General features: G+C 35.0%; 1 protein-coding gene across 1 annotated transcript; it reads right to left on the bottom strand.

Annotated features, from left to right (window-relative positions):
* Nucleotides 1–20658: 20658 nt before the first annotated feature.
* LOC149550664 (uncharacterized) lies at nt 20659–26793 on the bottom strand. Its single transcript, XM_089786217.1, has 2 exons — nt 26121–26793; nt 20659–22277 (listed from the first exon to the last, which is right to left on the bottom strand). The coding sequence occupies exons 1-2, from the start codon at nt 26494–26496 to the stop codon at nt 20878–20880; spliced, it is 1776 nt and encodes a 591-aa protein (XP_089642343.1). The 5' UTR covers nt 26497–26793; the 3' UTR covers nt 20659–20877.
* Between the last annotated feature and the right edge of the window lie 45296 nt (nt 26794–72089).

The following is a 72089-nucleotide window of genomic DNA, read 5'->3' as shown; positions in this document are numbered from 1 at the left end:
GAACGATTTGACAACTTTTTTGTAACATACCTTTATCCCATCCATGGAAAATAGGCCCAAACCATGTAATGAGGATGGAGCAATGCGATATATCCTCTCATTAACACAAAAATCTGTGTTAATTGGAGGTAGCTCATTGGGTATCCATTCTTTCTCAATGTGTGAGTATCGAAAGGGCACCTTGATGTTGCCTTTGGTCTCATCATCATAAGAACATGACCCTCCATTAGCAAGGAAAAATTGCATGCGTTTATCAATTTTTTTTCTATTCTTTTGACCTCTAGTTGATCTCCCTCTTTTAGCCGTACTACATGTAGAGCTTTCATCTACCATTTCCTCATTTCCCTCATTCGATGTAGATAGATCTAACAAGTACCTATTTGGTGGGTCCTGCAATCCATCAAATGGAAAGTGAAAGTGACATATATAAAATGTAGTAAGTTGAAAGTGATTATACAATTATATTTCTATACGGACCTTCTTTGTCTATATATACATTAGATGATTATATAATGTCTATTTATAACATACGTGCTCAATGATAAACAAGAAGAATATAAGAAAATTATGTCTATTTATTGACTTATACCTGCTGATCCATGTCACTGTGCACAATCCATGCCAAATGGGTCAAATCTCCTGTAGTCAATTGACTGTTTGCAAAAAGGGTGACAATCAGACACAATATAAACATTGGTAATTATAAATAACCTATGTTGTAATCATTAGAAATGAACACAATAAATATGTAATCAAATTTCCTGAATATGTTAATCATTTACCTTAAGTTAGCTAAAAATTACATGGTACACGTTTGCTACAAATAACTTAGAAGAAAACATGAACAATAGGCAACATCGCAAACATGTCAACAGAAGGGGTGATGATTTACCTGTAGTCAATTGACTGTTTGCAAAAAGGGTCATAATCAGACACAACATAAACATTGGTAACTATAAATAACATATGTTGTAATCATTAGAAATGAAAACAATAAATATATAATCAAATTTCCTACATATGTTAATAATTTATCTTAAGTTCACTAAAAATTACATGATACGTGTATGCTACAAATAACTTAGAAGACAACATGAACAATATGCAACATCATAAACATGAACAAATTTACCTTATATATGGAATGCAAGATCGTCAACAGAAGGGGTGATGACATTTGTAATCATTGATTATCTTCTTCTTCATCATCATCATCATCATCATCATCATCATCATCATCATCGCCATCATCACCATCATCATCGCCATCATCATCGCCATCATCATCGCCATCATCACCATTTCCATCATCATCATCATCACCACCATCATCATCATCATCACCATCACCATCACCATCATCGTCATCATCATCATCTTGATCTTCATCAACTGCTTCTTCATCATCTTCAATATCTTCTTCTTCCATAACATTATACTTTATTGGCCTTTCTCTTGGATCATGTCTAACAACAAATGACCAATCCTGTTTATTTTCTCACATTGGCTTGGAAGAACATAGGGCTCATCTCTAACTGGCTCAAACGACCTTGTATTGATCATTGTAAATCCATTATCATGTTGAATAACTGTTCTATCTGGATCATTTTGATTTAGTCCTAACCTGTACCATTTGACGACGAATAGAACTACTTTGAAGGTGTTAAATTCACACTCAATTATATCATCCAAGATGCCATAGTATTGATTTTGAGATTGTTGAGGATGTATGTCTCTTCTAGATGATATATTGGTGACCTCAAAAACTGCAGTTATCCTAGAATCACAAGTTTTCTTTGTGTCATCCAACCTTTTTATGCAAAATTTGTGGCCATGATAGTACATAGCTTTGTGGTGCTTGACCTACAATTTTTGAAGTCTATGTAAATTATTTGCATCGTGAGTTGATACGAAAACATACGTCGAGTTATGATCATTAATAAATTTCTATGTACCTCTCCACCTCTTAAACCATTTACTAGATCAACTACCATCGACATAACATTGGAATCCCCATTACGATGAGCTTCCGTAACCAATGAAGCAATACCTTCCCATGTTAATGAGCAACCATTTTGTTGACATCGTTCAATCCATTCCATCATCCAATCAAGATTGTTTGCAATATACAAATGTATTACATCCCACTCTCGACCACCTGTTTCAAATAAATACGCCAATTAAAAATAACTTATATTGAAGATTTATATGAATTAATTAACTACAATAAAATCTTAGATTTACCTCTCACTTTCATCGATCTACCTTTGCCCATCCAGTACTCCCCTTCGAATTTTTTAATTGAGTTGGGATCCCAAATACGATCTACATGGATGTTTGCTGCAAACTTAGGAAGATATTCAGTAATGTACACCATGATCTTTATCCCATATATCCCTCCACCATAGAACCCTCGGGATGTGCTCTCTGTCAAACCAAGCCTTTCAAAAATTTCAAGTGCCTCTCAACCATCCACACTGACCTGGTTGGTACAGGTCCACACAATTCAATCTCCTCAACTTGATGTATGAGGTAGTGTTCTTGTGCATTGAAAAAACTTGGAGGTAGACACTTTTGCATTTCACACATCAGAAGAGGAATTTTTCTCTTCCAATATTTTATATCTTCTTTATTGATTTCTTTAGATGACAACCACCTCATATATTTTCCAAGATCATATATAACCTGTTAGACATTGTTGGTAAAGTGGTGTGGGAGAGATAGAGGTAGAACGTACTGCAATATTTATAAAATGATCTTGTCAATATTTTATAAAAGAATGCAATTGAAACTACATGCAGTATATAAATATATAGTGAATAAAAAATAACCTGAATTACCTTAATAAATGTATGCCATCGTGTGTTTTCAACCTTGGCCCAAATTCACTTTTATTTGATATGACATTGTTTATGTTCGCAACAAATCCTGTGGGAAATCGTATTTTTTTATGACTTCTTTTATAGCATTGCTCTGCTGCTCTGACAATAACCAACTAAGGGCACTTGTATCAATCTGGTCTCCATTGTTATTTGGTCGAATACCATTTTTCATTGCATGGTTGGATTCTTCAATGTCACTACAAGTTTTGACAATTTGATCTTTGTCACGCCTTCCATCCAAGATTTTCCATAATGTCTCTGCTACATTCTTTCCAATATGCATAGGATCAAACAAATGCACAATTGGGAGTTGCTCATAGTACGACAACCTAGTAAATTGTGTAGGATAAATTTTTAGTCCTTTTGGAAGTTGGACATTGATGTCTTGATGACCTTCACAACCATCAATCACATCATCAGTAAACAAAACACAATATCAAAATATAAATTTGAAACAAAAAGCATCAAATGGAATGACATTACCTCGACGATTTATTTTACTATAATTAATTTTCATGATTCTTAATTCAGATATATAAATCAGAATTAAGGTGTTTGTAAGTGTAAGGAAGCCAAAACTTATGGACAAGAGATTTTTCTATTGAATGTTTATGGTAGAAATGATCAAAGGCGCTGTATTTGACAGTCACAAGTTTTTGATAATTTGTATAAAGTTTTCCCTTTTATCTAATACAAGCTTATGAATTTTGAATCTATTTTAGTAAAAAGAACAGCAATACGAGCATCCACTTTGGCTTCCAATAGAATCCTAGGTGGATCCATTTACCAATCAAATTTATGTTTGTTCACTCCTTAGCTTTTTCCTTGGAGTCGAGATAAATTTTAAAGAAAATTTTAATAGATTATATAAATAAATCTTTTAAATTCACATATGTGCTAGTTTTAACATCTGAAAAATTTAGTTAATTTTTTTTACATTTACACTAGCCTATATCTTTTTCATAAGAAATATTTTGGTATTAATTTTTTTTTGTAAATAAATATATTACTATAATAAAAATATATTAAAGTAAATATTAATTGACATTGTGGTGATCTATTTAGAGCTGGGTCAAAATAGATAAGTGAGGTTGTCATCAAGGTTAAAATTTTCGCTGGTCCATTGTACTTATAGATTTATGTCTATGTTGGGTGGCTATACTGAGGAACTTGAATGACTGAAGTGTTTGGCAGTCTTAAATTGAAAAAACAAATGAGTAGTCTAAAGTCTTAAAATTAAAAATAAACACAATTGAATTTATAAAATTGGCATTGAAAAATGTTACCATAGTGACCTTACTTTCTATTAAGAATTTTGTTTTGTCCTGATTGGCATGCAGTTACAAATTCTGAATAGGTGGTGGAATTAAAGATTTCTCCAGATAAAATGACAAGAATTAGATGGCAGGTTTCAAGGATTAATACAGGCCGCCCACGTTGCAGCCCTATATGATTGCTTTCACAACCTGCCATCTCTGTGCATTTTTTCTATATGTATGCTAATTTGATTTAAGGAACTGTCAGGCTATGTAATTGTATGATTTGATCATGAGCAAAACTTTGTGGAATAATGAAATATGATACAAGAAACAAGGAATATGCACTATGTTTCAATGAATTTTTAAAAATGTCCAGGTTGATTTTGCAAGATGAGCATCATAGAACTTTACAAAATTATGAAGACAAGGCAGATTTTGTGTTGCTGAACAAGAAAGCATATTTCTAACTAAAGTATTGACATAAAAAGTTTAGTAATTGTCCTAGAAAGTAATCTTGACGAAAGAGAGCATATTCTTAAAGTAGTGACTTGGTAGAAATCCATTAAAAGTGTCCATTAAAAAACACAATACAACCTGAATATGTCAGTATATGACAGAGAGTTTTACATGGCATTCCTGGGATAAATAGAATAGTATTCAAGCCCTATTCAAGAATGAAAAAGCTTGTTATTTTCCAAGGAGAGGACTTCTATCAAGACAAATCATTAAATGTGGAGTGCACTTTGTAACAAACACAAAAGATTGCATGAAAGTTGTGAAAGGGGTGCAGAAGATGCTCACTTTTTCCTTGCAGAGTAAAAAGTAGTTGGTGTTGCTATTTCTATTAGTGTGAATTATGCAAAGTAGCCAATTGCATTTGATAAGAAACTCAGTGTCAATTCAGACGACATCCATTTCAAAGGAAGAAGACCTGATAAAGATAAGGCTCTTCAAGCCGTAAGGAGATCAAAAGTGTTCAAAATTCTAGAACCCTACACAGTCGAGAGAAGACAGAGTGTGCAGAGTTTCCTCTAATAGTTGAGATCATGAACATAATCTAAATAGGCAGTTCGTGGAAAGTCGCATAGTATGAGTGAAGAATCTAATGAGATGATACACTACATATCATAAAAAGGATGCCCCAAAAAAGAGTTACAAACTACAATCCTTATCCCTAATTATGTAATCTGATCTATGCCGGAAGCTAATCATGTCACTAAACATCTCTTTGATTCCCTAAAATCTCTACCCTTAGTTTCACCATTTTAAGATTTATGTATTCACCCATGTTTTATAAATTTTTTTACATTTTTCTATGCAATTTTCCAATCATTCCCTCAATAGACATACCCGTAGTATACAGTAATAAGTTGAAAGATTGACCACATGATGACCGTTTTGACTGTGATGTTAAACGATGTCTTGCATGGGCTATATAATTGAGATATTGAATAAGTTTCAGGAAGGTCCGTTTTTATTATGGTGTGTGATGTGGTCTTGTTGAATAAAAGATTTGGAAAAAGATGTGCGGTGTAAATGGCGTTCAACTATGAGTTTTGTGGCCTGCCACCCAACTCATTTGTTCCCCTATACAAATCAAAACATTGAGCCAACTTTAATTTTATACAATAACCAATTAATATGAATGCAAACTATCATAAACCCATCAATTGATGTTAAAGAATAATGCAGTAGACTGTTTGAAAGCAATTTCAAATGGAAATAGAGATGAAATGCACCCAAACAAATATTCCTAATCAGAAATTAGAAATCCATTAACCGCTGCTCCAAACCACAAACATGGTAATATAAATAGAAAACCAAACTAAATGACACCACTCATTAGCCTTTTAGTTATTAAAATACAGGAAATAGTAAGATTGTAGACCCACCAAAACTCATTTCATTCAGCTAAATTCAATTATAATAAATATAATGACTTTTGTCCTTGAGTAAGTAGCATGGTAAAATGAATAGTATAAAAAAATGCACCTGATATAATATATAAGTATATGTGCGATTGAATTTAACCATTTTACGATCATGCGACGGTACCCAATACATTATTTTAAAGGCACATTGCAATGGTTTTCATAAATTAGTTAAAGATCCAACTTTCTCCTAAAATGTATTAGTTCCTGCCGTAGGCAGGATACTAATGGAATCACATGGAACTCCTCAAAATTTCAGACGTGCCCTCAAAATTTCTACAATCAAATGCACTAGATCAGACATGCCCTCGCGCCAAGACATGCCCTTGCGCCAATGTTGATGGAGACCCTCATGCCAATGTTGATGACCCTTGCGCCAATGTTGATGGAGACCCTCGCGCCAAAGCCAGATAAAAATGATCTGTACCAGAGCCAATGATCTGTAGCAGAGCCAATGTTGATGGAGACCCTCGCTCGCGCCAAAGCCAAATTAACCTCGTGCAAAAGCCAAATGAAATGTTTTGCCCTTTTTTTTTGGTTTTATGCTTCCCTGTGTGTCGCAATTCTGACAAAACTAATTGGTCACAATTGCGACCAACATGGGCTAGTTATTAAAAAAAAATAAAAAATTGCCCATTTAAAAAACTTGGTCGCAATTTTTGGTCGCAAAATGACCTCAAATGCTTAAGTGACAACATTAATAGGTAGATTAACCAAATGGGTAATTATCCTGAGTGAGTTCAACACTGAGTACATTGATAGGAAAGCTATAAAAGGACAAGCCATTGTAGATCAATTGATAGATGCACCCATAGAAAGATCAAACCCTATCCTTGCAAACTTTCTGGACACACACATTATCCAAATAGAACCAATTACATGAAAATTTTAGTTTGATGGTTCCTACACACACCATGATTCTGGTGCTAGCACATTGTTCATCTCACCTCTAGGTGTCATCATCCCCAAGTCTTACAAACTGCTCTTCCCATGCACAAACAATATAGCAGAATATGAAGTATTGGTTTTGGGTCTCAAGCTAGTGTTAGAATGGAGGTTAACAACACTTGAAGTCTATGGAGATTCTCAACTAGTCATCAATCAAGTTATAGACATGTATCAAACCAAAGATGAGAAATTTTTACCTTACAAGCATATGGTTGATAAAATTAAGGCATTCTTCATTCATATTAATTTTGAACAAATTCTTAGAGACAAGAATAGGGTAGTAGATGGCATGGCCACTCTGGCCTCCTTGCTTCAGCTACTAGATCAACATGAGCGATATGAGTTCTTAGTGGAAGAGGTGGTTCAACCTACATTTATTCAACTTGAGACCCACATTATTTGCCACTCAGAAACCCTTGACTCCCCTTGGTATGAATCTATTACCACCTATCTCCATGATAACATTATCCCTTCTAACCTCTCACAAAACCAAAAACACAATTTCATCCAATAGACTGCATGTTACACTTTGGTGGATGATACATTCTGCAAGAAAGGTCTCAATGATACTTTATTTAGATGTATTGAAAAGGATAAGTCTAGGGTTGCTCTACGAGAATTTCATGTAGGTATTTGTGGGTGACATTCCAACGATTTCACATTAGCAAAGAAAATTCTTAAAATGGGCTATTTTTGGCCAACCATGGAAAAATATTCTATTGACTATGTAAAAACTTGTAAAAAGTGTCAAATCCATGGCAATCTTATTTATGCACCAGCACAAGAACTCAACCCATTGACCAAACCATGGCCTTTCTATCAATGAGGTTTTGATTTGATTGGTGCAATCCACCCACCTTCCTCCGATGGACACAAGTGGATCATCACTGCTATTAAATATTACACCAAGTGGGTCAAAGCGGCATCACTCGCAAACTCTACTAGAAAAAAAATCTCTTCATTCATATTGAACCATATCATTTCTCAGTTTGGAATACCTCATGCCATCCTAACAGATAATGCCTTGTATTTTAATAATTAAATAGTTGACGAGTTATGTGAGAAGTTTCACATTATACATCATTCATCATCAATCTATTATCCCCAAGGAAATGGCCAAGCAGAGGCCACCAACAAGAACATCATCAAAATTCTCAAGAGAACCATCAATGATACTAGTAGAGATTGGCATTTACAACTAAATCCTGTCTTATGGGCCTATAGGAAAAGTGTTCGAATGCCTATGGGTGCCACTCCTTTCTCCTTGGTCTATAGAAGTGAGGTCATTATTCTTTTAGAAGTTGAGATCCCATCTTTGAGAGTCACCCTCTATGATATCCTTTTAGATGAAGACTGTAGAGTGGCCCATTTAGAGCAACTATAATTCTTAGAAGAACATCAACATACAATGCATGAGCATCTCAAAGTGCATCAGAATAGGTTGTCTCAACATTTCAAAAAAGGTCAAACCCATGTCTTTCAAATTGGAGAATTAGTCCTCTGGGAAAACCCTAAGAATTAGGTAGCTAGGGAAAAGAAAGGAAAATGGGAGGCTCATTGGATTGGTCCTTACATTATCACATAATCCTTTGGGACTAGTACTTACAGACATTCAAATTGTGATGGAGTAGAATTGACATAACCCATCAAAAAAATCCATCTCAAGTGTTTCTATGTCTAAGGCTTTGAGGAAGCAACTCATTATTGAAAAAATTAAAAAAACCATAAAACATTAAAAAAAAATTGGTACAAAAGGAATGAAAAATATCACCTTCGGTTTAAAAGGAGAGAGAGATAACACCTTTGGACTTCCCTAAACAACACATGTCCTTCAATGTGAAAATACAATAGGACATGGCTCAAACAACCCTCTCTGAGACAAAATTTTCTTGTTTGTGGCCTTTTCACTTCATATCACCACACTACCTAGCATAGTTGCATTAATTTTACACATACCCAATTGAGAAATACTTGTGGGTTACAGTTCAGTGGTTTCTTGGCATCAAAGACAGTTTAGATGTGCAAAGACAACCAAAAAAATAGTAACAAAGGGAAGACAAGAAACCTAGAAGAAACATGGAGTCTTATTATGTTCTAAGATATCATAGGCATGAATTACAAGAAAATCAATGTGCTCAAAAATCTACCACGACCAATGGTTCCCTACATCCATCTTTGCCTCTATCATCTCAAGAATAGCTTTTCGAGTCCACTTTTAGCCTTCACATCCCACTTTTGGTCTCCTTGACTTTTTATGTGCTCCAACAAGGCCCCATATATCTCCATATTCCAACGCCTACTATTTGATCAAAAATCATCAAAAACATTAAAAAATTATCATAAATCATCAAAACCTATCAAAACATTATAAAAAATATAAAAAACAGCCTAAAGCTTAGGCCAAATGATAAAAACTTCATCCCAAATAAGCTATTTAATTTTGCATGAATTATTTTAGTATTTTTCAATCCGATGATCATTTGATTTCATGTCAAGTTGGTGTCCATCTATAATTGCTACTCCTTCGGGATAGGTTTGCATACCTCGATCGATTTTATATGAAATCAATAGTGAGGCCCACTATATTGAAAAATATCTAAATATTTTATGGCATAATTTATTGTCCTATTACCTTTGGAAAAAAAATACACAAGAGCACCCATGAATTAAGAAGCAACATAGTTATGTCAAGCAACATCTCTTTGGGCTTTGGAAAATCTGGCACAATGTGGATAGCTAAAAAGGTTTTGACAGAGTTCCTTTTCTTTCATCTTATCAAGAACAACATATCCTAATGAATTTCCAATCTTATTTATGTTATAGAGACCACGATTGATCCAACAACCTTTCAACAAATATATCAATCCTATCCTGAAAGGCCCAGCTATTTGTCAGACTCTTTCATTGCCATCTTACAAGGGCTTAGAATAAGTAAGCATACGTTTGAGAGACCGCAAGGTCCTCAAATGCCTTTTTCAAGGCCCTGTTTTTCCTTTTCAGAATCCAATGCCGTTTTAAGGCCCCAATAGTGCCTTTTTAGGCTCCAATGCCTTTTTCAAGGCCCTATTTTGCCTTTTCAGGTCCAAACACTTTTTTCAAGGCCCTATTTCACCTTTTCAGGCCCAAACACATTTTTCAAGGCCTTGTTTGTGCCTTTTAAGACCCACACACCTTTTTTAGGGCCTCATAGCATCTTTTTAGGCCCCAACGCTTTTTTGAAGGCCCTGTTTCACATTTCTAGACTCCAACGCCTTTTTCAAGACCCCTTAGCGCCTCTTTTGGCCATCAAAGCCTCCCATTGGCCCAAACACCTTTTCACAAGCCTCGAGAGTGTTCGTCTCAGTACACACCTAGAGAAAAATCTGACCTTTGGCTCAAATGCTTGTCTATAAAGGCTATCAATATATACAAAATTGTGCCTTGCAATTCGTGGTTTAAAACTTCGTGCTTTTTCCACCTTGAATACCATGGCTCTCCAAATGTTACACAAGTTTGTACTCATCTTTCATTAAGAGCCCACATCGACATTCAGTTCCCACACATAAGTGAAAGTCAATCTTCCTCTAATATCCCATTGTTCCCACTTTCATGGATATTAACAACCTTTCAAATATTTACAAAAATCCCAAAAAAATCCAAATATTTACGAAACTTACAAAAACATCCATATATTCCCAAAATGCCAAAAATATCCAAAACATATCCACAAAATATCAAAAATGGAAAAGAAAATGTTTATTTGATGTTTTCAATCACATTGATAATTAACATGAGCACCAATCACCTTCATTTTGCTTGCCACAAAAACAACACACTTTTTTATTCTATTACGAAAATGACAATATTACATTGAGAATAACATTCAATGAATCCTTTATTCCAGCCTCTCTTGGGGAGGTGATAGGATAAGACGTCCAATTAGGGGCATTTTCCCAAGCCTAGTCCTAGAAAATGAGGCCTCTGGTGTTGATCCTCCCCGCACCCACACAACATCCATGGGAATAAAACATCTTGCACCTCGCAATTGAGCATTCAACAATTGTGTAAATTCCCTGTCTACAAATTGAGTCTCCCGTCACTTCTCATTAGGGATTGACTGATGATAAATCCTTATATAATAGGCAGCTTCCTAGTGTACTTTCATAGTCCATTGCATATCCATGAACACATTCGTTATACTCAGTACAGTGATCGCTTGTTGGGCTACATCCCAATCCTATTGCATCTGATCAGTCACCATTCTCCAATGCTCCACATCCTCTTTTACTTCACTTAATCACTATTTTAACTACCTCACCTTTGACTCGCTCAATGCTAACCACTCTTACAATTGCAATGATAGGGTGTTCAATTTGCATTTGCCTCCCTAAAAGACTCGAACTATGCTTGTAATAACACCAATTCATTCTATGCACTTTCCAAACCCACTTGTGTCATTCTTAGTGACTCCTGCACTCTTTGTGCTCGCTCACTCCACCTACAAAATTGCATCATTTTCCTCTACTTGCAATTTTTCCACTCACAATTCTGCTTCCAACGACCGCACTCAAGCTCGTTTCAAATTCACCACCACCTAGAGCCACCTCACTTCTATTTGTACTCCATCCTCATGATCTTTCTCCATCAATCCTAGCAAAAATGCGAATTCCTGCTCTACATTTTTTGCCTAGACTCTCTCCATGGCCAATTTTTTTGTAAATCGTCCACTTCACATGTCGCTTGCACTCCACCCTCCACCTTTGGGTGTGCCTCCACTACACTCAAACCCTCCTCTTTTGTTGACTTTTTCCCTAGAATCTCGAGACTAATCAACTAATTTTCTATGCTCATTACCTGACCCACATTGATGTCCTTTGCCACTCTTTGAGCTTTTCCCACAATCTTCTCCAGAGAATCCATTTTCCCTGCCTCCATTGCTTCACCCGAGTAGACTATTCTTTGCTTGCATCATCTGTTCATTACCCAATACCACCTGCAAAGCCTATTGTGCTATGCTCCCTGACAACATCATCAACGTTGAGAAAGGTGTTTCTTTCACCCTAACTCTTGAACCCTCAAGTCGTGCTTATGCTAGCCCCGCATGACTTGATTCACCACATTCATGAACTAATGCTTAGAATTCAAGTTGATACACCAGTTCCCCAGAGGTCCATCAAATGCATTTTTCTCTTCGTCCTTGCCTCACCCATCCTCCCTGGCTAACATCACCCTCTTGTTGCGATTGATCTAGTGAGCCCGACATGCTTTCAACCGCACACTTGACCTTACAAAAAAACTAAGAAGTTGCACTATCTCCTTCCACGTGCTTCCTTTCATGGGCACATTCCTCATCTATTTATAATCATCACTCACCATGCCTTACACTTCACTAGCCTTGCTACGCATCCCCTCTATGCCTCTTGCCGCACTAATACCACATACACTTTTTGCTTGGCTCTGACACTTAGGCACCTTGACCTCCACCAACACATATCTTCCACCATAATCACCATGATCCCACTACCAAATTTCCCTTGGCACATCCCACGTTTTTTCATCAAAATCCTACAACAATTGCATCCACAGAGAATTGAAAAAAACTTGACACTATTGCACACAATTGTCAACATTCCTGGTCCTCAAATAATGGCTATTTTACTATTATGTATTTCTAGTACCTCGATCATGTACTTGATTAGAGGTACCATGATGAAGCCATGATCTTTTATTTTCCTTTGGTTTTCACTATTTTTCTCTAGTGATCATTTGATTTTACGCATCGTTGGTGTCCACTTGTAAATACCTCCTCTTGTTTGGATGACCATGTGTACCTCGACCAATTTTGCATGATATCTTAGGTGAGGTTCTTTATCTAACATGTGTATGTTTGTGTGCTTGTTTTCATTTACTAAGGCTATAACTTATGTTCTTAATGGTTGTCTTATCTTTCATGTACATTGTTTTTGTTCTCGATGTGATATGGTATTCATATCACCATAGTTGAGCTAGTGGTGGTTGTACTATGTCACTTTTTATTTAGGCGCTCAATGATGACATTTAATTTGCATCTCTTTACAAAAAAATAGTGACATTTAGCTACATCCATCTAGTCTACATTTCATCTTGGGTACCTTAAAAACAAATAGTTGGCACATAAATCAGGATTACACAAGCCAGATTACACAACATCATTCAACAAATCAGGGCTAGCTATCAAAAGGTGGATAACAACATCAACATCAAGGCGAGCTTTTAACACTCAAATATCATGGATTTTGTCTCGTTGCATTACACTTCATAATCCCATTATATCCATTCCACCTATTGCATTGCATGATCTTTGCATCTCAAACAATTTCAATCACTATTCCCTTCTACCATGCTTCCTTTTCTCCCACCGTTCATCCCATTCTATGTATCCACTATTTCAACCTTCTCACTAGAGCCTCGAGGTTCCTTTGTGGCTTTCGAATCTCAAAAGTTGATTTCTTTCTCATTGCATCTGATTTCATCCCTTACAATTCCTTATTTGCATTGCATATTCACTCTTATTCATTTTCTTCATTTTTCTTTCTTTATCATTTCATATTCACTTCATTAGTTCATTTTTCATTTTTCATGTTTCATTTTTATTTTCTTCTTTCATCACATTTCATTTTTCATCACTTCTCACACATTAAATACTTGCTTTTTATTTTTATCATTTCCTTCCATTTTTCACTTTCATTTCACTAGAATCATTTTCACTCTTCTATTTTATCTTGGGTTGTGATTCCATTTCATCCTTATTATCATATCATTTTTCTCTCATTCATCCATCTTTTCATTACCTTTTCACATTCTAATCATTATCATTTTTCATATCTCAGTTCATTCTTTCTCACTCATTTATTTTAACTCATAAACATCTTTCATCATTGTTAGTTTATTTTCATGCCATCATTTAAACCATTTTCAGTACCATATTTTCCATTATTCTACTTTCATTTCATCCATTTCATTACATTACACTTCATAATCACATTTCATTTCGTTCCATTGATACTTTTCATTTCATTACATCCCATTTCATTCATCCATTTCATTACATTACATTTCATTTTGTTCCATTGATACTTTTCATTTCATTTAGCCATTTCATTTACATACATTTCATTACATCCATTTCATCACATTACATTTCATTTCCTCACATTTCATTTCCTCGCATCACATCGTATTTCATTAATGCATTTCATCACTTTCATTATCTGCATATCATGTCACTATATTAAACATCTGTACTCTACATTCATCATCCACATTACATCAACATCTACAACTATCATATAAACTAAATCATAGCATCACATAAACCCATCTATAACATCATATATATAAAGTCTATGATATAACAAGTGCATAAGTCTAAACACCACAAAGTTCAAATAGTCATATATCAAAAGATCGAATCATCAACATCACAAGGTCAAAAGGTCATCAACATCAACATCAAAAGGTCATCATCATAAATGACATACATGAAAAGCCAATAAAATGCAATATAAAATGCGACACAAATCAACCCTAGGTCTCACCACCTACATCATCTGTATGTGTATGATCCGGAGGTCCCTACTCATTGGGGGCACTCCTCCCATCTTGAGGAGCTTTCTCTTTCACCTCTATAGCCAATGTCATTAGAATAGTTGTAGCCATTTGACTCATAGTAGCCCCATCTGTCCTCGGTGGTGGCGATGGCATTGGATGCCTCGATCTCATTGCGGCTATAAAAACATGTAACTTATACTCCTAAACTCGCTCATCCATGCCTCCATGGAACTCATCCAAGCCTCTATGTTTGATGACCCAACTGGTCTCTCTGGTGGTAGCTGCCCATGTGGTGGTATATGCTATTGCCCCTGTGGCTATAAACCCTATGCACCTAGGATTGGAACCTATGTTTGAGGCCTTTGTTGCTTGATATACTGCAAGTCATCTGGTAATTTGGCCCTGGTCTGCTCTGTCCTACTCTGACCCATATCATCTTCCCGTCGGCTAGACCCTACACCACTACCTGTACCCCCTCTCATCATCACCCCACCTCGCCCACAAAGCTCTCTAGGTCTCTCTATTGCAACCTCTCTTGGTCTCTACACTGGACCCCGTACAACAATCTGCTGCTATGGTAATACTGTTGCCCGACCTCGCCCTCTATATCTTCCTCATACCCTAGCTCCACCTCTAGCTCGTTACTGACCCCTACCTCTCCCTCGTCTAGCCTCATCATCCCCATCCTCCCCTCCGCTCGACTTCTCCTCAATCCCAGGTATTGGCTTTGCCGGATCTATATATCTCGGGAAGGGATGCTCGTTGAACCATCATGCATAATCACCCTCCATCCTTGCATCTGCCTCTTCATCCCTCAAAGACCATACCTGCAGTGTCTCTATCATCTACATGAATGCCTCCTGAAAGACCTCATACTCCAAGGTTGGGCCCCATACTGGCCTCTCTGACTACACTCATGCATAATGTGTTGATCCCTATAGCATGCCCTGTTGCCGACCAAACTGTCTCACTATGCTCCTGAAGCAAAATCTCTCTATCACTAAGGGAATTCGGCCAAGCAAAAATCATCGACAAAATAATTATACCAGCTCATCATCATCCTTGGCCCATGCCTCAGTAAACCTACACGACAGTGACGAGGCGTCAGAATACACAACCTAGTGAAAATCATGATATAAGTGGGCCAATATGTAGTTGCCCCATGCAAACCTCCGTGATTGGTCAATCATATCTTGTACAACATGACCCCATCCAACAGGACATCCTCGTCCTCATCTATCTGGTAACAAAAGCCCTCCTATCTATCCAATGAAAACTGTAGGCAAAGGCTCATACTGCAGCATATAAAACCATGGTACGTTGTCATCATCGATATCATCATCCCTGAACACATTTTTGAATGTTGTCCCATCTGTAGTCTGATCATAGTAAACAAGATCTTCCGCTATAAGGATCTGTAAAATCTGATATACATCCTTGGGAGTAATAGTCATCTCCCCCAAGGGCATGTGGAAGGTGTTATGGTCTGAGTGCCATCACTTGGCCACAACTGTCAATAAACCTCTATTTACTCCAAACTAAGGCATCTGTAGTGGATAAGTAAAACCATATCTATCGATCACCTGACGCTTTGCCATAGACAATTTGCCTATTGACTAATGGCCATGAGTACAATCCCCACACCATGAGCTTGTGCCCACATACTTGTTTGCACACAATCTACCTATCTACTCTAAGGTCTCATGAATAGGTGACTCCACCATGGGTGCCAATTTGTATATGGTGGAATCATGTATTCATGAGACCTTAGTGGAGAGTGCAATCGAAGTAACAATGAACTATTATAAACCTAAGAATCACTATTAAACAAAGACTCCACGAACATCCCATATTTCCCTAACTACAACCACTAAGATTGCTCTCAGACCAACATCTTAGTGACAGTTCTAGAACAGGAGTATGCTATGATTGCCAATTTATCAAAGTATATGCTAGATCTATATGAAAATGCAGATTATGTGAAGATTAAAACACTAGAATGCTAGAAAAATGTGCATATGTAAGCCTAAATGATATTAAATGACATAAAATGATTGCTAAAATGACATCAAAATGACATGAATTTGCTATAATAACAATGCTAAAAGAGTCGATAACTCTAAATGTGCTTATAGTGTAGATGCTTAAAACTTGGGTCCCTTTGCTTTTGAATTTCCTTCCTATTTGGATCAAGATTTTACTTTTGATTGGAGGGTAATGGTGAAATTGTAAATATCTCATAAGGCACCAAGAGGAAGAATCCAACATAGTTTGTGAGGATAAAAGAGGATTTTTCAAAAAATTTAAATGTAAAATGGAAGATTATCACTTTTGTGAGGATAAATGGCTTTTATTGATTTATTAAATGTTCCATTTATTTTCAACTTGTCTTTTCCTTTTTCCCATTTTAATTTCATTTTATGGTTTCATGAATTTCTTTTCCTCTTTTTAAAATGATTTAAAAACTTTTTGATTTGATAGGTGATTTGATTGATTAATGACTTGATGTAACAAGTGATTTTAAAGTCTGTTGTTTTCCTCTGATTTTATCCTTAATTTGCGTCGTTTGATCAAAATTTGCCTTGTTTTAGGTCTTTGCCAATTTTTAGGTGTCTACAACTGACAACATCAAGTATGTTACGGTAACAAAAAGGTTGCAAGGTGGCATAGTGGTGGTTATGAAAATTAGTGTTTGGTACACAAGGGCATATGTGGATCCCTTTTACAGGTCACAGTGGTGATTTCGACATCAAGGATGACGCCTTTTTTAGAGTGGGGGAGGATGTAAGGGGTTGTCGATTCACTAGATAAAACTCTAAGTATGGTCTTGTACAACAAAGAAGGGTGCACACAAGTGTGATGTAGGAGAGGCCTTGTGTCGATCTAAGGAGTATCCATTGGGCCTATGGGACAAAGTTGGGTGTACACAGGTTTGGTGTAGGTGAGGCCTTATCCTGATCTAAGGAGTATCCAATGAGGCTATGTCATGTGTTGGGCACACATTGTTGTGGTATAGGATCTTGTCATGTGGTAGATCCGAGGTGTATCCGATGGGATTGTGCTATGTGATGATCCCACTAGCATAGTTGTGGTGTAGGCAAGACATGCAGCCGAGCTGAGGTGCAAACTTGGGGTTGTGATATGTGATGATCCCACTAACACAGTTGTGGTGTAGGCGAAGTGTGGAGTTGAGTCGAGGTGCAAACTTGGGGTTGTGCTATGTGATGTTCCCACTAACATGGTTGTGGGGCAGGCGAGGCGTGGAGCTGAACTGAGGTGTAACCACAGAGGGTAAGTACATGTGTGCATCAAGGGCAGTTAAGGTAGTCCATGTCCCTCAAGAGGGATGAAACAGAGTAGTCCTACCTTCTAGTATCAGGGTGAGGGAAAGGTGACATGTAGTTTTAGGAGTGAAGAAGAGTAACTCTACCTTATCATATCATGGTGTGAAGGATGCAATGCTTACGGTCCCTATCTTAGTGAAGCGGAGTAGCTAAGCCAATGTCAGTGATGGCTCGAGGTGAGTTGTCTAAGGCTTGAATGTTGGAGAAACAGAGTACCTAGTTTGTGGAAGCAGGCAAATAATTTTTCTGAGTAAGAGCATTGGGTAAGTATTGCAGAGCCATATATCTATGTATTGTGGATTTCAAAGGCATGACTCAAAGAGGTAAGTGGTGATGGATATCAAGAAGAGGTATCTTGTGGTGAATGACTAAATTGTGTGAAGTGATTCATAGGTGATACTATGTTGGTGTAGCCGAGTTGGAAATGGATTACACCGTCTAGGGGTCTGGATGGATCATGGAACAAGGGTATGATACTCAAGTAGGTATGCATTGCAAAGGAATCTAGTGGGCAAGATTACATGTATGAATGAAGGTGCTTTGAATGTAGCGGATGCATGAGTAACATGATGTTCACCAACAAGGCATGTAGATAGAGATGTGGCGTCGAGGTAGTCGGGGCTTAATGTTTGGCTAAGGCAGTCAAGAGTTCCATGGGGAATAGGTTGGTGCTTCAAGGTTCATGGTGAGCTAGAGGAGAACAACATGGTTGTTTAGTTATGGGGACATTATTCATGCTACAACAACATGCAAGTTTGGACTTGAGGGCTCACAAATATTCTGAGGTGCTTTAGCAGTGCCAAGTATGCTAAGGTGCTATGCATAGCAAGCAAGGGAGGACTTAAGGGTCTAAGCCACTCATGGTCGATGCATGTTCAACAAGGGAGTTATGGTGATTCTTGGTATAGTGCATTGCTTTGGTAGCATGCAAAGTTGAGCAAGGTGAGCTATGGTGGTTCCAAACATTCAAGGAATGGCATATTGGTGGTTAAAGGGTGGTTAGGAGACTCAACGAGTTGAGATCAGATATGGCTAGTGTTAGTAGGAGGTTGTCTTGTGGGGGACACTAAGGCAAAGGCATAAAGGGCTAAAGTCAGGGGTTCTACATGGGTTGAACAAGAGCAAAGCTTTGAGCAAGAGTATGCATGCATGGTGCAACAAAGGAAGAGAGCCATGGGGGTTTGACATGCACTTCTATTCAACCAAGGTATTTGTTAAGGCAATCAGGTGTGTGGACAATTTATGAAAACTAGGGGTAAGGCATAGTCTAGGTGAACAAAAATGACTTGACCGCAATGGGAGTCGCTAGTAGGCATTACCAATGCTGCAGGTGGTTGGAATCCTAAGGGAGAAGGCTCAACCTAGGCATGAGCTAAATCCATCCCTATAACATTAATAGTTTGGATAGTTGGGTAGGTGTAATATTTTTCTCTTGAAGATGATGTTTCTTGTAAGTATCATTCATTCTTCTTGATATGGTGGCTTGGGCTAGGTTTAAGTTATCATGTTCCAGTAACTATATTTCCATAAACATCTTTAATGACACTAATGGATACTTTTTTACCTCAATGGCAAACTAATCTTGTGGGACTAGTTTATCAATCCATAGAGGCTCTTGTTTATCATCCGACAATTTACTCCACTTTTGATTCACCATCATCAAATCTAGAGGCTCATGTACCTAAATTGTCTCCATAAAAATGAGTTAATTGACATATGCAACCTTTGTGGATTCAAAGAATTGCCTTTTATTAAAATTCTTGAAAAGAGTAAACTATGGTATGATGGTTGCAAGTAAAAATTTGCATTTATCTATTTTTTGTTACCATTTGTTTCATAAAATCCGTTTTCTTTCTCTCAATGAATTCTTCATAAACACAATATTGAGTACAAAAGTTGTGCTTGTAAGCTCAATCCACCATCAACCTAGCCAAATTGCACATGTGCTGAATCGGCAACCACTTGTACAACATTAATACTCCAACCTCAACTATGACCTCTTGAAAATAAAAATTAGTAGTATGAATGCTTACAATTACCTAAATAACCAAAAAAATCTTTAAGACTCACTTGACCATATAATTGTAATATTAGCAAACCACCCTTGGAATATTCTGTCGAAGAGGGTAGTGTGCAGTTAACGATCTGTAGGGCCGAGAAAGATTGATCTTTAAACAATACATCTTTTATCATTTCTCAAACCTTCTCAAAGGATGGCAGATAATTTGAAGCTTTTTAATTTATTTTACATCTGCATATGCTGAGCTTTTTGCTTCCTTATACCCAGTCAACTAAGAAGCAAGACAAACAAGGAGAACTTCATAAAAAGTTTCAAAGGTCTTTTGTATGTGTTGCTTCTTAATTGGCTAAGATGAAAATATTTAAAGATAAATGAAAGATAAGATTTTGTTGATTACATTGCTCCAACTAATTTTTAGTTCGTTGTGGAGTAGTTCATTGTGGAGGAGGTATAAGAGTGATGTTCTATTGTGTATTATGGTTATTTTGCTCACTTGTTTGTGAGTTTTCTACAACATTGAGAATGGAACAGCGATAGTATTCTTTAGGTTGGTAGGAATTCTTTATATATGAGGATTTTCAATTTTTATTAAAAAAAGAGGAGCCGATTTTTATGTGCACTAAGTGTCTTCTTGTGTTGGCTAGATAGACATTTATGAAATCTGAAATGTGTCCACTGGAAGCTATTCCTTTCGTTATACAGGAATAAAATGGTAATTAGAATCAAACTGGCATTCTGGTAAAAAGTGAGTTGTTGGTTTCGATCTGTGGGCTACAACTTCATTTAAATCAAACGTTGCTCCCGGAACAAAATGGGAGAAACTGCATAAAGAATACGAATTATTTTGACCTAAAATGGTCTTCACATGGCTTAGAATTGCTTCCATAGATTCAAACTCCAAGATGGCAACTATCAAATCATTGGTTAGTCCTCAAGTAAAGCACAATGAGCACTGCTAGGTACCCAGGCAAGTGAACCTGTCTTCAGTATCTGTTTAGGCTCTCTCCATATGCACTTCCATATGTATACGTGGTTGTTTTCTTCATGTTGCATGTTACCAACAAATCCTGAACTGCTAGTACTGGCAAACAAGCCTGAAAGTTCTAACCCACTGTCAGCCTCTCCTGTCAGATTATGTGACATATTCCATTTAATGTTTGTATTGGTCCCTTTTCTTGAACTCGCAAGCTCTATTCTTGCCTTAAGGTAATTTGAATCCATCCTCACTTCTAATTTTCCAACTTCTCTGTTAGCTTCCCTCTTCCAGTCAAACTCATGTATGCGGTTTCTTCTCATCACAGATTCAAGCCAAACCTGCCTATCATATCCACTCCTGTTGTCCAGATCAAGCTGCCACACTCCATCAGGACTATCCGATATGACAAGATGATTGTATGGGTCTACTTTAATCTTACCTGTTAGACCATATAGCTTATCTCTGTGTCCAACGAGACGACTTATTTTTGCCGGAAGACCCGCAACAATTTCCCAAGAATCGTTCTCAATTACATACATTTTGAGTAGTGAATCCTTCCAATCTGCAACGAAAAGCTGAGAGTTGGCAGAAGCAATTGGGCCTCGAGCAAGCCCTCGACGAAGACCAGGATTCATTCGAATCCATAAGTTTTTTACAGGATCATACAGTTCCCCTTCAATCGGACTTCCGATGCCCAGATTTGTACCCTTTACATAAATTATACCTCTATGTTCCACACCAACACAACCTTTCATGGCAGAATGCATCCTTGAAACAAAACTCCAGCAATTCGTAGATGGATCATACATTTCAGCAGAAGCACCTTCTTCCATTTTTTCATTGCCTCCAGCAACTAGAATCTTTTTCTTTGAAGCAACAGCTGCTGAGTTAGAACGGGGAATCTGCATTGGAGCTACTTTAATCCATTGACCCTTGCAGTAATCATATTTATGTACAGTGTTTGCTGGTTCAGTAGGATGAATGCAGCTGTATGTCGTTGTTTGATCACCTCCCATTACAAAAAGTGTTCCCTGCAAGGCAGCAACTGTCTCAATCCACCACCACTCATAAGGATTAATGTTCCGCTCCAGAGTAGAAATTATTTGATCCAAAGGCAGAGGAGGAAGGCAAAACCATGTATGCTCCTTCAAATTGAAGATCTGAACTCTGTTGCCATGCACTACAAATGAAATAAAAGTCTCGCTGATTTTAAATGCAGACCTGGTAGCATAAAATTCCTCTGATGAGAGTATTTTTCTCCAGCTTTTTGAGACACACCTTAAAGAAAGATCATATTTAACAAAGGGCATATGCATCAAGCATAACTGTGCCAAATCATTTGGTAGGCCTGCAAAGAGATAATTTTGTCACCACAGAATATTGTTCAAAGACTCAAAGAATAACTAACAAGCAAGCAAATTCTTCTAATGCACCTGAAACCAGTTTCAATAGTTAAATGTTGACGATAAAGAGTGCTAGGAATGATGATGTACAACATTCTTAATGTTAATCTAAAAAACGTAACTGATCTTGAAAGAAGAGATACTTACATAATTGCTTATACCGTCTAAGGGAATATGTTATCGATAAGGTTGAGGCTGCAGAGCATCAAAACTAAGAGGCTTGAGAGATGTTTGTGTTTCTTGCACACTGCCTTTATATCTAACAGGTTTTTTATCAATAAAATGTCTTAATTTCTCTTTTATTACTTCTATTATTCGCAAATATTCTGAAACTATAAAATTTTGGTCTCTAGTTTAGCCTACCACACATCTTGTTCTGACTTTCTAGAATATTACAAGAGTGTCCGTTCTGCATACATTTAGATGTCTTAATGGGATCTAGGAGGGGTTTTCTTGGCGCTTTGTGCGGTGAAAACAAGATAGCAGCATGGACTTGTGGCTGCTGGTTCTTCCCATGGTAAAAACCAATTATCTGGAGAGCATCGCAAACAATGAAGAGATCATCACAAGTGTGAAAGTTATCTGAATCTAAGTAAAAGTTTATTTAGTGATAAAGTGGTGTACATACTATTTTTATTTTGTGCATCTCAATATTGCTATTTGTTGACCAGGCATTGAGCAGTGAGGCCAATTGTTGGAGTTTGTCTGGGTCAATGTTAGTATTTTGAGGACAGCGGCTATGGAGCCAGAAATTTAGACATCATAAGAAGGGGGCATGTAGTACACTTCGTTTTTTTTCTGAAAAGTGCCTCGGTATGATGTCTAAATTTGTGGCTGCATAGCCCATGCTGTAGTTTGAGTATTAAGCCATGAGGACATCTTGGTGAAGAAATGAAATCTTCAAAACAAAGACTGGATTTAAAGCGACTTCCCTAGAATTAGTTGTCAAACCATTTGGAAACTGGATTACATGACACTTGGTTTATTTTCCTGAAAAGTACTTCCTTGGTATGATGTCTAAATTTGTGGCTGCATAGCCTATGCCGTAGTTTGAGTATTAAGCCACAAGGACATCCTGGTGAAGAAATCTGAAATCTTCAAAATAAAGACTGGATTTGAAGCGACTTCCCTAGAATAAGTTGTCAAACCATTTGGAAACTGGATTCAATGACACTTTTAGTTAATTTTCCTGAAAAGTACCTACTTGGTATGATGTCTAAATTTGTAGCTGCATAGCCTATGCCGTAGTTTGAGTATTAAGCCACAAGGACATCTTGGTGAAGAAATCTGAAATCTTCAAAATAAAGATGGACTTTCAAGTGACTTCCCTAGAATAAGTTGTCAAACCATTTGGAAGCTGGATTACATCAGGGAAACCTATTTAAACTTACAGACGTGTCTGAAATGTTGATCTACCAGATTTTGAAATGTCAAAGTTTATCTGATCATGGTGGATCAGTAGAGCCCATTTTGGGTTTCTCATTGTGAATCATGAGTGGATGGAATGCTGTAGCATTCTAAAGACTTGTAGCATTCTATGGATTTGTAATAGATTTCAGTTATGTTAATGAGCAGGAAGTGCTGTAGCACAACTTGATGTCTTTGTGTTTTGCTTATTGATTTGAATGTTTATCATTGCATTCATGTTTGTCTTTGATCCACCTCCTTCAAGTGGTATCAGAGCTTGTGTCATAGGCATATGGTGATGCGGCTGAGAATTTGACGGAGATGGTGATGGTGTTCCCTGCTGCTGCTGCTTCGTTTGCCGCAGTATATTCAGCTTCTGTAGTGGATAGAGCTATGGTAGATAGGGAAAGGGATAGAGATAACGAGGAAGTAGATGAAAGTAGCGAAGAGACTTTGAAAATGGGAGGAACTGATCCATCGTTTGAAGAATCCTTAGTATCAGGCTTGGATGCAATTGCATTTGAATATGCATAGCTTTCTCCTGCTGGGTGATGATTATGGAATTGCCTTGTCAATCAAATGCTATAAATCTAATTTATCTTAAGAGATATCTTCTTGAATTCTTTCTTATGTATAACCATCCAGAGAGGGATAAGTAGTAGATAAAAGAACTGAAGGTATTGAGCAATTCTTTACCCCCTTTGGATGGTTGTATTCAGACAGATTTAGTTGGGATAATGGAAAAATGGAGTCTTCCCAATTCTAAAATTTTTCCACCTAAAAGTTAGTAATGGAATATTATTGGTTCTTGGGCAATGACAAGATTGTCATTTAGCATTTTCATGGCTCAATGCTCTGATTGGGATATTTGGCTGAGACAACATCTTAGTGCAGCATTAGGCATAGCGCAAAATACAAACTTAATTCAAAGTTACTTGCCCGAACTGACTTGTGACAACATTTAAAATGTGCATTACATGTAAGGAATTCTAAATTTAGTTTAGATTTTAAATTATTGTATTTAAGGAGAGAGTTTGACATGTTGATCTTCAATATTATCTAATCTCAAAATAAAGGCTATTGATCAAGAAAAGGAAACTCGAATAGCTTATTGTGTGTAACCACCAAGAAAGATACTACATGCATAAAGGAAATGTTGTAGAGAATAGAAATGAGTAAATTGAGAGATGTGTCTCGTTTGGAGGATATTATATCATTCTTTGCATCTCAAAAATGACTGTCGAGCGTGAAATTTAAGAGAACTCTAGGCGAATATCACATCATTTTTTCATCTTCAGTACTTTAAACGACTGATTGTAGAATGGAAATGGGAATGAATCCTTTTGTAGTTTACGAGATTAGGTGATCTGTTTTTTCATCTACTAATGACTTATAGTATATGGGACGACCCCATACTCCATGCAGAAGCACCTAACGGTGCTACAAATGGAACATACATACGCTACCAAATGCAGAATTTGAACTTGTGACCAAAGCCCAGGAAATGAAGAAATCGAGAGATTAGTCCCTCTGTGAAAGGATATCATACCATTATTTGCGCTTTCAATAAGTATAAAGGAAATATTTTAGAACATGAAAACTGAAATAAGCGAGAGAAGTTTGGGCTGCAAATCCTATTTATCATCTGTTACACGAGCGGCAATTATTTTCTCAAAAACATGCCTCGATCCCACCACAGAATTTATATATGTGGCATTTTGCGCCTGCAACATTTTTCCCCTTTTCTTCTCAATTCTAATGCACATCTAGAATATTTCTAGGAAAAGATCCACTGCCAGAAACTAAATTCCCGAAAATCACAAATGATCTGAAAGAAATCTTGGCTGCAACATATATAACTTGTGTAGGAAAGAAAATTTGATTTAGGTTAAAAAAACGAGAAGAAAGCAGCAATTTCAGCTATTTTTGTCTAAAGGACGGTGGCGTAATGGTGTTGGGGCCAATTTTTTTTTAAATTAGCAGCTTTCCTGTCCAAGGGGTTGTGGCATGGCCAGAAAAATATCTTCAATTACCTCAATTGATGTCCCAGGGGCTGTAGAATAAACGTAATGTGGCTTAAAGAAAATCGTAATTGAGATAGTATCTTGTTTAATGGGCTGTGAATGGTAACCCGGCTGAAAGCATCTTCATTTAACCAATTTCTTGCTAAAAGGGATGTTCTACTTCTAATATGGCCAAATCTTTATTTAATGATTTTCCCCCGTAGGGATTGTGGTGTAATCGTAATATGACCAATGTTCCACTCCCATTACACAAAAGTTTAAATCTCCTCAGGCACAGTCAGGCGTCCTGTAATATTACGTGGATTTGGCTATATTGGGCTAAAATAAAATAGCTAAAAGGAACTTTTGTTTGTTTACCTGGAATAAGAACATCCTCTGTATCTCCCTCATTTTGATTTTGCTTTGATCGATTTTCTTCAGAAATAGAAAACATGTCATTTCTTCCAACCTTCAACACCTCCTCCTCTTCATCCTCCTCCTCTCCTTCCGAATCGTCCTCCAATCCAATAAGCCGGCATTCTTGCTCGGCGCATATAATATTCAAACCAAAACCATTTTTGCTTTCCTTGTTATTATCATCGGGAAACCCCTGAACTGGACGCTTACAGCCTCCTACAACAGCAATGGCTGCACTAGTTTTCACAGGGCTTTTGGATGAAGAAGTGCCCTTAGCTCTGGAGAAATTGTGCCTAATTTTAGAAGTGGGTTTGAGGGAACTTTCATTGCATCCCATGGACGATAGCGGAATCTAATGGCAAACAACGAATTTCTCCTCCTGCTACCAATAGAAGGCCTACATGGGCTCAAGTAGGCCAGAAAAGGGCAAAACGGGAGCGACATTTGATGATGGAGGGGCAGTGGAGAGCCATTAAAAGCACCGCCCCCGCAGGTTTCTTTTCTGGCGGAGACAATAAGAACATAAAGTGATGAGCAACTTTCCTTAACAAGATCTGACGAGTTTTTGGAAGTGGCCAGGCTGCTGGGGTCGAATAATAGGCTTTCCACCATAAAAGATCATCCCAACCAACTTGGAACTTTTTTTAATGAAGCCAACGGGTTATATGAGTCCTTTTCAAAGATGTGAATTTTGCTGACGTCTATTACCGAGAATTAGCAATCATATTTTTAATGTGATAGATCTTCACTATTATTAATTTATAATTTTTCTACATGAAATTTATTGATTTTACAGGTTATTAAGTAGTTGTTAATGGAGGTCATTTATATAATTATTAAAAGAGCATGTTTGTTTGTTGGAATTGAATTGGAAGTAGAAGTAATAAATTTCTAAAATTTGTAATATGTAGTTTGGATGCGCCAAACTAGAATTGAGAATTGGATTTTGTATTTCCTATTTTGGGCACGAATAAGAATTTGGTATTCCACCTTAGAAGATGGCAATTCCAATTCTCATTTTCCCTTATTCATAATTCATAAAGATTTTGGATCCAGTGATTTTCCGAAGCGGACTTCTCTAAGAAAATGATTCATGGCGACAAAAGTAGCGAAGAATAGAGTATGGATGCCATTAAAATTACAAACCTAGGTTGTTTAAAAAAATGCCTCAAGGATCTCATGTAATCTTGCAGGATGTTGTGATTGCATGATATGCAAACTTATTGATTTTCTAAAAGATCTTTAGAAGATCTTTCCAGATGCATTTAGCAGGAACGATAGCAAATGTCACAACCATGCCAATTTTCTTGTCGCCCATGCTATGCCATATTGGAATATTTGAAATGGAGTAAAGGTGCCCATAAAAACTTGAAGGCAAAGGGGATCATTGACATACATCATGATTCCAAATGATCTATATTGTGAACCTTTTGAAGGATGTCTCCAAACAATATGTTGTCATGCACTATCATGAATGCAACAAACTCAAGGTTTCGTTGAAATGATGTTGGGAATTTTAGGCAAATGCATTTGACATGTGTATTGCCCAGATCCACAAACTTCACCAACAAAATGGGGGATTTAGAATAGGGGCATTTGACTTTCATATAGGTATCATTTGACTAAGGAATATGAAGAACTCTTAGTGCGATAGTAGGATATGAGGTCAGTGAGAAATAGAGGTGGGAGATTGCCCGACAGACAGGTGATGATGGGTAGGAAGATGAGAAAGGGAGGCACTCAAGTGCCCTAATCAGAGGTCTGAATGTCAATGGTGGAGCTCACTTGGGGATTTGAATTCTAATTCCAAATCAAATTCCAATTTTAGTTTTGTAGAACCAAACACACAAAAAAATAAAAACATCTTCCCTATCAAATTTTGGGTGAACCAAACGGGGCCAACTATTTTCCCAAAACCCAAATTCTGAATTACAAATCTAGAATATGAGAAAACCTGAAAATGAGACCAATAATGGAATTACAAATTCTAGCAGCCAAATAGGCCCTAAGTGCATTTGAGTTGAAATAGTATTGGGATGAGTGACTTCCCAAGTCTCGGTGCTTCACCTCTTTGAGCATCACCTATATGTAGTGCAATTTAGGTGTTTTGTTTATTATCATAAGAGACTCATGGGTCAATGAGTTTGACCTAAAACTACTCAATTGAATCGTGATAGCAATATCAATTTGACTTGATCTAAAAAAACTCTACTTATAGGGTATGTAGGTGTTTATTTTCTTATCGTTAGTACCACCCATTTAATATCTTTCATATACACATAGAATTGACATGAATAGAATATCATGACTCATGAGTAACAACAATATTGAATTGTCAATATTTATAAATATAAAGTTCAAATCTTTTTATTCCTATAATAAACTTAGATAGTTGTTATCACATTTGACCTTTTTTTTTAATAGATCTATGTTATATCTTCCTTCTCATCTTTAATAGATCTATACCATATCCTCATTATCAAGATTCAATGTATAATTCCTTCAAATTCCAATGCAAGAATAATGATTTATCCATCATAGGCAATAAAATAATTATTCTATAAAATAAAAAAATGACAAGCTCCTATAAATAGGGGAGAACTTGATGTAAAAGATTTGATTAAATATTATTTTGAAAATAATAAATGGTTTTAACAACATGAACTAATAAATTATATATTTTTCGATTTTTCATAATCAAATATAACAACTATTTCTATACATATGATTTCTTTTCAAAACACATTTTAAAAGTATATACTTGTTTAATTCTCTTGACTTAACATTGTTAGAAAATAATATAAATTTTAAATTGCAAGCTTTAATTTCACATTTCTTGACATAATTGGAAATCATAATTAATCAAAGAATATTATAAAATTATAAATATATTTAACTTATATATATATATATATATATATATATATATATATATATATATATATATATATATATATATATATATATATATATAAAATTATTAAATTAATATATTTTTAGTTTCCAATTTTAATGTACATTAAGAAAATTTCATTAAAAATTAAGAATAAATGGAACCGTCTTTACATGATGATACTATTTTTAAAATTTGATTAAATTGAAAAAGAAATAATAATGTGAAGAAAGAATCTTGTATAAAAGTTAAACATGTGGATTTCCTCCCATCTTGCTACCTCTAAATACCTCATTTGGAAGTTAGGGTCTCTTTCATGTTGGGTCCCTCTTTCCTTGGAGTTGAAGTTGCTTAGACTAGTGATGATGTTAGAGGGAGGCGATATTCTACCTTCTATTTTTTGCCCCACTTTCTCTTGTTGCGATTGTCTATTTTAGTGAGTTTTCTTGTGAAATAACTCTTCTATTTTCCAATGTGTTGGTAGCTTGATGACCTTAGTGAGGGGTCCTTGGAAAATGATGCAGTGAGGATCTTTTTTTAGAAGCTAATGTTGTAATAGCTTGTTGGCTCGTGGGTAAGGCTGAGGTATTTTTTCCTCGTTGATTCTCACTTTCCTTTTCAAGTAACCCAAATAGTCTTTGGTAAGGAGTTTATTGTTGTCAGTGTTTTGTCTAATATATATATAAATATAATATTTTTTGACATTATGTTTTCTATACGTATGATTTCTTTTCAAAACACATTTTAAAAGTATATACTTGTTTAATTCTATTGACTTAACATTGTTAGAAAATAATATGAATTTTAAATTGCAAAATTTAATTTCACATTTCTTGACATAAAATTGGAAATCACAATTAATTAAAGAATATTATAAAATTATAAATATGTTTAATTAATATATATATTTAATTTTTTAATTAAATTAATGTATTTTTAGTTTCCAATTTTAATGATTTTAATGTACATTAAGAAAATTTCATTAAAAATTAAGAATAAATGGAATCGTCTTTACATGATGATACTATTTTTAAAATTTGATTAAATTGAAAAAGAAATAATAATGTGAAAAAAGAATCTTATATAAAAGTTAAACATGCGGATTTTCCCCCATCTTGCTACTTCCAAAAACACCTCATTTGAAGGTTGGTGTCTCTTTCATGTTGGGTCCCTCTTTCCTTGGAGTTGAAGTTGCTTAGATTGGTGATGATGTTAGAGGGAGGCAATATTCTACCCTCTATTTTTTGCCCCACTTTCTCTTGTTGCGACTGTCTATTTTAGTGGGTTTTCTTGTGAAATAACTCTTCTAGATTTCAAAGGTGTTGGTAGCTTGATGACCTTAGTGAGGGGTCCTTGGAAGATGATGCAGAGAGGATCTTTTTTTTAGAAGCTAATGTTGTTATAGCTTGTTGGCTCGTGGCTAAGGCTGAGGTATTTTTTCCTCTTTGATTCTCACTTTCCTCTTCAAGTAACCCAAGTAGTCTTTGGTAAGGAGTTTATTTTTGTCAATGTTTTGTCTAATATATATAAATATAATATTTTTTGACATTATGTTTTCTATACGTATGATTTCTTTTCAAAACACATTTTAAAAGTATATACATGTTTAATTCTATTGACTTAACATTGTTAGAAAATAATATAAATTTTAAATTGCAAACTTTAATTTCACATTTCTTGACATAAAATTGGAAATCATAATTAATCAAAGAATATTATAAAATTATAAATATATTTGATATATATATATATATATATATATATATATGTATGTATGTATTTTTAGTTTCCAATTTTAATGATTTTAATGTACATTAAGAAAATTTCATTAAAAAATTAAGAATAAATGGAACCATCTTTACATGATGATACTATTTTTAAAATTTGATTAAACTGAAAAAGAAATCTTATATAAAAGTTAAACATTTGGATTTTCCCCCATCTTGCTACTTCTAGAAACACCTCATTTGGAGGTTGGGGTCTCTTTCATATTGGGTCCCTCTTTCCTTGAAGTTGAAGTTGCTTAGATTGGTGATGATGTCAGAGGGAGGCGATATTCTACCCTCTATTTTTTGCCCCACTTTCTCTTGTTGCGACTATCTATTTTAGTGGGTTTTCTTGTGAAATAACTCTTCTATTTTTCAAGGTGTTGGTAGCTTGATGACCTTAGTGAGGGGTCCTTGGAAAATGATGTAGAGAGGATCTTTTTTTAGAAGCTAATGTTGTAATAGCTTGTTGGATCGTGGCTAAGGCTAAGGTATTTTTCCCTATTTGATTTACACTTTCCTCTTCAAGTAACCCAAGTAGTCTTTGATAAGGATTTTATTGTTGTCAATGTTTTGTCCAATAAGAACCTCTACTAGTTTTTCTTTTGGAGACATTTTTTGCCTAGATTTTGTGGTGGTATTTTTTGCATATGTTGTGTAGTGGCTTGTCCCCCTTTAGGATTTTTTATTTGATGGCTATGATAGTGTCATGTCTTTCTTCTATTATACCTATGTTGTGTTTGTGTTCTTCCTTTTTTCTAAAACCACAATTCATGTATCTTATATGTCCCAATTTTAGATTTTTGCTTTTGGTTTCATAGGTTTTTTGTTAAAGGTTCTTGCTCAAGATATTCCTATTGAGGTAGAGTGTTGTTTGATCAAAATTTCTTGTGAGTCCCATGCTAAAGATAGCTAATGTATATCTAGGATATCTTTGCTTCTAAATTTTGGAGTTGTAAAGGGGATTACTCTTCCCTTTTATTGGATCCTACCCTTGTTTTTTATGTTGAGGTGGTGGGAGTATTGGTGGGGTATATTATTTTCAAGCACTTTCTTGTTTCTTCTTCTTCTTCTTCAAGTCTAGTCATAAAGAGGTAGATGCATTTTCTAATGAGGTGGAGAAATTTTTGCAATTGAAGTTGTGAGGCATTTTAAGGGGTATTAATTTTCTTTCCTTTGTCTAGCATTCACTCTTTTTATCCTATTAAGGTGGATTTAAGAATGGTCATCAAATTTGTTGTTGAAGCTCCTAGTGAGAAGGAGATTGAGGAATGTGGAAGTTTCATATACCTATACAGAAGGAAAGTGGATATTAATTTTTCTATTCTTCATTGCACTTCTCTTATTTGAACTAGGGCTTGATATGTTATTTATTTGAGTTGGCTAGTTCTATGGATATGGTCTTGATGTTGCAATAGCACATTCTCTTTACTCAACTAATGGTTGAATATTGCTTGTTGTTGTTTGGTTGCTTCTTATTGATGCAATATCTTCTAGAATAGTTTTGTTTGTGGTTTTATGGGCCTAATAAATCCAAGCCTCCACTTAGCAAAGGGGCCCACCTCATATATTGGTTACAATGGAATTTCCAAGTTTCTTTCTCTATTTACACTCATTTGGCACACATGGCAGGAGTGTACATAGTCTTCTATATCCTTGAATAACATAGGTCAATAGTAACTTGATCTCAAAATCTGATGTGTTGTGGATCCACCCCAACCATGCTCAGTTTCATATTTGTTGTGAAATTCTTCCAAGACATCTTTTGCTTCATCATAGTTCAAACATTTCAAATGCAATCCTTCATAATTCTATTTGTTCCATCCTTCAACATGGATGAACCACACTTCATTTTGAGAGCTCTTTGTTGTGAACTATTCATACCTTCTAGACATCTATTTTGTAGCAAGTAGTACATAATTTATTTATACTAGATATCCAAAATAAAGTTCCCTCATTCAGTCTACATGTATGAAACCAACCCTTGTTCTATGTCAACAATCAGTCATGTCCTCAGATAAGTTTCATCAGTTGTTTCTCTTGATCAAATTCCTAAAATGTAGCCATCCATTTTTCTCTATGTTGTCCCAGTTTGTTCTATATAAGAAGTGACTTCATTGTGGGGTTAGGAACGATGGTGTATACTTTACTCCTTAAGATATAATGCTTGAGTTTCTTGACAACCTTCGCCAAAGAAAAATATCATTTTCCCAAATTTGGGTAATCAAGTTCCACATTTCTAAGAGGATAATTCAGTAAAGGCTATGTTGATGTAGGAGAATCCTAGGAATCTTGCATGTTGGAGGAATTTTGGTTTGTGGTTGTAGACTCAGTTGCTATTGGGTACAATTTATGCCTGGGAGCTTGACATACTCTGGGAGCTCAACATTCAGCATGGTCTTTGGTTGCTTGACATGGTTTGGGATTAGGAACTCGACATGGTCTCTAGAACTCGGCATGGTCTTTGGTTTCTCAACATGGTCTCTAGAACTTAGCAATGCTTGGGGAATTTACTAGTGTTCAGCTTGGTTTTGTTGACACTCGGTTTGGTCTTGGTTCTGTTAGTGTCGAGTTGTCTATGAGCCAAATTTTGGCATTTAATTTATGTATGAGTATTTAAGTTAGTGTTGTAGCCGATTTGTGGCTCGACCTATATTTAATGTAAGGGATTTAATTAGTTTTTAATGAGCTAGGACGAATTGTGACTTAGTGGGTATAAGTAAAGGGTTTTGTATAGTCTTTAGGCAGTTGTTATCATTCTATCTTGGAGAAGGAGATGAAGGGTAGATGTTAATTTTGAAAAGCTAGGGCTGCAACTTGAGAACTAGAGGATTGCTTGGTGGACTTGAGGGTACAAGTGTGGATCCTTCTTGGTGTTCTTATCTAGTTGTAGATTTGGACTAGCTAGAGTTGGTATGTGGTAATTAGATCTTGTGGAATCCTATAGAATTGGTATTGTAATTACTATTTGGCCCTAACCTGAAAGGCCTTACATTCAGGTATATTTCATGTAATCAATTATTTATTAATAAAGAGTTGTAATTTGGAATAAGATCTTATCCTGTTGTTTCTTTGTTGTATTATTTCCACTATGTGGTTATTGGCTAGTGGTTTGGACATCTCCTTTGGGGATTCTCTTTACTTGCATTGCGTCAGGTGGTATCAGAGTGAAGGTTGTTGTTGAGTGTGTGGACAGATCGTCAAAGCTAAGGCAGTTTGCACTAGGATTTGCAGAGAAGGTTGATCTTATGGAGTTGGTTGATATTTTGGATTGTTGGATCTATTTCTTAGGGTTTGCAAATATTTTTGAAGATGTCTCCAAGAAGATTGGATCCTAGGGCAACTGAGAATCTTAGTGATGCTATGGAAGAATGGATCTCAGAGAAGATTAGAGAAGAGTTTAGATATGAGATTGCATTGATGAAAAGTGATATGATTGTTGAAATTGTAAGTTCTTTAGGTGGTGTACCTAGGCATGTGGGTATTAAAGGTAGTTATGAGGAAGTTACTGAAGAATTTGAAGTTACTGGATCAGTGTGAGGATGAAACTGATCATGCAAAGAGACCTATTGGAACTAGGGCTAGTTAGTTTGCTAGACCTAGATCTCAGTTGAAGCTAGAGCATAAGATAGAGGTTTCTAATTTCTCAGGTATTTTGACTCATAAAGACCTGATTGATTGGATTGGTGAGTTGGAAGACTACTTTGAGCGTGAGGATATTGAGGATCCACTCAAAGTGAGGTTGGCACAAACTAAGTTGAAAGGACATTCAATGCTCTTTGGTGAAAATATTTACAAAGAGACAAACAAGAGGAAGGTGAAATGAAGATCTCTAGATGGAGATTGATGGTGAATAAGTTGAAGGCTAAGTTCATTCCTACTGATTATGAACTTGAGTTGTTTTAAAGGTTGCAAAATCTGAAATAGAAAGATATGTCTATGAAAGGTAATACTGAGGAGTTCTAGAACTTGACTATTTGGTTTGGTCATAGAGAATTGTCAAAGGAAAAGGTAGATTGGTACATTAATGATTTAAGATTCAATATTTAGGATGAAGTTGGTATGTTGAATATTTCTTCAATAGAGGATGCCTATTAGTATGCTTTGAAGGTAGAAGATAAGTTGAAGAGAGAAAGTCAAGGTAATGCTAGAGGGAAGGGGAAGTAGGATAGCTCAACACAAGCTAAACCGAGTGTAGAAGGTGAACCAAAACCTATTGAGCAGAAAAGAAGAACAAGTGGAGGTGGGTTTAGAGGTAATTTTTTCAAATGTGATAAAGAAGGGCATATATCTTTTGAATGTCCAATTGGTAGGACAACTACTGTTGTGAATGAGGTTGTAGTCACAGGATAGTCAACCTAAGCAAGGAGAGGGTTTGCTGGCTTGACGAATGCTGGTTGGTTAGAGGACATTGGTTCTTGTCAGAGGACTAGTTCTTTTAGGATTTGTTATAAGTTTGGTGATAAAGTCTGCAAGGTAATTGTGGATGGTGGTAGTACTGATAACCTTGTTGTTGAGGAGATGGTTTAGAAACTTGGTTTAAAGAGAGTGAGACATCCTTATCCTTATAGGATTGGCTGGTTGCAAGGTGAGCATGCTTTGGAAGTGAGGGAGTAATGTCTTGTTGATTTCTAGATTGGGCAATATAAGGATTAAGTGTTGTGTGATATTATGGACATGAATAGTTGTCATGTGTTACTTGGTAGACCTTGGTAGTATGATTGCAGGGCTATGCATAATTGTGTCAAGAATGTGTTTACTATTGAGAAAGGTGGTATGAATTTTTTCCTAATTCTTTTCAAAAATGAAGAGCTCAGTAGGAGGAACTTGACTATTGGTAGCTGAGTTAAGTTGGCAGATTCTGGGAAGGTTGGATATCAGTATGGAAATCAGAACTATTGCACGCCGAAGATGGATGTGAAGAAGCAGAAGAAGAACATCGGAAAGAGTGTACAAGTTGAAGACTTGGAGGATATGTATGTGAAAAACCAATTTGGGATTTATGTGTTGAATCCCAAAAGATGTTCTTCCAGCTGCTAAAACATCTTTTTGAACTTGGGGTGTTTGATGCAAGAGCATCCTAGGCTTTCTTGGAATCCTACATGTTGGAGGAATTTTTGTTTGTGGTTGTGGACTCAGTTGCTATTGGGCACCATTTATGCTTGGGATCTTGACATACTCTAGGAGCTCGACATACACTATGTTGTTTGACATGGTCTTTGGTTGCTCGGTATGGTCTGGGAACTCAACATGGTTTGTGGATCTCAAAATGGTTTGGGAACTCGACATGGTCTCTAGAACTCGGCATGGTCTCTGGAACTCGACAATACTTATGGAATTTACTAGTGTTCATCTTAGTTTTTTGACACTCAATTTGGTCTTGGTTTTATTGGTGTTGAGTTGTCTGTGAGCCAACTTTTGGCATTTAATTTATATGGGTGTTTAAGTTAGTGTTGTAGCTGAATTGTGGCTTGACCTATATTTAATGTAAGGGATTTAATTTAGATTTTAATGAGCTAGGCCAACTTGTGGCTTAGTGGATATAAGTAAAGGGTTTTGTAGAGTCTTTAGGTAGTTGTTATTATTCCATCTTGGAGAAGAGGATGAAGGGTAGATATGAATTTTGAAAAACTAGGGCTACAACTTGAGAACCAGAGGATTTCTTGGTGGACTTGAGGGTACAAGTGTGGATTCTTCTTGGTGTTCTCATCCAGTTGTGGATTTGGACTAGTTGGAATTGGTGTGTGGTAATTGGATCTTGTGGAATCTTGCAAAAGTGGTATTGTAATTGCTATTTTTATTTGGTCCTAACTTGGAAGGCCTTACAACCGAGCATATTGCATGTAATTAGTTATTTATGAATAAAGAGTTGTGATTTGGTATTAGATCTTATCTTGTTGTTGCTTTTTTGTATTGTTTCCACTATGTGGTTATTGGCTGGGGGTTTGGACATCTCCTTTGGGGATTTTCCTGCCTTGCACTGTATCATATATGCCTTCATCCTTGCCATTTGTCTTCTGGATAAGTTTTCCTACACAAAAGTGTTATGAGGAAAATGATTAAATCTTGAAAGGTAATTCGTAGTATGTATTCACTAGAACTAATGTTGTAGCTATCACTATTTTAATCTCCTTGAATGCTTTCTTCGTGGGTGTTGTTTATTCAATTTTGGCATCTCTTTGAGCATATCATTAAGGGAACATTCCATCTCCGCAAAATCACTTATCAATTTACAAACAAAGTTGATCTTCCCAAAGAAAGACTTCAATTCTTTTTTGTTATTTGCTAGTACCAAATCCAAAATAGCCTCCACTTTGGATTAATGGAATTGCTAGTGTCAATGTTATGTGTCCTACGATTATCCCCTTTGTGACCTTGATAGTACACTTTATTGGGTTAAGTGAAATCCCATATTTTTGACATGGATTTAACACTTGTTTGAGATTCTCCATATGATTACCTCTACTTCTCAAAAACATTATAAGATCATCCATGTAGATCACAATACTCTTATTAACCAATTTCTTAAACCTGACATCCATGACCTGCTAAAAGGTAGCATCTGCATTGATCAATCTGAAAGGCACACATCTATATGAAAATGTTACCTATTTAGTAGTGAATGCCATTTTCAGTCTGTCCTCTTCCTAAACCATCACCTAATTGGAATCAGAGTAACCATCCAAGAATGACATCGTCTTAGATCCATTCACAATTTGCAACACCTCATCAAGTGAGGGTAAAGGGTAGTTGTCTTTCTAAAAAGATAGATTAAAATTTATTAAATCAACACAAAGGCTAATTTCTCCACTTTTCTTATGTACAAGTACAAAACTTGCAACTCATGCAGAATTTAAAATCGGGAAAATAATCCTTGCATCCAAGAACTTATGTAACTCCTTCCGAATCAATGACTCAATGATTGGGTTGACTTGCCTTTACTACTAATGAAATAATTTAGCATCTAGTTTAAGAGGTATGTTATGTGGGATTACTCTTGGATTGTAGATTTTCAAAACTTTATAGCTCCAGGCTATGATGTCTTTATACTTAGTCAACAACTAGATCATGTCTTCCATTTCTTGTTCAATTTAGCCCTTGCCAATTTTCACCATCTTCAAGTGCCCTCAATATCCAAATTATACGAATTGCAATCACTGGTACCCTCCTCAAGATGTGTTTTTTTCTACTATGTCAATTTGTTTTTGTTGAATATTCTTTCTAACTTGACCATTCCATTGGGGATGGTGTTTGTTTTCATATTAACAACTTTTCCCCCATCCTCAACCTCTAACTTATCATCACCTTCTAGATTTTCATCTATCATTTTCCCTTGGAATATTTCATTACACATTGTGAATTCAAGGACATGTTGATAATCTTGGAACACCTAAAAATTTGTGAAAAGTCAAAGATAGAGGAAGAAACGACCAATTCTACAAAGAACCTCTTCATTTTGGTTCTCTCTGTAAGTTGCAATGCACTTTTCGAGATGGCTAATATGTTAGCAACATAATTTCTTCTTCCAAGAATCAACACTATGTTAAAATCTTGAAAGTCATCAATCAAATCCCAAACTCTCTTCCTATAGGCAAGCAATCACTTATTATTACATGAATACACCCCTTTGACTTTCCATATTACTAACTAAGAATCTCCTTCAACTATGAGTACCTTGACATTTTTCTACAATGCCATTAAGATGCCTCACATTAGAGCTTTGTATTCTACAATATTGTTAGTGCATATAAATTGTAACTGACAAGCAACGTAAAAGGACTTACCTCTATGATTAATCAACTTGATACAAACCCCAACTCCTTATTTGCACTTGGATTCATTGAACTTTAGTGTCCATGCCCCAAAATCCTTAGTGGATTGATTCTTGATTCTTGTTTTGGCTTTAGCTGATGTTTTGGTCTTGGAAGATTCTTTGTGAGTATTTTTCAAAAGTGATATTGTAACAAGGAGAATGTGGGTCAAGAGAAGAGTATTTTTTTCTCCTCATGTACCATGTTCTTGAGATTGCTAGAAAAAGGCTTTGTGTGCTCATGTTGTTTTGATTGTGTATCTTCAATTAAATCCTTAAGTTGAGAGGTATTTGATTCATCATCAAGAGTCACAAAAAACCCAACCTCAACCTTGCACATAACAGTGCTTCCCTCACCTAGGTATAAAAGCATCTGACCCCTCATGAGGTGGTAATCTTCCTCCATTGGAGGATATATCATTATAGGAGGCCTTGAGATAATTTTCATCTTATGCCTTGCCTAGCTTAGGGGATTTTTCATCCATATCAATATCCTTATCTTTGGACATTTACATTTTTGGAGGTCCAAAAATCCCATTTTAACCTAATTTTCTACAATTTCTACATTTTTTGTGTTCTTTGTTGTCTATTTTTTTGGCTGTCCATTTTTTTTTTTTGGGCCTATGTGAGATTTTTTTTCAATAGAATCATCAAGTACATCTGCATTTTTAATGAATCAAAAAACTTTAGATGGCTATCTCATTCATGCTAAAACTATTGGTACTGCATCTTTAATAGAAAACAAGAAGTAATTTCTTCCACACACCATGCACTATTTATCTTAGAGTTCATGCACCACTTATCCTCCATGCATCATTTTAACTGAAAGTTTTTGTTTGATCCACTAAAGATGATTTCACATGCGAATTAACATGCATTGATTCAAATAGTTTAGCATAGTCCATAATAAGGGGATTCATTTGAATTATTCATGTAAACTCCACCTTCTCATTCTTGAATATTAGTTTTAGTAAAGCAAAAAAATTTCATCACTATCTTAGTCATGTACAATAGTTGTTACGTTGAAGTCTTAGGTTATTAGCTTGTAGTTTTAAGTATTTGTTAGCTTTGACTATAGCTGAATGTTTAGTCATGGAAGTGCATGGATATGCCTCAATAAATAAGGCAATTATAATGTGATTTAGGGTGTGAAGAACATGAATAAAGTTTTTTTGAGTTCTTTATTTTTCCATTCTGTTGCAACATCGTGTTTTGATTTGATATTGTGCTATAGTAATTTGGTGTTATATTTCCAATTTCTTTTCTAACAATGTGGTATTAGAGCTCATAATTCATCAAGAGGAAGAGGAAGATCAAATTTTAGAGGAAGAGAAAGATGCAGAGCTAGACAAGTGAATACAAATCAAGGAGGAAGGACAAATTAGCCTAATCAAAGCTTCAATAACAGAGGATGAGGTAGAAACCAACAGTCATCAAGGTTTGATAAATCTAATATCCAGTGTTCATATTGTAGGAAGTATGGTCATTTGTCTAATGAATGCAGGAAGAAACAAGTAGATCTAGATAGTCATAGTGCAAATTATTCAGATGTATTTGAAAGTAATTCAGGCAATTTATTTATAACATGCAATGTGGCACAAGAAATTTGTAAGGATGTATGGTTTTTAGATAGATGTTGTAGTAACCACATGACATGAACTAGAGAATTATTTTCTAATTTGGATGATTTTACTAAATCTGAAATAAAATTGGGAAATGATAGCCTACTGCATGTAATGGGAAAAGGTATTATTAATGTATTGGCTAAAAATGGAGAAAAGATATTTATTCCCGATGTTTATTATGGGCTTGTACTAATGCATAATCTTATTAGTATCAATCAATTAATTGAAAAGGGGTATAAAGTTATTTTTAAGGATAATACATGCACAATCTTGAATGGAAAGTCTAGAGATAGGTTGATTGCTAAAGTTGAGATGAGCAAGAATAGGATGCATCCTCTTTAGATCCACTGTATTCAAGGAATGATAGAAGCTAACTTCAAGACATAAACCCTAGATTAGACATGGTTGTGGCATTTGAGGTATGGAAACCTTCATTTTGATGGCTTGATTTTATTGCAGAAGAAGAATATGGTAAAATGTTTGCCTCCTATTATAATGCCTACTAATTCTTGTGAAAGTTGTATAATGACAAAACAAAAAAGAGAAAGTTTTCATGTAGGAAGTTTGATTAGAGCAAGAGATCTTTTGGAGTTGATTCATATTGATATATGTGGTCTAATGCGAACCCCACATTTGGGAGGAAGTTTATATTTTTTGACATTTATTAATGATTTCAACAGAAAAACTTGGATCTATTTCTTGGAGGAAAAATCTAAGGCTTTCAATAAGTTTAAGGAGTTCAAATCAATGGTAGAAAAGCAAACCAGATTATTCATCAAGGTACTCAGATCTAATAGGGGTGGTAACAATAGTTCTAATGAACTCTTGGATTTTTGTAGATATCATGGGATCAAGGAACATTTTACAACTAGATACACACCACAATAGAATGGTGTAATAGAGAGGAAAAATAGAACCATAATGGAAATGGCAAGGAATATGTTAAAGGCAAATAATTTATCTAATGAATTTTGGGATGAAGTTGTTGCATGTGTGGTATATATCTTGAATAAAAGTCCTACAAAGAGCGTGAAAAGATAGAGTTCCACAAGAAGCATGGAATGGTATGAAACATTATGTATCTTATTTTATAATTTTTGGTTGTGTCACATATGTTTTGGTTCTAGTTGAATTAAGAAGAAAATTGGATGATAAGAGTGAAAAATGTATTTTCATTGGTTATAGTGAGGATTCAAAATCGTACAAATTATATAACCCTATTTCAAAGAAGATGATTACAAATAGGGATGTCATATTTAAGGAGGAAGAAGCATGGGATGGAAATATTGATAAGGTAATCACAATTAGAGCACCAATACCTAATGAAGAAGAGCATGAAGAGCAAGTGGGTCAACCAAATCAAGTAGGACCAAGCACTCCACAAAGAAATCATGGACAAGGTCAATCATCAAATCACAAAAATCAGCACACTCCAAGTGTAAATAATACACCTTCTATAAGAAAAGGTAAAAAGATGAGAAGTTTGAAAGATATATATGATCAAGAAGAAGAGTTTGGATTTTGGTTCAAATTTTGTTATCCATTGTGTTTTGAAGCAGTGGTTAAGGAGGAATGTTAGATCAAAGCCATGGATGATGAAATTGAATCCATTGAAAGGAATGATACATGGAAGCTTGTAGATCTACTTGAAGGTAAGGATTGTATTGGAGTTAAATGAGTCTTTAAAATCAAATTTAATGCACAAGGTGAAGTTGAAAGGTGTAAAACTAGATTGGTAACAAAGGATTTTTCACAACAATATGGTGTAGATTATAATGAAATATTTTCTCTAGGTGCTAGACTTGATACAGTTAGAATGTTTTTAGCTATAGCTGCACAAAATGGTTGGAAATGTTTTCAAATGGATGTGAAATCAGCTTTTTTGAATAGTTTTCTTGAGGAAGAAGTTTATATTCAACAACCACCAGGATATGAGGTACATGGGCATGAAGCTAAAGTATGCAAATGGAAAAAGGGTTTGTATGGTTTGAAGCAAGCTCTCGGGTGTTGGTATAGTAGAATTGATTCATATTGATAAACAATGGTTTTTGTAGGATTCTTAATGAACCTACCTTATACACAAAGATCAAAAAAGAAGGTCAATTTTTGATTGTATGCTTATATGTTAATGATTTGATTTTCACTAGAGTTTTATCTGTATACATGTTTAAGAAATCAATAATGAAAGAATTTGAAATGAATGATTTGAGTTTGATGAGATATTTTCTTAGTATTGAAGTTATTCAATCTGATAAAGGGATTTTCATTTGTCAAACAAAATACACCAAAGATGTGTTGAGAAGATTCAATATGTTGAATTGTAATCCAACACCAACACTAGTTTTAACTGGAAAAAAGCTTAGCAAAAATGATGTTGGGTCATATGTTAATTCAACTTTATTCAAGAAACTTGTTGGGAGTTTGATGTATCTCACAACTACAAGGCCTAACATTGTGTATGGTGTTTGCTTGATCTCAAGATTCACAAAGTCACCAAAATACTCACATTGCAAGTTGGAAAAAGGATACTCAGATATATTGTAGGTACAAAAGAATATAGAATATTAAATTTCAAAAGTATCGATTTCTCTTTGATTGGTTATTCTGATAGTGATTTTCTAGGTAATATTGATGATGGAAGGATCATTTATAGATATACATTTCATTGTGGCATGGGTGCAATTTCATGGGCATCAAAGAAGCAACCGATAGTAACAATTTCATCAGCTGAAGTGGAATATGTAGCAGTCACATTAGCAATATGCCAAGCAACTTGGATGAGAAGAATTTTGAAGGATCTACTACAAAAACAAGAGAAGGTAACATGAATTTTTTGTGATAATGAATAAACAATCACACTTTTGAAGAATCATGTTTTTCGCAAAAAGAGCAAGCACATTAATGTCAGCTTTCATTTCATTAGAGAGTTGGTGAACAATGGAGAAGTTCATCTTGACTATTGATGTTCTAAAGATCGGTTAGCTAATATCTTCACTACGACATTACCAAAAGAAAGTTTTGTTGGAAATCTAATTGAAAAGATCACCATTGAAGAAGAGAGATTGTTTGCAAAGAGGGAGATTGTTGATAAAGAATGTTTTCAATCATTGTTTTGTCACTCATGTCAAACCTGTTATTTGTTGGAATGACAATTGCTTATAAGATCCAAGTACTATCACTTAGTTGATTGATGAAGAGGGTTTAATCAATAAGATGTAACAAAAGCACCTAAGGGAAAGGTTGAGTTATGGTTTTGTAATGAAGTACAAGGATCAGTTAAGACAATGGTAAAATGATGTATTGGTAATATACTTGAAGATACAAAGGTTGGCTACACTTAGAAACTTTGGAAGAATAAGTTGTAACAAAGCTGTCTACAAAGCTTGACTAAGTTCATTAGTATATGCCAAGCAAGCTAGTTCATGTTGAGTGGATTTTCAATTAGTGCCGAGCAAATGTAAACTGTAGTGTGTGCTGAGTGAAATAGAAGGAGTTGAGCAAGTTTAGGTGCCAAGCAAAGTAATAGGTGCCGAGCATAAGAAAAACTTAGTTGATGCCAAGTGAATCCATAGTAGGTGTTGAGCATTAGTAAAATGTAGTTGGTGTCGAGTAACACAGTATGTGTCGAGCATCAAAAATTCAACAGTGCCAAGCAGCTGCATTATATGAAAAGTTAAAGATTCACCAGATCTGAGCCAACAAGTTTGTTACCTTGAATTTTATGAACCAGATGGAGGATAAGGATGATGAGCTGGTGGTACATAATTTTAGGTAAACTATTTTTAGGCAAATTTAGGAGAATTCTTCATGATGTTTCTAGAAGGAACAAGACATGGGGTAGATTCATCGAATCCCACCTAATCCATTCGATATGAAATTATAAGCAGGAAGACTAAGAGCAAGAAAATTATTCCAAACTTCTATTTAAGGAGTCACATGCCAAGAAGCAAGAATTGCTAGGTTGAAGTGGTTGAAGAGTGTCAAGGAGAAGTCATTGAGAGGAAGGAATAGAGCACATAGACTTTGCTTCGATAAGTGGCCGTATAGGAGATTACACTGGTACATCGAGCATGGAGACTCAAGGAGATGAAGCTTGAAAGGAGGACAAGCTATCAAAGTTGCAGAGACTGAAAGCCAGGGAAATTTGAGATCTGAACTGAGATTTGAAATATGCAAGTTAAGTTGTGATTTGTATCAAGTCAAAAGCCCTTGTTGTTACTCTCAAACAATTGTACCTGTTAGGGTAAAATCCTATGGACTTAATTTGGTTTAACAACCATTTGGAAATCCTTTAACAAGGTGTCATTCCAAGTGAATGTTCTAAAGTCCTCTAACCAAGCCCACTTTTAATAGGGTGGTTGAAATTCTTTAACCAGGTGACATTTAACAGTGTGCTGTAGCCTTTAACGAGGCATGCCTTTCAGAGGGCATCACTTCAGAAGAGTGAGAATTGAGTAGCATGTTACTGGTGGTTTTTCCCAAATTGGGTTTCCACATAAATCACTGTGTTATGTGTTGATTCTTCATGTGTTATTATTGCATGTTGATTTTACAGTAACTTGTTAAGTAGGAAAGTTTAAGCTTGGATGCATGATTAGTTTGAAGAGCTCATTTTAATTTGTGCAAAAGTTTTATCAGGACATTTGGACCTTGAATAACTAATTCACCCACCCTCCCCAAAACCCATCGCACCCCCCCCCCCCCCCCCCCCCCCCTTCTCAATTATTCTAAAGCATTTCTAACAAGTTTTGAATGTCTACAAGAAAATCTGGGAGTAATTGGAGATGAATAAATTAAGGAGGAATGATAGAAAACAAGAAGTAATTTCTTTCACACACCATGCACCATTTATCTCAGAGTTCATGCATTGCTTATCCTCCATGCACCATTTTAACTAAAAGTTTATGTTTGATCCACCAGAGATGATTTTGCATGTGAACTAACATGCAACAATTAAAATAGTTTAGGATAGTCCATAATAAGGAGATTCATTTGAATTATTCATGTAAACTCCACCTTCTCCTTCTTGAATATTAGTTTTAATAAAACAAAAAATTTCACCACTATCTTAGTCATGTATAACAACAGTTATGCTAAAGTCTTAGGTTATTAGCATGTAGTTTTAAGTATTTTTTAGCTCTGACTATAGCTGAATGTTTAGCCATGGAAGTGCATGGATATGCCTCAACAAATAAGATAATTTTAATGTGATTTAGGGTGTGAAGAATATGAATAAAAAATTCTGAGTTCTTTATTTTTTTGTTTTGTTGTAGTAGCGTGTTTTGATTTAATATTGTGTTGTAGCAATTTGATGTTATTTTTCTTCCTAACATCTAACACATTCAAATTTTGAATGTCCATAATGGTGGTGGCAGAAAAAACTAGATAACAACAAAGTATATAGGTATGTGTCCTCTCCAAGGTATTTTAGATTCTTTACCATACCATCCATAAATTATTGGAATGCTTTACTTTTGAGGGAATATTCTTGTAGACCTACAACTCGGCTATCCTTAGATAGCTCATAGTCCCATACCTTGAATTCTAACACTTAGTAAGAACCTAGATTAGATTGAGAGAACAAAATTTCATTAGGCATGTTATATTCTATGATCATTGTTTTCAGCTTGAACTCTGTGTCAATCTTAATCTGAGTATTCAACCCCTTCCTAGGTTAAAAAAACTATGTAATTGTTAGAGAACAAATTGTCCTCCAAGAAAGTGCATGCAAATACAACCCTGAATGCCCAAGTGAGAGGACTAATCGACACCAACATTTGGACAGGTGATCATTGGATTGATAACCTTCCTCTAAATTTTATCGGGTACAGCTCCCCGTGTGAGATATTCAGTGAATTAGGTATGGATGCTTTTGACTAGAAAGCACAAAAAGATTTCAAACATCTATCTATAAATACAACATAGATGTGTAAACTTAATGACTGAAAAGAAAGAAAACAATATACAACAAATTACACAAAATTCGTTTGTTGTATACTGTATTACAAAAGACAAAGATCAAAGGAACAATTTCCATTCTCTTGAGAAAAGAAGAATAAAAGCTTAAAAGAGATCTTGATATCAAAATACGTTCAGAAAACAACATCGGATGCACTTAAAGAAAACTGAAGGTTATGAAAAGATAACAATCAATGGAAAGTAAACTATCTAAACACAAAGTTCTAGTTGTAGTCATCTTTCAAATCTCCCTTATTTAAGATGTAAAAGACAACACAGATCTTATTACATGCTGCATTAGATTTACTATCAAGAAGAAAATAAAAACTCCCTCCCATACATTATATTTTGAAATCAAATTTCTCTTTAATCACTAACACAAAGTCTAGCAAGTAAAGCTCTGTTCTGCTACAACTCCAAAGTTTGCATTCTTCTCCCTCAGAAAAATAGAAAATCTCTCTCTGAAAAATCAAAACCCTCCCCCTACAGTAGCATAAAATCTCTTGCTTGGAAAGGAAAAAAAATGGAACCCTTTGAACTTCTACCCTTGACCTATTTATCTTCTTCTCCTGGCGGTTTCAGTTCAATTCTTATTAACTGATTATTGGAAAAGCTTGATCATTAATATTTCACTCTCCTTTATCCCTCAAAATCTTCCCATAACCGATAGATTCTAATGTACTCATAATATGAGATTCACCTATATAGTCTGCCCATATTCTTAATATTTGGTCACTTTTAATTAATGACACTGCACAAGAAATGACAAGTAATCTTGAAGAGATTATTGACACCTGGCTCTACACCTGTCCATTTGAAAGTTATCAAGCATTGAGTATCTATCCAAGCACCATAATCCATGTGTGTGTGACTTGGCATCTACGTCTCTCTATATTGGAGTCTGCAGTCTGAAACCAAATGATTGTGCAGATTGATGACTTTAATCAAAATGTATTTTCCATTATGTTGCATTTTAAAATTCCATGGCCCTTTCGCATATATTGTTACCATGTATTTGTTGGCATTTTATCTAACATTTCACTTGCCCTCACGTGACATATTGTCCACCATTTGAATGTGTAAGACTTCATAGATGAGAGGGAGAATCAAGTTTGGTGCCACAAATCACCACCCATATGATATCTTTATCAACTTCTTCACAGTCAATACCTTGCTCTTTTACTCTCATGATGAACAGTGCGTAGAACATAGCTTTGATCGAGATGATGGACGTAGATGTACCATTAAAATTTGTGTATATTCTTGCGGGCTTTTTGCATGTGGAGGTTGAAGATGTGCAATATGTAGGAAACACCTTTCACTGTTGAAACCATAACAATCATTATGGATACTTGAGCCTTATTTATAGGCGTGCTCGATGAATGATGTGAGCATTTCTTGAGTTGGAGATTTAATATGCCTTGTCTGCATACATATGGGATCGTTGAACCATTTGGAACCTTTTAGTCGAGCATAATATAGCTAGTATTCATCAACAATGAACTCCTTGCACAACAAGGGCACTACAAAATTATTATCCTTCGCAGTTATGGTAATGAGATTTCGGTGATGACATACATGCAGTTATCACTATCTCTCCTATTCGACTGGTGTTGAACTGATCATAGGAGCATGAATGTTTTGTTTTGGTGGAGTCAGAGATATGAGCAAACATAAATTTGAACCCTCCCGTGTTCTATCATAATCTCTAGTTTATTGATTCAAACCAAATTCAAGAGGCTTTCATCTCTTCTCCTTGATGAGGAAGAATTTGGCTCTTTCTCTTCACCAAGCTGATTTCATGCATGTTTCTTCACATTTTCCTTCATCAAACTGTTATCAGGTTAGAGAAGAAGTTTATTTTTATTTTTATGAAATGTAAGACCTCCATTCGTAATTCAAACTACCATTCTTGTTATCTTTTTGTTAAGAAAACACATGGATTGTTGTGGCTCTAAATGTTCGATCATGATATATATACTTTAAGATATCATGACAGTGTCAACTCATGGATGCTCGCAAGCTACTCCCTATGTTCCAAAATGTTTGGGAATCAAAATGGAGATGCTTGCTCAGCTTTGGCTATCCTTCTTTCTTTATAAGCCAATGTTAAGTTTAAGCTGTGACTAAGTCTGTAGGCAGATTCTAAGTTTTTTAAAAAAATGACCTTCCATAAACATCAAATGAGGTATAATTAACACTGTTGCAGCTATCAAACAAATTTGCACTTTGTGAGGAAAGTCTGAAGCTGAGCTTTCGAAGTTCCATGCTATTATAATATGGAGGCCCGATATTTAGACTTGACTTGCGAGCTTTTAGACATTAATTATTGTGAAGAGATCCCATTCTTGGAGTCGACACTTGTCTCTGACTAAATCCATGAATCCTTTGAATTATCATAACCTTTCCAAACTTCTGAACTTGATTCTTTGAAAAGGACTACACTCTTGAACTAATGAACCCACTCCTTGAATTAGATTCTGAACCTATAAAGACCATGATTAACTTTAGTGAAGATACCCGAACTAGTTTGATCTTGGGAGAAACTCATCAAGTCATTCTGAACCCAATTTGAAATGTCCCTCTAAAACAATGAAATGTGACTTGAGCCATGAATTCTTGGAAATCTTCATCATTAAAAACAGTTAGATTCTGAAAAAAAGGAACATTAGGAGTGGATTTATTTTCTTCCTAGAATATATTTCTCCTTTCTAACTTCCTCATCAATGTAGTGTTGCTGTCCGCAAAGGTATTCTTTCATTGGTGGAGTCTTTATAGATTTCATACCACTAAGAATCAAGGCATCATCCAACCTGATTGCTTCCTTTTGTGCATGCACCAAATTTTGCACTCCAAGACATTGTAACCAAAATTTGACTTCAACATTCATAGCAGCAATAAAGAAGCATACTTAATTAATTTCATTAGGTTGTTGGGCTAGAAGGATTTTACCAACACTCTGGTTAAATCTGTCAATGAACTCCGTTATAGATTCATCCTCTTTCATCTGAATTTGAAAAATATTTACCAACAATTGATAAGAATTAACTGTGGGTTGAAATCTCTCAAGGAATCTCTCCTTAAGATTGTCCCAAGTTGTGATACATCCACCTTGTAGATTCTGAAACCATTATGCAGCTTTTCCCATAAGGCTTTGAACAAATAATCTAATGAACACATCTTCTTCTTGCACACCAAGAATCCCACATGCAATAGTAATTTCTTTGATGTGATCAGTCAGATCTTGCATTTTGCCTCCATGAAACTTGCGAAGGTATTCCCGTGATCTTTTGGGTAAAGCTGAATATCGGGCCAAGGTAAATGGTCCAATCCAAGCCCCCCATGGCTGAGTTGCAATCATAGCCATAACACACACTGGAACTCCAAAGTCAAAGATTCAATAGTTTCAAAACATAGAGTCACCAATCTTCTGCACACAGAGATAATTATAAATTTGAGGAAGCAAGGTTAGGCAATGATCTTCATTCGAATTGCTAGTAGAGTCGCCAAAAATCTATTACTGAACAGATTGTCTTCCAAGAAAGTGCGTGCAAATACAACCTTGAATGCCCAAGTGAGAGGACTAATCGGCACCAATAGTTGGACAGGTTATCATTGGATTGATAACCTTCCTCTAAATTTTATCGGGTATAGCTCCTCGTGTGAGATATTCAGTGACTTAGGTATGGATGCTTTTGACCAAAAAGCACAAAAGGATTTCAAACATCTATTTTTAAATACAACGTAGATGCATTAACTTCATGACTGAAAAGAAAGAAAACAATATACAATGGATTACACAAAGTTTGTTTGCTGTATATTGCATTACAAAAGATAAAGATCAAAGGAACAATTTCCATTCTCCTAAGAAAAGAAGAATCAAAGCTTCAAAGAGTTCTTGATATCAAAATACGTTCAAAAAATAACAACATCAGATGCACTTAAAGAAAACTGAAGGTTATGAAAAGATAACAATCAGTGGAAAGTAAATTGCCTAAACACAAAGTTCTAGTTGCAGTCATCTTTCAAATCTCCCTTCTTTAAGATGTAAAAGACAACAAAGATCTTATTACATGCTGCATTAGATTTACTATCAAGAAGAAAATAAAAACTCCCTCCCATACATTAGATTTTGAAATCAAATTTCCCTTTAATCACTAACACAAAGTCTAGCAAGCAAAGCTCTGTTTTGCTACAGCTCCAAAGTCTGCATTCTTCTCCCCTGGAGAACTGGAAAATTTCTCTCTATAAAGCCAAAACCCTCCCCCTACAGTAGCATAAAATCTCCTGCTTGGAAAGTAAAAAAAATGGAACCCTTTGAACTTTTGCCAGTGGCCTATTTATCTTTTTCTCCTAGCAGTTTCAGTTCAGTTCTTATTAATTGATTCTTGGAAAAGGTTGATCATTAATATTTCACACTCCTTTATCCCCTGAAATCTTCCCATAACCGATAGCTTCTAATATACTCATAATACGAGATTCACCTATATAGTCTGCCCATATTCTTAATATTTGGTCACTTTTAATTAATGACATTGCACAGGAAACAACAAATAATCTTGAAGAGATTGTTGACACCTGGCTCTACACCTATCCATTTGAAAGTTATCAAGCATTGAGTATCTATCCAAGCACCATAATCCATGTGTGTGTGACTTGGCATTTGCGTCTCTCTATATTGGAGTCTATAGACTGAAACCAAATGGTTGTGCATAGTGCTTACAGTGTTTGATGACTTTAATCAAAATGTACTTTCCATTATGTTGCATTTTAAAATTCCATGGCCCTTTCGCATATATTGTTACCATGTTTTCATTGGCATTTTATCAAACATTTCACTTGCCCTCACGTGACATATTGTCCACCATTTGTATTTGTAAGACTTCATAGATGAGAGGGAGAATCGGGTTTAGTGCCACAAATCACCACCCATATGATATCTTTATCAACTTCTTCACAGTCAACACCTTTCTCTTTTACTCTCATGATGAATAGTGTGTAGAACATAGCTTTGATCGGGATGATGAGCCGCAGATGTACCATTAAAATCTATGTATATTCTTGCGGGTTTTTTGCATGTGGAGGCTGAAGATGTGCACTATGTAGGAGACACCTTTCATTGTTGAAACCATGAAAATCATCCTGGATACTCGAGCCTTGTTTATAGGCACCTGATGAATGATGTGAGCATTTCTTGAGTTGGAGATTTAATATGCCTTGTCGGCATACATATGGGATCGGTGAGCCATCTGGCACCTTTTAGTCGAGCGTAATATAACTGGTATTCATCAATAATGTACTCCTTGCACAACAAGGGCACTGCAAAATTATTATCCTTCGCGGTTATGGTAATGAGATTTCGATGATGACATACAGTTACCACTATCTATCTCTCCTATTCAACTGGTGCTGAACCAATCATAGGAGCATGAATGTTTTTTTTTGGTGGAGTTAGAGATGTGAGTAAACATAAATTTGAACCCTCCCACGCTCTATCATAATCTCTAGTTTATTGATTCAAACCAGATTCAAGAGGCTTTCATCTTTTCTCCCCGATGAGGAAGAATTTGGCTCTTTCTCTTCACCAAGCCGATTTCATGCATGTTTCCTCACGTTTTCCTTCATCAAGCTATTATCAGGTTAGAGAAGAAGTTTTTTTTTTTTAATGAAATGTAAGACATCCATTCACAATTCAAACTACCATTCTTGTTATCTTTTTGTTAAGTAAACACACAGATTGTTGTGGCTCTAAATGTTCGGGCATGATATATATACTTTAAGATATCATCATAGTGTCGACTCATGGATGCTTGCAAGATACTCCCTGTGTTCCAAGATGTTTGAGAATCAAAATGGAGATGTCGACTAAGCTTTGGCTATCCTTCTTTCTTTATAAACCAATGTTAAGTTTAAGCTGTGACTAAGTCTGTACGCAAATTCTGAGTTTTTTTTAAAACTGACCTTCCATAAACATCAAATGAGGTATAATTAACACTATCCCAGCTATCAAAAAAATTTGCACTTTGTGAGGAAAGTCTGACGCTGAGCTTTTGAAGTTCCCTTCTATTATAATATGGAGGCTCGATATTTAGACTTGACTTGCGAGCTTTTATACATTAATTATTATGAAGAGATCCCATTCTTGGAGTCGAAACTCTTGTCTCTGACTAAATCTATGAATCCTTTGAATTATCAAAACCTTCACAAACTTCTGAACTTGATTCTTTGAAAAGGACTGCACTCTTGAACTAATGAACCCACTCCTTGAATTTGTAATGATCCCATCTTTTGGCCTTCACGTTCTCCAAAGTCTAAGTGGAGGATAAGAAGAAATTAAATTAATTTATTATAAAGTCATTCAATTAAAATTAAAAGGTGGCTTTATATTTAATTAATTTAATTAATTATTGTATTACAAAGGAGATGCGTCTAGAGTGTGTATTAATTATTGGAAAGGTGGAAGCCTCTAGAAGCACAATTAATTATTGCAAAAGAGGAGTTTCTAGAGAGTGCATTAATTATTGGAAGGGGGAAGCTTCTAGCACTTGCAATTAATTAATGTTTTAGTTCTTTCTAGAAGGGTGAAGGAATAGGATAAATAGGGGTGAGAGTCTCATTGTTTAGCATGGGATTATTGTATCAGATGATTATGACTTGCATTTGATAAGAGCTTGGATGTGTGAATCACACTCTTTTTTGGCAATAGAGGACGTTCATTCTCTGTTGTAACATTCTAGACGTCATTCCCTTAGGGTTTGGCCTTTGGAATACATCTCTTTATACTTGATTGCAGCATTTTTAGAATTAATATAATTTTAGCAATTGATTCAGCTTTTGGGCATTCTTGGGTGTCCATTACAGAATTAGATTTTGAACCTATAAAGACCATGATTAACTTTAGTGAAAATACTTGAACCGGTTTGATCTTGGGAGAAACTCATCAAGTCATTTTGAACCCTATTTGAAATGTCCCTCTAAAACAATGAAATGTGACTTGAACCATGAATTGCCGAACTCAAGTGACTCAGAAATAAGCCTTTGAATTTGAACCATTTAATCAGGACTAAGCTCAAAAATTAATCATGAATCCTGAACTTTTCTGAATTAATGGATCTGCACTTTTACAGTTGAATTTTGGATTAGTGATTCTAAGGTTCAAAACTTGAAATAGCCCTGAATTGGAAATTGCAAATTGCATTTCTAAACCTGAATTATGAATTCAAACAGAATTTTGAGCTAGCCAATCTGCATTTTGAATTGCTTCGAACTATCGAACCACTTTGAACTACTTTGAAGCTTGGTTTGAAATGGTTCAAGGCTCTATACTTGAAGTTAAAAAATCTAAGTCCATATGTGTACTAACAATAATATTAGTAGAGATCCATCCCATTCGACATTTAGGCAATTCTCTTCTCAACAACATCCTGTAGGTTTCAGTCATGTCTACCACATGGATATCAATTTACATATTAGATGCAAGGATCGATGGTCAATTGGATGTGCACATCTTTTAGCACACTGACTACCTTCACATCTATCTTATTTGATGAATCACAACTTTGTTTTGGTGTCACACCCAACTTCTATAAAATAGACAATGATATTACGTTGCATGAGGCTCCTAACTCTATCAAATAATTGTGCATATTTTTACCAAATATTTGAAGGCTCAATAGGAACAACAATACTTCCACTTTGTCCACATGGTGGGCATTGCTTCAGTTATATTTACATTAGAAGTAGGTGCTGTCAGAGCACTTGTAGATGTAGATGGCCTTGAATGGTCCAACTATTTGAGAAATGCTTCCCTTTGCCTAATATAACTCTAAAACATGTAGAACATGGAGATATTAGGCTTAGTCTTCTTTAATTCATTGACCACACTATACTTTTTTGGAGACCATATTAGATTTCTTAGCTCATCATGGTGGATTTGAGAACATTGGGGTGACATGTGTTTGGGCCTTTAGAGGCATCATATTATTACCCTTCCTAGGATCTAGAGGAGGGATATCATCAATTGAAGGCTCTCTTGTGCTTCGTAGATTGTAAGTGTTCTAATTTTTTTTGCAGATTGAATATACTCCAGTGCTTTCAGGCTCAACATCTTCATTAAATGTGATCACAAATTACTCATGTTTCTTCTTGCCTACGGGGTCGTAAGACTCAAAAAGCATTGCATTAAACTATAGGGGAGTTTGATTTTCATCTCAAGGATGTGATTTTGACTATTGTCATAACCCTGTAGATGTATAAATATATTTAGATATGAATTATCCTAAATATAAATATTTAATTAGTTATCTAAATCTCTTCACCAATAATATTAATCAAAATAATAAAATGGTAAATAAATAATAATAGTTATATTAAAATATAAAGAAATAATATATCACAACCTTAATATGACCTTTTCATATAGAAAATGAAAATTTACAATTATGACATCAACCAAATTATAGCGAAGCCATCATAATAGTGTAATTTACTACTTTATTGGTATTAGTGTTAGTTTTATTAATTATAGACTTTTGTATAATATCATCTATTCTCCACATTTTAAGATGATTAATAATATATATAATCTAAAGAGATATAATTAAATACCTTTGTTGAGTTAATGGACAACTATTAGAAAAATATAGCAATGAAAATATATTATCATCTTATGAAACTTGGAGAAATGAATATGTTTGGACATGCATATATTAGTTAATATAAAAAATAAACCATTAAATTCCAATCAAAATGCCTCATAGTATAACAAAGAGTCATGATCTTGCAATCTAAAATATATATAAGGAAAATTGAATGTAAGATAAATAAGCACGATCAAAAAATAAAACAAAAAAAGTTGAAGTAAGTTAAAAGTAAAATTCAACATTGGAGGGAGGAACATGTGCCCTTTGAAAATAAATAATAAAAAGCAATCGTTGTCTTATTATCATAATTACATTGGACTTCAATAATGAAACACATTAATTGTTGAAGTTGAGGAAAGATCAACCCTATAGCTCCCAAGAATCACGTGCATGCAAACACTTGTCATAGAAAGAGAGAAGCAAAAGGCTACGGAGACTAGAATTGCCAGATCCATAGATGAGACATTCTTAATGAGCAAAAAGAGAAATTGCTATTATCAAAAGTGAATTGATGAATACAAAGAGAGATCATTCTTATAAATGAGATTGAAACCCTAAAAAGGTCTAGCCTAGGTTGCATAATAATAATTAATAAAATAATTAATTATTATATGCCAAAGTTTAGCTTAAGTGAAATAGAGTTAATTAGGAAAAATTTAATTACTCTAACACCACCTTTAAGATAAACTTAGGGAGTAGCTAAAAACCTAAAAACTACTACTGAAAGTAGATTTGGGCCCCAACAAACAATGCCTAATGAGGTTACTCAAGCACAACCAAATCTCTGAAAATAAGAGAAATAGAGAAAACCATATGGGAAAAACCCTACTCCAAAAATAGATGGAAAATAAGTTGAAAGAAACTAGTAAATGACTGAACAAGCCTCCAAACTAGGGAATGTTCCAGAAGATAGGAACAAAAATGATCATGAAGAATACCACTGAAGCATGTAGAAACTGCAAAGCTCTATCAAAAGTAATTACTGATATGAAGAACCTCCATTGAAAGAGAACTTAACCAGGTAGAGAAGATTGTAGTCTGTATCGAATCAAGAGGCACACAAAGGAAAATAATTAAACTCAAAGATATAGATGGCATGAAACACCAAAGCCTAAAGAGATGATCAATCGAACCACAGAAGCATGAGAAACAACATAAGAAACCCCGCCCCCTCCCCCCCCCCCCCCCCCCCCCCCAATGTAGACAAGGGTGAGGTGACAGGCATCTGGAAAAGTGGGCCAAAAAAACTGCATGTCAAGGAATCATGATCAAGATGCACAAAAGAGTACATATGTGTGTACTAAGGTGATTAATCTTAGACACGTCACGAGGCTAATGTTACGGAAGGGAAATTCATTGGATAAAGGAAGATGGCAAACAAAGGCAAAACATCAACCCCCTATGGCACTTTAATCATGAGTAGTGCATGTACAATAAGGCACAAGATATGGTGAATTTCAAGAATACAATAATCTGCATGAGTGTCCTTAGATGACACTACTTGAATCATAAGGCAACACAAGGGCAAACTAACTGAAATGAAAATACAGATGGAATATGACACTTTATCTCAGTGCATTTGCAAGAACGCATACAAATGATGTCTAAATAGACCATAAGAGATATAAGACTAATACAATAGATAGTACAAGTCATGATGAATCATCTGAAGCAACGAAATTGATCTTTGAACCTAAAACTCCCAAGATATGTAGTAGAATGCAAAAATACAAAATACTAAATAGAATGTGCCTAGAGCAGAATCTAGGAAAACAACTAGTATCACTGGAAAGATCTTAGAAATACCTTTCCAACGATATAAAGAATCCCCAAATTAGAGATCAAATGCTCAAGATATGTCCCCTGGAGTGCAAAACTATACCCCTAAATTTGATAATAGAAAAAGCCATAAAAAATATCAAAACTAGAAACTAACTATACCACTATGATGGCCTTAGAACTAGCATTCTGGTGATATCTTGTTTGCGAAAAATGAAGTCTATATACCTGAAATATGAGCAAAAAACTAAAGGTAGGTCCAAATAGAGTTTGAAGAGGTGACAAGAACACTGATGCAGTATTGACATGGTGTTGGCATCAGCAAGTGACGAGCCCAAATTTAACAGTCAAACGACCGTTGAGGCAAAAAAAAGCCTAAAAATTGACACCTGCTGAAAAAAAATCCAGCCACTAGAAACATGACAAAGAAAAAACAGTGCCACTGCTAAAAGAGCCAGTACCAGAGAAACAAATTTGGTGGTCAAAAAAGCATTTTTCAAAAACAAATGCCCAAAAAGAACATGTGATTTTTTGTTCTTCCACAAACCGTAAGTAGTAAAATCAACAAAACGTTGAAACAACCTCAACTTGCGAGTTAGGCAGAGATACAACTTCGACCACAAAGGTCCCATCACATTGCTTGGAGTTGAAGTTGGAGCTGGCGCTGGGGACTTTTTATGGAACAACCCATAGTTCCAGGCTCTCTACACTATGATCCAAGCAAATCCTCAGATACTGCAGCCAATGCTTCAGGAACTTAACAAGCATTATCCTTAACTAACGAGGCTTATTCAAGAGCATCAAGCTGATTTTCTTCGCTTGGTTAATGAACCAGTTGAAGGTGCAGAAGGGGATTTTATTAACCATCTTGCTGGAGCAATGCCTCAGGCTATCAATGTCACTCCTAAGGAATGTGAAGCAATTGAATGAATCGAGGTTGAGAGGGAAGGATGCGTATTGTGTGCAGAGAGAGTTGCCAAAACCGCTGGGTGGAGCCGAAGAAACACATAGGCGATGGGGCTAATAAAACTTCCATCTCTCATACACAATTACCATATAGAAGTCATACATAATTGGTGTCACAAATGATAAGTAAATGGGCATCACATAAGCCACCAGAATGTTTCCAAAGATGAAAAGAATGCCTCCAATACCTTCTATGCCAATACAACAGCTCCATTAGAACGAAAAACCATGTGGATAGATGAACTCACACTGATCCAAGGAGAGGCATAGTCTAACAGCTTCCACACAACCCACACAACCTAGGCTCCCACAAATCACATATCAAAGGAAGAAAACTGCATTGAAGGGCATACTTATGTTGTACAGGTCTCGACCTGCATAAAGGGACCTGCATGGGAACCATGTGGCACATCAGCGACTAAAACAAGGCCAAGGCGGGGTAAACCCAAGGTATTCTTCTTTATAAAAAAAACTGATAGAGATCTCCCAGCCAATTAAACCACACACCCACACAGGAGTACATGGTTCTGAGATCGATTCCAACAGTAGGCACCTCTCCCTTGCTCATTGTCTCCCATATTGAAGGAACATGTGGACATGGTGGAGTCTACATAGCATTTGTTACGCACCCACAACCGATAAAAGACATCGTGGCTGGGCATTCAAAGTGGAACACTCATTGATTACTCAATTTAGAAAACCATCAGCCAAATCCGCAAGTTTGGAAAGCTGCCAAATCGCAGTCAAAGTTCAGCGGTGGGCATAAAAACCACCATGTGTGGGAAAGATAACTCACGAGAACAGTCAAAGCACTATTAGGGAAAGTAATTTGATTGATGATAAATCTGTGAGTGCAGGGAGACCACCAAAAAAGGCTGCAAGTCCTCCACAAACCTGCTATGACTTCTGCCAAAACCATACAACGAGGAAAAATGTGTTGTAGGCGAGCATGAAGAGATCAAATAGGGGACCTCCGTGGGAGGGGTTCAGAATGTGCTGAAATATCATGGGCAATGCCAATAATACATTCACCACCACTGCCTATATTGTATTGAAACAAATGTAGGGACTAAAGGTGGGATTCCTTACCACGCTTAGGTAGAGGCCAAAGAAGGCAAGGAAGGAGGCATAGGGAATGGAATGATAGGCTTTCAATAAGAGGGAAGAGGGGCTGGAAGAATTGCTCCTTTCTTTTAAAAAAAAACAAAAGAAAAACATTCCCAATGGGTATTTTTTTAATATTAAAAAATACACGCAGCCTTGATTTTTGTGTCCAAGTCAAAATGTCCAAGTCAAAACACCCTCATTGCAATTTTTTTTTGCTTCAAATTTCACAAATGTCTAAATTGAACATATTTTATATGGAAATGGGGCTTTTCGAGTGCTTTGAGCTCACCGGTGATGTTTGTTTGGGTTCATAGTGCTCCAAAAATAGAACCCCTAGATCCAATACAAATCACTTTTGAAAACTGAAACCCTCTGAAAGAGAAAACTCAAATCTAAAAACTAATGCCAAACTTCTCATAAATAGAATAGGGGCATGAAGATGGGGAGCTTTGATACTATGTTGAAGTTGAGGAAAGATCAACTCCACAATTCTCAAGAATCACCTGCATGCAAACACCTATCACAAAAAGAGAGAAGCAAAAGGCTATGGAGGTTGAAATTGCCAGATACATAGATGAGACATTTTTGATGATCAAAAAGAGAAATTGCTATTATCAAAAGTGAATTAATGAATACCAAGAGAGGCCGTCCTTATAAAGGGGATCAAAACCCTAAAAAGGTCTAACCTAGGTTGCATAATAATAATTAATAAAACAATTAATTATTATATGCCGAAAGTTTAGCTTAAGTGAAATAGTGTTAATTAAGAAAAATCTAATTACTCTAACATTAATTAAATTTCTTAAGAAATATTTTAAACTATTCATAAGTTAGTGGCATTAATGTGACAATGGGGAATATAATATTATAAGGAAATGCATATACAAGGGGAGTCGATCAAATAAGGAGGGAGAAGAAATGAGACCCAAAATTATAGGGGGAAGGTAAATGAGATATGTATAGTAAATATAAATATATTTTTATTAATTTAAAAATAATTATCTTTTAAGTTAAGAAGTTTTTTTTGGATCGGTAAACGGAAGTTAAGAATTTTATGCCAGTGTAGGAAGTGAGATCCTTGTATGAATGGCTATCATGCTAGTGCAAGAGATGAGTAACCTTCTATGAATGACTATATGTGTAATAAATGGAACTTCATAGTGCCAATGTGGGAAGTGAGATCCTTGTATAAATGGATATCGTGCTTGTGCGAGAGATGAATATGAATGGCTAGATGAAAATTAGATAATAACCAAAATATTCTGATGATGTCAACATATGCATATGTGATTAGCTTTGGATATATGATATCCTATTTGAGAAGACCCTTAATGGGAGTGCTCCATGAGAAGACGACAAAATAACTAAGTGTTATGAAGCTCAATCTAGAGACTCCATTAAGGTTGGGGTTAAATTATTAGGGCATAATAATACAGTTAGATTTTTTATTGTTATGATTCTAAAAATCATTTTGTAGGAATTACTTGTCCCAAGACAACCCTGACAGTGTGGACATTACTGTGGTATCAAAGCATGATCTTGCCATCTTGTAGGGTAAAAAGATCAAAATTCAGAAATGATTATAGTGAATCTTAATGTATACACACACACACACACACACACACACACACACACTTAAAATTATATATATACATATGAAATGCTCAATATATTAACGACCTCAAATGTACAAAAAGGTTTGTGAGACTTAAATAAGCCCTAGTAGGAGATAGTGAAAATAAATCAATTTTTAAAGATGAAAGGAAATATGTCTTAAGTTCAGTTTACCATTTTATTATACTTGAAAAGAATATTTGCTTGAGGACAAATTAATTTGGGAGGGGTGGACCGTCATAACCTCGTATTTGTATAAACATATTTAAATATGAATTATACTAAATGTAAATATTTAATTAGTTATCTAAATCTCTTCACCAATAATATTAATCACTACAATGAAATGGTTAAAAATAATAATAATTATATTAAAATATAAATAAATAATATATTACAACCTTAATATGACCTTGTCATACAAAAATAAAATATTACAATTATAACATTAACCAAATTATGGTGAAGCCATCATAATAGTGTAAATTATTACTGTAATGGTGTTAGTGTTACTTGTATTAATTACATAATTTTTATACTATCGTCTACTCTCTAGATTTCACGATGATTAATAATAAATATAATCTAAAGATATAATTAAATACCTTTGTTGAGTTAATGGTTAGCTATTAGAAAAATAGTGGCCAATAGAAATAACAATCAAAATATATTATCATCTTATGAAAGGAGAATTCAATATGGTTGGACATGTGTATATTAGTCAATATTTAAAAATAAAACATTAAATTCCAAACAAAATTACTTGTTGTATAACATAGAGTTGTGACCTCACAATCTAAAATACATACAAGGATAATCAAATATAAGGAAAATAAGCATGATGAAAAATAAAAAAAAGTTGAAGAAAGTTAAAAGTAGAATTCTACATTGGAGGGAAGGAACATGCGCCCATTGAAAATAAATAATAAAAAGAATTTGTTATCTCATTACTTGAATTACCTTGGACTAAAATAAAGACCCACACTAATTATAATTCCTAACAAATACATAAAACTATTTATAAGATGGTGGTATTAATGTGACATTGGATATTAAAATATTATAAGGAAATGCATATATAAGGAGGAGTCCACCAAATAAGGAGGGAGAAGAAATGAGACCCAAAATTATAGGGAAAGGTAAATGAGGTATGTATTGTAAAAAAATACATATATTATTAGTCACTGCCATAAGGAAGGAGACTGAAGTTTTCAAGTGCTTTTTGGAGCATTATGTGCTTGTTGGAAATCGTGTCTTGTAGTATAATATTATCAAACACTATAGTTTCAAAGGTATATTGAAGTTAAATATTTTGACATCATTTATATAACTTAATTTTATACTATTGGCTTATGCTATTTTCTTAGGGAGTGTTTTCTTTTTTCTGAAGAAATATTAGCAAAAATATTTTAAGTGTTGCAACTGTCATTTGCTAGAAGGGATGCACGTCTACATGTGATGAGGTATAAGTGATTTGAGGAGCTTGGTGCATAAATTAGAGTGAAATCAATAGGTTGAAATGTAGAGACATTTTTAATTATTTCTAACAAATTATTGTGTAACTGTGATCGGATTATGCATTTATTGTATCAAAGTTAAGTGCAGGCTACGAGTTTTCTTGGGTTTGAACGATTTCCAGTATTTTGGGTAAGAATAGTTTTCTGTAACATTTTCTATTGAGTAGATGGTAGAATTAAGGGAAAAAAATAGAAATTATATAACAGGAAAATAAATTTCAAGAGAGTTTATTTTCCTTGCTGATTCAGAAGATATTTGCTTCAAACTCTATTTGTATTCAAAAAATTTCTTGAAGGAATTGAGCGGGTCCATAAGTCTGTTATTTTATTTCATATGAAATAAGAGAAATGTTAATGGTAAGAGTGTATGGGGCTTCACATTTTTTAGTGATTACATTCAAATTATAATGTTAAATATTATTGGTGTAAATTATTTCACCAGAAATAGGGGATTTTGAAGTAAAGGTTTTTGGTTCTAGTTTTGTAGCTATAAGTTTTATTATATATATATTTTTTAGCAATCTCAGTATCTTCTAACTATGCCATCTAGTAAATTTTTATATAGTACCAGTCACTAATCCCATCTCGTTCAAAATAATAACACACCCATTTAGTAGAAATTCCTCTAGAAGAAAAGAATTTCGATATTTCTAAAGATGAGTTAAAATCAAAGATTGATGAGTTTCAAACGCATGGAAAATCCAAAATAAGGTCTTCTAGTTTTATGAAGCATGTTTTATACAAAGAATGGCTTAACATATCCCACATTATCTTGCCATATATATAGTCAAGGACGTTGGAAGAAATATTGAGCAGTGTTATCCATATTTTAGGAAGACTTGTCATATCAACACCTTTGAATTAGCACAAAAACAATTTTTTTTTATCCATGGGAGATTCTAATCCTTCTCTACATTTAAAATTATTGGTCTTTTACTCTTATCTTCCCTGAGAATTTGTACACATTCATCAACAGATGTTGAATATCATTTTTGCAATACCTCAAATACCTTAATGCTATTTCTAATAACTAGATACTCACTTTAGGAGGGTATAAATTTATCAATACTTGCCTCTTTGTGTCACGCTAATGGAAAGATACAAACTAAAGTCCTCCATTAACTTCCAGATCAAAGAGAGAGTGTACTTCCATATCAAAGAGAGATTGCACACAAAAGAATCTTCATATTAACATTTTTCTCATTTGAAAAACATTGTACTTCTCTAAAATTAGTCATGTTTGCATATATCTTTCTACCTAGTAGAAAATTACATCCGCGGTGATTTACCATCAGAAAATCCCAATGTGGAAGTTCTCACACACAATAAAGCCTCTTCTCACACCATTAATATTTGATTCTAATGCATTCATAAATGGTATAAAAGGAACGTGTACATAAAAATATTCCATTGACAACAACATAAATTAACTATGATGCATAAACAATGATAATGATAAAAAGTTCAAATATAAATTTCTAATGCTCTTGTGAACTAATTCATGTGCTGAAATAATTCATCTATGAGTAATTTGTCACATATATGTGAATGATATCCAAATTACATGACATTCTACACATACATACCAATGATATATTTCATGTTATCTATCCAATAGTTCAGTGTTTAATTTTTGGCATGATTTTTAGTTGCTCTCTACTGAACTTCCCAAATATGTCTATCTAGATTTGTTGATGTAAGAACTGAGACACTAGCACTAAAATATTTGGGGTCATTTTGTGATGGAAAACCATCTAAATTGTGACGTCTAACTGTCGCACCATCAAAAGAATCTTCCGTTGGCTCTGCCAAACTTTTGTTGTTGCACATTACAATGGTCAAGAAATTCATCACAATGGCAACAATAGACACAATCATAACTTAGAAGAAAGAAGGGACAATAGTTCATGTCATGGATGTCACAATTGCAACAATCATGCTAAATAACCACGTGCCTCCACTGTAATTACGACGGTTGGAGCTTTGACTCTTTTGTCACAATTGCAACACATTTGTGACAGTTGTGTTGTAGAAGTGCCAGTTATCCATTAGAACTTTCCACCATACTTGTGATGCCAATTTGACAGTTGTGTTGTACAAGAGATATATGTTTGTCAGAACTAAACATCATTTACAATGGATTTCTGTCGTAATTGCGACAACTAGTTGAATTAATTAATAAAATATTATTGCAAACTACCTAGCAACTAGAGCTTCTATGAATTGTAGCTTTTGTAGTCATTTTTTGAGTGCTTCATGCTGAAATTCTAGGGTGTACCTTTTGTATGGAAACCATAATTATAAAAACCTTGATACATCATCTTCTATACTATGAATTTCAAACCGTAGCCTTTCTAATATCACCAATTGTAGATATTAGCTTGGAAGGGATGAAAGATACAAAACTACATGATGTGGGGGTTTATGGAATTGTGGGGGGAGTGAAAGAATATTATAACTCTATTATTGTTGAGAAGTTTATAGTGCATGCATGGTGTTTTCCTTGCGGCTTTTTATCTTGAATTGATTTTTTTTTTTGTGTCAATCATTACAATTCTAAGAGTAGTGAAACTCAAAACTTCTAATGGTTTGGTGCTTGTTAAAATTTTCCTTGAAGTTATCTCATAAGCATCAAATCTTCCTAAATAGATTCATTAGTAGATTTATTTATAAAGTGTGGTCTATAGTATTTTTGGAAGAGGAAGGATTGGTTTTTGAGTAAAATTGCAAATGCCTCACTAGGGGTTAAGATGAAAGGAATGTTTAAGCTTCCTTTAAGTTTAAAAGGAGAGCATTTTCTGAATGAAATAATTGATGCAATTAACTTATTGTAATCCTGCCATTAATTATAATAGTGTTCACAAGATTTGATTTTTAGGAAATGTTGGCTCTGAGTTCCATTTTCTACAAGTAAAATTGTAATGTTGTTATCAAGATTTAACAATATAATTTTTTAGTCAATGTCCAGATCACATCTCCTCTTATTTCAGATATATATTTTGTTGTAGTTTTCATCCATATATTATTTCTTTCCGTTCGCACTTCTAGTCTCACGTTTAGCATTCTTCATACAAAAAACAAGAACGTCTCACAACTTCTAAATATATGTAGAAGCCACAAATGAGCCTAATTCATCTACATCATGGTCATAAATAATAATAAGAAGAAAATATATTATTTATACAATTTCTCCTCACTTGCATGAATCCATTACAAGAATCCATTGTTGAGATGTGTGACTACAATGTCTTCTTTAATTGAAGCACAATGTGTACAATTGACAAGTACATAACAGTCTATAGATTCATAATTTCACATGCATTTAGTGTCCTTTGATGTAATTAACTTATTGCACCATGTCATGGGCAGTGTAGAGTTGAAGAAATTTCATAGTTTTTTGTGAACAATATTTTAATAGTGAATATATTGATTGGGCCAACCTGAATAGTCATTTTTTGCATAAGCAACTAGCTAGCTACGAGGAGTGAGAATATGTGATTTATTGTGAACTATATTTTCATAGTGAATATATTGATTGGGACAACCTGATTAGTCATCATTCACATGAGAAACTAGCTAGCTATGAGGAGTGCGAAGAGTTACATATGTCTCCAGTCTTGATATATGTGCTTTCTAGAAGACAAATTGCTTGACTTGGTTTGCAAACTATAGAATCTACAAAGAGACACACAAGTGTGTATGATTATTTTCTATAGTTATAGAAGAAAGAAGACATGGAAAATTATGTATGTGTGAATGATGCACTTCTATGGATGGTTATTAAAAGATTGAAGGGTCCCCAGAAAGAAGGTTTTCCCTTGAAGATGCTATTTTGGTGACTCAATATGGGAGCTATTATATTTAGTTTGATAATTTCTTGCATTTGAGAGTTGGGGGTTTTTTAAATGCCTTGCATAGATTGCTAAGAAATGTTTTTAATTATTTAGTGTTCCTAGAGCTATGTTATAGGAAAAAGGTGAACATTAAATATAAAAAAAAAAGGGGTTTACCTATTTCCAATTTGTTTATAATATTTGTTGTAGAAGCATTGAGGTCGTCAAGATGATATGCACAATTCTATAAAAGTTTAAGTTTTAGCTTCTATCACAAATATCTTATTATGATAGTAAACATTATGTATATCATCATTCTATGGAGGGAAGTCATATGTCCATGCACCCCAATGAGATGATTACTAAGAATATTATGCAAATATAAGGAAGGTCTGGAAGAGAGATTACACGAGGTTAATGTTGGATTAGGCCAAATACTTTGGAGTGGATTTTTTTGTTCCTCAGGATGTAATCAACGATGGTAAAAAAATGGTTAATGAGATCTATCACAATATTGTTCTTGCAGTTGTTCCACATCTCTATTGGTCAGAGGACACTTTTGATGTAGCAAACATAACCTTGCATGTGGTGGACAAATAAAGGAGATGGCTTAAGAAGAGGATAAAAGAGTGTCGTGCTTTATAGGCATCAACAAATGGAGAACATAATGCATCTCAATTCTCTCTTGCATCCAAGAGTTATGACATTTTGACTTCTATTGCCCAAGCAAGTAATTCCTAGTCTAGAAGAGGTAGAGAGTAGCCAACTAAAATCTATAAAGACGGAAGTTGTATGCAAGGAAGATACACCCATGTCCTCGAAATGAAAAGAAGACATGGAAACTTACTATTTGTTCTACCCCTCAAAATTTATCTTTTGTTGGGGGGTTTTGTATAAGAAAATGATTTTTAAATATTCCATGAATATCCATCAAATTTTTTGATAGTTCAAAATAATTATTTGTCTCAATGACTGTCCTCCCCCTCCAATAGTTGCACTATGTAGCAATGCAATAAACAACATTTCTATTGCATCTATTACTAATAAACATTGTTAAGAAGAAACAAAGATACACCTAAATTTCGGACACTAAGATGGATATAATAGTGAGGCTATTGCAAGAGGCACCTTTTGTCAAGATGACCTATGAATGATTACAAATTTTTATAACCGATCATCAGTGCTAATAAATCCAATATAGATTAGCAATGCTAGTAAATCCAATGCAAAACACAAGTGTAGAATGTAACATGTGATGCACTTGAACCACCTAAAGTATCTTCATCTAGGGCATGGCCCTTTAAAATATTCTACGTCTTCTATAAAAATAAAACATGCATTTTATTTAATGACATAAATAAAAGAGTATATTATAAAAACCATTATTGAAATTTTCTTATAATAAAAAACTATATTAATACTTACTACATAAGTCTAAACCAGGTGCATCAACTCATCCTCTCTCATATGTATTTGAGGAGTATGAGGTCAAATTGATGCAAATTGAGTTAACGCTCTTGATAGTGTACGAAGGACCTTTTGTAGTGCAGCCACAGGATCAACAACTGATGCAAAATCAACAATGAATGGATCTTCCTCATCTTGGAGCTCCTCTTGGATTACTTTATCCTTTCCCTTTTCTTGATTAACACTCATTTGTGAGCACAATATTATTAGTGCTCTATTTAAAATAAATCCAAAATAGTAATGAAGAATAAAACATAAATAAAAATATTAATTAACATATTTCTTGTATCTAATTTGTACAACAATAATAAATTTTACCTATTAGGAAGAATAAGTCCCATGAGAACCATCATCACTATGTGTATCATGTAGCTATTGATCCATACCATAGCCCTATATTGCCAAGTTTTAGTCCTACCCATTGTAACACAATAGGCCATTAGTATGAAAGTGAGTATGTGTCCAAGTGTGATGTCTAAGTATCTTTAGGTTACTTCTCATCTTTCATGAGTGCTTTACTTTCTTTGTTTTCTAGGTCCCCCCCTTTGCATTACCTTTACCTAAACATTTCTAGTGGTTTTCCTATTTTTCTGATGCTTTTGGGGTTTATGTGATCTAAGTTTCATTGGGAGTTGTTTGGGTCTCTTCTCGATGAGAAGTAAGTTTTTCTGCATTTCATTTTCTGCTATCTTTCCCTAGCATTGCATGTCCCAAGGATTTTGATCTTTTGAGATGATTTTCCCCTTGAACAAACTATATCGAGTGCCTATCTGAAGGATGAAGCTATGGGAGTGATTAACAAGATATGAATATGATTATGTCATGCTGGAAAGGCCTACAAAGTTGTGGATCAAATCTAGAATGAATTCCATTCAAATTTGAGGAGGTAAAATCAAGTGTTAAGAGGGAACATGGGCCGATGGGTTATATGTTGCATACTCATGGAAACACAGTTGTTTTGTTCTACTTTTAAAGTTGTAATAACTTGAGCCAAATCCCAATCTCAATGATCAAATAGTGTGAACATGATGTTGAATGAATCATTTTGGGCTCATAATCAATAAGGGATGCTCAAAATATAACCTCGTAGCCATTAGATTGTGATCAAAAGGTTAAGTGTTGTTGATTTACTTCTTTTCAGTAAATGTTGCTCAACAAAGGGTTTTCTGCCTCTAAGAGATGCACAAGGCCACTTCTTCAGAGGCTTTGAAAATAGAAAGTCAGGTTACTCTAAAATGTGAATATCCTTCAGAGATGCTCAAAAGATACTTTCGAAAAAGTTAGTGATGAAAATGAGACCCCAACATAGGGAAAACAAGTGTTATATGTCTAGTACAGAAAGTGAAAGAATGAAGTGTGCAAGCCATCTAAGGATCACTCCTTGTGTTGCAATCCCAAATAGAAGGAAAATGGGTTTGCAAAAAAATTAAGTTTCTCTCTCTCTCTCTCTCTCTCTCTCTCTCACACACACACACACACACACACACACACACACACACACACAAACGTCTATATTATCAAGTATATTTGCATTCTAGATTCTGAAGCAAAGTAGGGCACTTCCCATAAAGCTAAAGCATTTTTGTTGTTAAGTTATTCTTAGTCATATCACTTTACTTGAAATGAAGTAATAGTGCTTTTGGGAATTAAATATTTTACATGCAAATGTATGAAAATTTTAAATAGTTGTTGACCATGGAATTAAATTCAAATCTTGTAATTATAATCATGGCTGAACTTAATTTCATTTGTGTGGTGCAAAAGTTGTAATTCCTATACCAATTTCATTGAAATTGCCTACAATTGGTTTCTTAAAGTATATTAAAACAACTATTTATCAAGAACTGTATCCTCTACAATCATAGCGAATGGGATTCAGAGCTGCTAGTTATGATAAGTTATTAGGCCTAGAGAGTGAATTAAAAGAGCTAACACACACATCTTTCAAATTCTATGATTTGTCTGATCTGCATAGAAGACTCAATTCTCAACCTATTCACCCAATCACTCAAAAGATTAAAGAGAGCAGAGTGCTTGAGGCAACTAGTTTTCCAATGGTAGTTCATGCACCTGAGCTTGTGAGGGAATGCATCAAGAGATACAACCCAAAAATAAAGTAGATTTTTTTTCTTGACCAATCTATTCTCATCTCAATCAACAAGGCATTGATGCAGTTCACATTTGATATTCTCATGAAAGAGCAGTATTGTGATGTTGATTTTGGCTCTTCTGTGTCTATGTTCAATGAGAAGAAGACCCTTAGGTAGGAAGACATGTAGAGGGCATTGTTCCAGACTACTCACTCAAAGAAGGGAAAAATGCTAAAGACCCTTTTTGACACAAATTTGAAAAGAGAAACAGTGGATATCCTTGCACTCCTCCTAAGATTTAAAGGAAAAGAAGAGATTTATGAGTTCATCGAGCACCATTTCTTCCTAGTACAAGCAATATGTGTTCAGGATATGCAAATAGACTAGGAATAGATTATCTGCAATGAGCTTGCCTCGTGGTTGAATTCGGCCAGAGGATTCAAGAAATTTTACATGTCCTCATATTTGATTTATGCCTTGGCAACACACCACTTGTAGCTTGGCCTCCCTAGCATCCAGAACTACAATGAGCATACTAAAGTATATGAGTTCTACCTATACCTATAGTTGCAAAGAAGTTTTGAGGAGTATGCGTATGTTAGTGATGCTTTCATAATGAGGCTATGCTTAGAATTGAAAGGATGCCCTAAAAGGAGATTTTCACTAGAGGCAATTTTGACCATCAACCAATTCAGATGCTCATTCATCTAGCTTTTGACTTTCTCTTATTTGTAGATAGGAACTTATGATGAATTTCATAAGAGGCTTCCAAGGTATCCAAAAGACAAGGTGGTTCTAGTCGAATTACATCGATAGATCATTGAAGTGAATACCATGTGTTCTAATGTGAAGAAGATAGTCAGGATTCCTTTCCCTATAGTGGTTGGACCATATTCATGTGATTCCAAATCCGATGCTTAGAATCTGGTAAAGAGATTTGAGAGAAAAAAAATTTGGTAGACTATGAGGTGCTCAGGCCTCAATATGATCTAGTTAAATTTGTAGGGGACCACTTGAAGTTAGGATATGCCTACAGGCATGTTCCAGATATTGAAGACTTCTGGTCTAGGTATCTCAACGAGTACCAACTTAGGAGAATTTTTGGTCACGGCTAACAATTAATGAGATTAAATTGTATAACATTTTTGTTGATGTTTCTGACCTTGCAAATGATGGAGCCTATATGCATCCCAAATCCTAGGAGAAGATCAAAGGTACCCCAATTTTGTCTACCCCACTTGTAAGTCTAGTCATTGACACTATGGAGGTTCTTATGCAAGGGATAATCAAAAGAATAGCTAAATGGGTGGAGTGGACCTAGGCAAAGAAGAAGAGGATCAAGAGTACTAGTTCTCTGAGTGGAGTGTTTGCTGGAGCCACCCAAACAACCAATTTAGTTTTAGTATAGTGTATGGAATAATTGTGCTCCTGTTGGGAATTGAATGAATGTAAATGAACTTAGTTTTGTTTCCTTCATTTAATAGATTGTATGCCTTACTTTCTTCAGCATAAGAATATCTTTTGTTCTCTTTGACTTATGTCATAGTTTGTGTGTTTAGCATAGTTTGTTGTACAAGAAGGTCAGAAATTGGTAGATGAAGTAGCTAAGGGATATAAAATCTTGGTATTGTGAAAACATCAGCTAATTGTGTAATCTAGGAATTATTTATTTTTCCATATCTTTCTTTCCTCCTATTGTCATAGTTGGAGATGCATGTTTCCATTCATTGCATTTTAGTTTAGAATAGATTGCATGTTGTGAGTTAGTCCTCCCTTCAATTACCTAAGTTCTTTAAAGTGTTGAGAAACTTGGTATTTGCCTCTTCTGCTCTCTGGTTAAGAGCATACCCCAAAAACCCAAAAAAAAAAATTCATTGTATATCTTGCATTCAAAAGGGAGCTGTACTTTTCACTTTAGGGGTCCTTGATAGATTACTACATTGAAACATTTTGTTGTTATTTTTTTTTTCCCTCCATAGGCTATTGGGAAAGTTAAGATTCAAGGTATGAACCAAAAAGATAAGGAGACAAACTATTAGTCAATAATATTTGGCAACTCTACTAGGGAGAATACTCATTCATCCTAAGGTTTTCTTATTAAGTCTGTCTATGGATTTATTAAGAAACTTAGGGATTATCTCTGTGACACTCAATTAGTTGATTCATGCATAACAATTTATAAGAAGAAATGGTGTTTCCTCATGAGGGATAGATCCTAGTAGTACAACCTAACCTCAATTTCTAGGATGAATAAGGCGACATAATAAATCAGTTGAATACTCTAGCCTGGAAAAGCTGAAAGTCCCTTCAACAATACAAAAGATTATGCTTTGCCCTTGAAAGAGAGGAAGCCAATGATGAGTATGGGAGGGAGTTTTATGGGAAAGAAGATTAAGAGAAGCGCACCCATTGTGAACTAATATAGTTCACCTTGGATCCTAAATATACCCATAATGCTCTTGATAAAGAGCAAGTTGACCTTGTATTCAAAGAATTGTAGAAATCTAAGTTCCCTATATTAGAAGATCCTATAGGAAGATGGAGAACCCGCTCTCTAGATCCAATATATCAAGGTATCTGTGGTGCTCTTTTTTTGCCATCTTGCCCTATTTCTATGATACACAACCATTTATCTTTGCATCCTATTTTCTACACTCAAATCCCATCATTGTACAACACCCTCACTCTTCATAGAGTAGTTACTCCTGCTACTTTCACTTTCCAAGCCATACTAGTAATTCTCCCTACCTCAATGGCTATTCCTTGGGGCAATGCTATTGACCCCTTGTGACTTGCTACCAATGATGACCTCCTTAGATTTTCTCAAAATAATTTTCTCAAATTCAATGTTGATGGAAAGGTC

This window comes from Cupressus sempervirens, chromosome 6 (assembly GCF_028749045.1).
Source record: "Cupressus sempervirens isolate cs-2001-9-10 chromosome 6, ASM2874904v1, whole genome shotgun sequence".
Taxonomy (NCBI): domain Eukaryota; kingdom Viridiplantae; phylum Streptophyta; class Pinopsida; order Cupressales; family Cupressaceae; genus Cupressus; species Cupressus sempervirens.
Note: the sequence above shows the minus strand (reverse complement) of the source record. Positions and strands in the feature narration are given on the sequence as shown.

Excerpts from the sequence above, each read along its gene's own strand:
- LOC149550664 (XM_089786217.1), bottom strand. The coding sequence starts at position 26,496 with ATGGGATGCAATGAAAGTTCCCTCAAACCCACTTCTAAAATTAGGCAC. Across the intron at positions 22,278-26,120 it reads AGAGGATGTTCTTATTCCAG|GCCTACCAAATGATTTGGCA; the intron begins GTAAACAAACAA and ends ATCTCTTTGCAG.